Source organism: Lygodium microphyllum, chromosome 17, assembly GCF_053477565.2.
Source record: "Lygodium microphyllum isolate KBCC chromosome 17, Lygodium_microphyllum_v1.1.10, whole genome shotgun sequence".
NCBI classification, from domain to species: Eukaryota; Viridiplantae; Streptophyta; class Polypodiopsida; order Schizaeales; family Lygodiaceae; genus Lygodium; species Lygodium microphyllum.
Genome location: NC_141151.1, coordinates 88,356,202 through 88,428,290, shown reverse-complemented (window position 1 = coordinate 88,428,290; position 72,089 = coordinate 88,356,202). Strand labels below are relative to the sequence as shown.

General features: G+C 40.7%; 1 protein-coding gene across 4 annotated transcripts; it reads right to left on the bottom strand.

Moving 5' to 3' along the window:
• Positions 1–22,390: 22,390 nt before the first annotated feature.
• LOC148022123 (uncharacterized) lies at positions 22,391–60,448 on the bottom strand. Of its 4 annotated transcripts, none has more exons than XM_087697763.1 (7): positions 60,290–60,434; positions 59,883–60,177; positions 58,562–58,648; positions 58,271–58,479; positions 24,200–24,303; positions 23,153–24,095; positions 22,391–23,059 (listed from the first exon to the last, which is right to left on the bottom strand). In XM_087697763.1, exons 2-6 carry the CDS (start codon positions 60,073–60,075, stop codon positions 23,915–23,917), a joined length of 774 nt encoding a protein of 257 aa, XP_087553889.1. In that variant the 5' UTR covers positions 60,076–60,177; positions 60,290–60,434; the 3' UTR covers positions 22,391–23,059; positions 23,153–23,914. The 4 variants fall into 4 exon arrangements, with proteins under 4 accessions (XP_087553889.1, XP_087553888.1, XP_087553890.1 ...); XM_087697764.1 differs by having other exon boundaries at positions 22,395–23,059; positions 23,153–23,210; positions 23,902–24,095; positions 59,883–60,448; XM_087697766.1 differs by having other exon boundaries at positions 22,395–23,048; positions 23,153–23,210; positions 23,902–24,095; positions 59,883–60,448.
• Between the last annotated feature and the right edge of the window lie 11,641 nt (positions 60,449–72,089).

The window sequence follows — 72,089 nt, the reverse complement described above, 5'->3', positions numbered from 1 at the left end:
TTGCAGCGCGCCTCTATCTGATCTACTAAAGAAGCAAGTATCAATTGTATGGTCACCTACTGAACAGTCCAGCTTTGATAAACTAAAGCAAAGCTTGGTATCAGCACCCATCCTAAAACTTCCTGATCTTAATAAGAAGTTTGAAGTAATAACTTATGCTAGCACGCTTGCCTTAGGATGTGTGCTTATGCAAGAAGGTCATCCCGTAGCATACTCTTCAAAGAAACTGAAGAGCCATGAAAGGAACTATGCTACCCACGATCTGGAGATGTTGGCTATCATACATGCTCTCAAACTTTGGAGACACTACTTGCTGGGTAATAAATTTACCTTAATAACGGACCACAAAAGTCTTAAATGGATTTTCACCCAGAATGAGCTCAATATGAGGCAACGTCGATGGATTGAAGTGTTGGAGGAATATGATTTTGAAATCAAATACCGGTCTAGAAAGGAGAATGTAGTTGCCAATGCACTCAGTTGCAAGGCATTTCTGATTTCTCTAATTTTGCAAGATCCATCAATAGCAAGATCTCTAGCCACAAAGGAATCTATGCCAAACAACCCAATTCTTGAGCTAGCTAGAGATGAGGCATGCCATGACCCAACCTATCAGGGAGATCCCATCAAAGATCAAGACCCGAAGCTACAAACAAAGTATCAAGAGTTCTCTATCAGTAGTGGACTTGTCTACTATAGAACGAGATTATGTATATCGGCAAGCCAACCACTCAAGCAGAAGATACTTTGGGAAGCCCATGACTCCCCTTTCTCAGGACATCCTGGCTATGCCAAGACCCTTAATGCAGTCAGGAAGAGCTATTATTTGGAGAGGCTTAAAGGAGACGTTCTTAAATATATCACAGAATGTTTGTCTTGTCAACGCATTAAGGCTGAACATGTCAAAATGCCAGGGAAATTGCAACCACTTGGCATTCCCCAAATGAAATGGGAATTCATTAGTATGGACTTTGTTGTTGGCCTGCCCCAAGTTCAGGGAGGATACAACTCCATTATGGTCGTGGTGGATATGCTCACCAAGGTTGCACATCTTATCCCTGTTAAGACAAACTATAAAGCCTCGGACATCATGAGGTTATTCATCAAGGAGATTTTCAAACTACATGGGTTACCCAGAAGAATCATTAGTGATCATGACTCTCTCTTCACCTCACACTTCTAGAGGGCTATCTTCGAGGCCATCGGGACTCAACTCTGTTTCAATACAGCTTATCATCCCCAAACTGATGGTCAAATGGAACGAGTCAACCAAGGCATTGAAGATATGCTTAGGGCACACTATTGTCGCGAACCCAAAAAGTGAATTCAATATATGCCACTGGTTGAGTTTGCCTACAATGCTTCTTACCAACAAAGCATTCAGATGACCCCTTTTCAAGCATTGTATGGGCACGATTGTCGTAGTCCTTTAAGCTTTTCGGATCCAACCTTGAGGGTTGAAGCTTCAAAGCAGATGCTAGAAGACATGGATGACCAAATCAAGTCAATAAGACAGGACATCCAAGCCACCAAGGACAGACAGAAGGCTTACGCAGACTTGAAATGGCAAGATAGATCCTTCCTTGAAGGTGATATGGTCTTCATTCGCGTACGCCCAAAGAAGAGTTCCCTATCCTTGGGTGAATGCAAAAAGCTAAGTCCAAGGTAGTGGACCCTACAATATTCTCAAGTGCCTAGGGCCGAATGCTTACAGATTAATACTCCCTGAGAACCTAAAAGTTCATAATGTGTTCCATATCAGTCTATTGAAAAAGTATGTACCTAACCATAGTCACGTACTTGATGATCAACAAGTTGTAATGCCTAGCCAAGGAGTCCTTGAGCTACGGCCTGACAGGATCTTAGATGTTAGGGAGAGGCATTTGAGATCCAGAACCTTAAGAGAATACCTCGTCCAGTGGAAAAATTATCCCGAAGAGGATGCCACCTGGATGGATGAGAGTACTCTCAACCAACAATATCCCCTGTTCTTCTCGAGATGAGGACATCTCGATTCCTCTAAGGGGGAAATAATGTAATATTTCCACACGAAATATTAATAACCTTAGACCCCACACACCTCGCGCAAGAGCAATTTCAAGTAATCTCCCGCAATGAAGATACACTAGGCTAAGTGCTTCCTTCGCGTGCATCGATAAACACCAAATCACGTCGCGTTTAGGAGGCCGTAGAAAAAAACCTGTAGTTCCACACGAGAACACCCTTCACGGAAAAAGAAAAAGGGATAATGGATAAATTTGCGCAAATTTTTCTTATTAAAAACTCCCTCCCCTTCAGCCGTTGCATGGCGAGGGAGAGGGAGTGTGAGAGGAGTGGCGGTGGAGTAGGAGTGCATGGGGGGAAGGAGGCATGCTGCCTGCCATGTGTATGGCTACCCCCCCTTAAGCTTGAGGGAAGGGGTGAGGGATCGTGGAGTCTGCCCGTCCGCTGTGAGCTGCTACCGCCGTGAAGAGCGCCGTCACCACGCTATTGCCGCCTCTATCTTCATCGCCATTATCATCATAATCATCATCCTCTTCCTCTCCTTCATCGTCGTCCTCATCATCATCTCCCTCATCATTTTCTCTCTCCATGTCATTCAATCTGTCTCAGAGCTTGGAAGCTTCTTTTTGGAAGCTTCCATTAAGGGCTTCCATAGGCCCTATTCACCCGTGCCTTCCCCGAGGTTTGAAATCGAGTTTATAAGACTTGTTTCCTGCGAAGAGGAGTAAATTCACGGACTTTAACGAGTTCAAATAATCGGATAAAGGGCAAGGGATTTTGCTGAGTCAAGATCTACGTCCTCGATGGCTCCTAAGCTAAAGTCGCGAGGCGCACACGCGGGAGCTTCCACCCTAAGTACGCGAGTGGACAACACCCCGAATCTTAATGCCCAGGTTCCGATTAATTCCCTACATGAAAAGGATGCATTTGAGCATGTCTTTAATTCATGTAGGCAAGTTTAAATTCATTGAAAATTTTATATATACTTGCATCGAATTACCAAGTCAGTTGCATGACGACTACTTGCATGGTCATGGTAGTTTCATTCTTGAACGCATATTACATAAGTTAAAAGATGGATTTGTCTAAAGGCATCCTTGTTGCCTCACGAAGAGAACAGCGCATAATGCACTTAGGTAATAATTTCCTAGCTGTGTTTCGTGTATAAAATCATCGTAGACGCCCATTGAATGATGTCCAAATGGTCGCAAGCCATGGAAAATTGCATGTGAAGATGGTTGCATTTTAGGTCGGGTTAAGTACTAGAGAAAGGAATAATTTAATGATGGACTCATGGTATTCGCTCAAGCATGGAATTCTCTATCAAAGTTTGAATGCATCTTCATTAAAATTATTAAATCTTGACTTCGTTGCATCAACATAGGGCTATGAGAGTTAGTTCCTTATTGTCAATCATTATAGTTTAGGCAAGGAAAAGTAATGATCATTGTAGAGCTTATAGCTGAATAGAAGGAAAAAGTCTATGGTCCTGAAATCGCATATTTGCATGGAATGTTATATCTTGCAATTATTTGCATCTTCTAGGAAAAGGTACTTGCTAATTTAGAAGGAAGTAATTGCATCTTTAAAAAGGATGATCGTCTCTAATCGTGGGTTAATTAAATCAACTAAGTAATTCGCGTATAATTGAATAGCTTGCATGAGAATCATAAAGGTACAATTAAATTGCTTATGAAGATCACCTCAAAGTGTTAGGTAGGGTTAAGTTACGTTAAAATTCTGCCTAGTATCGCACTTGAGATGTCGATTTAAGACTTTCAATCCCAAAGATCCTAGCCACATTCACGGAATGTTAGGGTTAGCTAAATGCCCATGCAAAAATGATCTAGGGTTCTCACCCTAAGGATCAATTGACCAAATACTAAACCTCAGTATGAATTTAGGAGCCCTAGGGCTAAAGCGTTATCGGCCTAGTAGGGTTAGGGTTTGGATTGGGTCAAGAGGACTCCCAAACCCTACATCTTGACCAAAGGTGTTCTTGACCACAGAATATCGAATGATGGGAGAATTAATCCCAAAGTTAGATGCGACACCTATCTCGTGCAACAAGTTGCAACGTCGCATGATTTGCATCTAAAACACAAAGTAGTATTGCCACTCCTTAGAATAAGGCTGGCAAGTTCTAAGTACAAGTCTAATTTTTCTAGAGGATGAACAGTCACCTTGCTACATCACCCTTCCTTGGGGCTGAATTGCCAAGTTAGGGTAATTATGGATTGCTTGGCAAGCAATTGACCAATCAAGTGAGGACAACGTGATTGTCCAGGATTTATTGACTATAATATATGGAAACCTAAAGTATTGATAATTTGGGTTAACAGGGTATAAACCCTAACCCAAGGATAAAGGGTAAACAAGAAACTTAGCTTACGAGACCCTTGGGATCTTGCCAAGTCGAAATTGATCCCGGATCGAATGTTGGATGTATTCGGAGAGAAGGAATTATACCTTAGCAGTTGGCTGCATAAACAACCACTGGAGTGCTTGTGTTTGTACACTTAGGAGCACTGTTTGTTCTTCTTTGCTCAAGGAACTAATGCTGGAAAATAACTAATGCTTCAGGTTGAAAGCCTAGAGGGAGAGGCAACATTAGTTACCCCCGACTGTGTGCCTGACCCTATCCAAGGGGGTTGTTAGTCGTGCCGGGTACGTGGACCGAACCCACTGCGAGAAGTCTCTCCTGAGGTGCTACTTGGAGCAGGAGGACACTTGGGTGCCAGGGGGGGCTCTGGCCATAAATACCTTGCCTCCGGACCCTGCACAAGAGGCCGATGTGACTCGAGATTGGATCTCGAGGCCCGCATACTCGAGATTGGATCTCGAGGCCCGCATACTAGTCAACGGGTGGAAACTTGGAATACTGATCCCTAAGTATTGCTGGAATTGCTTTCGACTGGATTATGGAATTGCCTTCAGGCGGATTATAGATTAGCCTTCGGGCTGGATTATATGATGTATTTCAAAGACTGATAAATAAAGATCAAATGTTGAAAAGGAACTTGTTTGACATTGTTTTTCTATGTCAGTGCCTAGGTTACGTGAAGGAACCAGTGTTTAATTGGTTAATTAAGGAAGTTGTTTTTGCTTGTCAAACTAAATGTGGTAGGTAATTAGATAACTAAAGAAATCTGAGGAAAGTGCGGTGGATGTGACCATGGGTCCGTCCTACGGAAGGGTGGTCCCAGTTGGGTCGGGAAATTTTCTCAAAGAAATTAACAGCGGGATAACAATGACCTAGAATCTAGAGAGCTAGAATCCCGATTTATATTGTTTTAGGGGAACGGAATGGGACTATGCCTTACGGGCAGAGAGATTGAGCTTCGCATCCCTCTTGTTTCCCATTCTCCTTGAACCAAGTGCAGTATAAATCCGCTTCGACCCTGATGTTTATGTGTAAAGTAGTTCGTCTGGGGCTCGACGCTAGTTACCTCCGAGGAACTTGACCATAAGGGAAACCCTAATTCAGGTCGGTCCTAAGTGGGAATGGCCGGAATGCTTCCGCTTCGTGGCAGACTCTGGAAGACCTAGATCGCAAACCCCGTGACATTCCATGGGAGTGCCGGGCGGCGCTTTCTAGACTCTCTTCCCGATGGGCTGCTAAGACATGTCCTACAAGTGGACAAGGGGACACGTTACAACCACCATCACTACCTTTGCCACCACCTTCACTGACTCACTCACACACACACACACACACACACACACATCTCTCTCTCTCTCTCTCTCTCTCTCTCTCTCTCTCTCTCTCTCTCTCTCTCTCTCTCTCTACATATAAGTAGTTCATTCTCTTTGTCTCTCTTTCTCTCCTCTCGCACAACACACATTCTCTCTCTCTCTCTCTCTCTCTCTCTCTCTCTCTCTCTCTCTCTCTCTCTCTCTCTCTCTCTCTCTCTCTCTCTCTCTCTCTCTCTCTCTCTCTACATATAAGTAGTTCATTCTCTTTGTCTCTCTCTCTCTCTTTCTCTCCTCTCGCACAACACACATTCTCTCTCTCTCTCTCTACATATAAGTAGTTCATTCTCTTTGTCTCTCTCTTTCTCTTTCTCTCCTCTCGCACAACACACATTCTCTCTCTCTCTCTCACTCTCTCTCTCTCAACCCAAAAATAATTTGTGCTAGTACTATGGATTGATAGAATTTGTATTATATTATATTATGAAAGGTGTTTCAACAAATAGTTCTCTCTCTCTCTCTCTCATGTTTGCAATATAGAAACATTTGTGCAAGCAGTCCAAATCGATAGAACTTGCATTACATTATTGGATTGGGACATGTGTTCCAACGAACAATTCTCTCTTTACCGATATATAGTGCTCTCTCTCTCTCTCTCTCTCTCTCTCTCTCTCTCTCTCTCTCTCTCTCTCTCTCTCTCTCTCTCTCTCTCTCTCTCTCTCTCTCTCTCTCTCTCTCTCTCTCTCTCTCTCATATTTACAATACAAAATAATTTTTGCAAGCAATCTGGATCTAGATTCATATTATGTTAATCTTTGGCAAGTGTACTATTGTTTCACAAATTGACAGATAATGACATTAAAATATTATCATAAATTTAATCATAGCTAACCAAAGCGAGATATGTTTGTATTTTCTCAACAAAATAAAATGCATTTACTCTAATAATTAGCAAAGTCTTTGCTTTGTTTATCACACTATGGGCGACGTTGGAAAAGTTCTTCTCCTTCCAAATATGAGATGTAAGTTTTCTTCGGTAAGCATGGGTTGATGTATAAACATATCTTCATTTGCATCCATTCCAAATACTCACTAAATATTTTTCTTTATACATGGCTCTATCAACCTTATTAAACATTGGTTAAAAAATAAACACTCATTATTAAAGCTTGCATATTTTTGGATTATTTATTATGGTGGTAAGAAGAGATATTGATTGGTGAAAATAAGTAATTCGATGCTAAGTCAATATGCTTAATGAGAGAGAGAGAGAGAGAGAGAGAGAGAGAGAGAGAGAGAGAGAGAGAGAGAGAGAGAGAGAGAGCATCATCTTGGTCTCTTTTTGTGCATGTCTTTGCTAAGTTGACATCATGTTGTTGAAATATTAATATTCATAGGTTATAAAATATAGTTATACTTCTTTGAACTAATCATATGTGTGTGTATGTATGTGTGCACGTGTTAAGACTTCTAATATACACACATAAATGCATGCACACATATATATGTATATATATTAATGAGAGAGATAGAAACAAGTTCTTAATGAGACACACACACATACACGCGTGCATGCATGCACACACACATACACATAGAGAGAATAATCAAGGTAGGTTTGTCTAGTGTATATTAGGGAAGTAAAGTCATAGCTTTAAAGATTATTGCTCATATAAACTCTAATCTACCTTAACTAAGTAATTCATCAATGGTTTGCCTAGTCTTTAAAATAAAATATATATTCTAGATACTTTGAATGTAGGAAATTTCAATGGAAGGGTTTTAGGACTCAATGGAGAAGAGAGGGAGGAGAGAGAGATAAAAATAACTTTTGGATGTGAGAGAGAGAGGATCTCAAAATCATTATTGATGAGAGACAAGAAAGATGTGTCTTTTAAAAAATCAGTGATAAGAGAGAAGAGAAGAAATGTGAAAAGTAGTTTGGATAGAGGGGTACCTTTTTCAAATTAATGTAGGAAAGGCCCAAAAGTAGTATTATAGTAGGCTTCAAATTTTCTAGGACTCAACAGAGTCGAGAGAGAAGAGAATATATATATATATTTATGAGAGAGTGTCAAGAATCGCGTGGTGGGGGGACTTGCTCAAGATGCTGCGCTAAACACACACAGAATGCACAAGGAGAAGCTCACTCAAGAGACAAGAAGAGAGATGGAGGCCAAAACGTTTTCTTGCTGGTTTCTTCTTCTTCTTCCACACTCTTTACAATGTACACAAAGTATAGATAAGATACAATATAAAGGAAAGTGGCCTACTAAGTCAAACAATGCATAACCGACTACACTAGTCGACTGGTGCTATAACTATGCCAGCTGTAAATAGGTGTAACAATCTGAATATAATAAGTAATGAGTCAGTGGCCATGTGAGAGTCATAATGACCACCAACGTGCTAAGTGTAGATGTGTGGACCCATCTAACCAGACGGTCCTCATCAATGTCCACATGTGTTGAGCTTATCATCTCAATAGAGAGAAGATGAAAAAAAAGTTTTTAAATAATGTTTGATGAGAGAGAACATATAAAAAATAATTATTAGCTAGGAAGATCAAATTATGTGTATTTATGATATGTTCTAATGTGAGACATAGTAAATTGAGACTTTTTGAATGAACTATATTGAAAAGTTTGGACCTTATAAACAAAAAACAATCCTCTCTTTTGGAAAAAAATTTCTCCTAACATAGAAAACTAATAGTTAACATAACGTACAATGGCTATTGTCTTTTGCATGTGTATTTCAAAAAATAAAGACCTTATCAAAGATTTAAAAAAGTTTTATACTATTAAAAATATAATCAAAATGTGACTTTTTAGTCTAATTGTACTTGGGCTAAAAACTTTTAAATAGAGGAATTGGATCTAAGTTGGAGAGAGAGAGAGAGAGAGAGAGAGAGAGAGAGAGAGAGAGAGAGAGAGAGTGTGTGTGTGTGTGTGTGTGTGTGTGTGTGTGTGTGTGTGTTGAAGATCCAATGTTATTAATGTATAAGAAAGGCCCAAATGTAGTATTGTAAGAGAAAGTTAAAAGAATTTTTTGGAGCCATACACACAGGTAGAGAGAGTGTGTGTGTGTGTGTTTTTTTAATAAAGATCCAAAGCTATTAATATAGGAGAAGTTCAAAGGTAGTATTGTGATGTTATAGGAGAGAGTTGCTAGAATTTTTTAAAGCCACATGAGAGAGAGAGAGAGAGAGAGAGAGAGAGAGAGAGAGAGAGATTGTGTATGTGTGTGTGTTTTGATAAAAATTCAAAACTATTAATATGTAAGAAAAGTTCAAAGATAATATAATGATATTGAGAGAGAGAGAGAGTGTGTGTGTGTGTGTGTGTAAAGATCCAAGGCTATTAATGTAGGAGAGGGTCTAAGGTAGTATTATAGGAGAGAGAGAGAGAGAGAGAGAGAGAGAGAGAGAGAGTGTGTGTGTGTGTGTGTGTGTGTGTGTGTGTGTGTGTGTGTAAAGATCCAAGGCTATTAATGTAGGAGAGGGTCTAAGGTAGTATTATAAGAGAGAGTGCTAGAAAATTTTGAAGCCAAAGAAGGGGGTGCTACTACTTTTGGACCTCTCCTACATTAATTTGAAAAATGTACCTTTCTATCCAAACTACTTTTCACATTTCTTTCTCTTCTTTCTTATCAATGATTTTTTAAAAGACACATCTTTCTTGTCTCTCATCAATAACTCTCTCTCTCTCTCTCTCTCTCTCTCTCTCTCTCTCTCTCTCTCTCTCTCTCTCTCATCCAAAAGTTATTTTTATCTCTCTTTCCTCCCTCTCTTCTCCATTCAATCCTAAAACCCTTCCATTGAAATTTCTTACATTCAAAGTTTCTAAAATATATTTTTTCTTTTAAAGACTAGGCAAACCATTGATGAATTACTTAGTTAAGATGGATTAGAGTTTATATGAGCAATAATCTTTAAAGATATGTCTTTAGTTCTCTAATATACACTAGACAAACCTACCTTGATTGTTCACTCTATATGTATGCGTGTGTGCATGCATGCACACATGTATATGTGTGTGTCTCATTAAGAACTTGTTTCTATCTCTCTCATTAATATATATACATATGTATGTGTGCATATATTTATGTGTATATATTAAAAGTCTTAACACATACACACACACACATATACACACATATGATTAGTTCATAGAAGTATAACTATATTTTATAGCCTATGGATATTAATATTTCAACAACGTGATGTCAACTTAGCAAAGACATGCACAAAAAGAGACCGAGATGATGCTCTCTCTCTCTCTCTCTCTCTCTCTCTCTCTCTCTCTCTCTCTCTCTCTCTCTCTCTCTCTCTCTCTCTCTCTCTCTCTCTCTCAGCATATTGGCTGAGCATAGAATTTATACTTGTTTTCACCAATCAATATCCCTTCTTGCCACCATAATAAATAATCCAAAAATGTGCAAGCTTTAATAATGAGTTTTTATTTTTTAGCCAATGTTTAATAAGGTTGCTAGAGCCATGTATAAAGAAAAATATGTAGTGAGTATTTGGAATGGATGCAAATGAAGATATGTTTATACATCAACCCATGCTTACCGAAGAAAACTTACATCTCATATTTGGAAAAAGAAGAACTTTTCCAACATCACCCATAATGTGACTAGCAAAGCAAAGACTTTGCTAATTATTAGAGTAAATGCATTTTATTTTGTTGAGAAAATACAAATATATCTTGCTTTGGTTAGCTATGATTAAATTTATGATAATCTTATGATGTCATTATCTATCAATTTGTGAAACAATAGTACACTTGCAAGAGATCACCATAATATGAATCTAGATCCAAATTGCTTTGCAGAAATTGTTTTGTATTGTAAATATGAGAGAGAGAGAGAGAGAGAGAGAACTATTTACAAGTAAAAAACGAACTATTTGTTGCGACACGTTCCATAATCCAATGTAAACAAGTTCTATCAAACCTAGAGTACTCGCAAAAATACTTTTGTATTGCAAGAGAGAGAGAGAGAGAGAGAGAGAGAGAGAGAGCTATATATCAATAAAGAGAGAATTGTTAGTTGGAACATGTGTCACAATCCAATAATGTAATACAAGTTCTATCGATTTGGAGTGCTTGCAAAAATGTTTCTATATTGCAAACATGAGAGAGAGAGAGAGAGAGAGAGAGAGAGAGAGAACTATTTGTTAGCAACCCCTATTCGGCAAAGAATATGTTCATTTTCTTTGCATATGGTAGTTCACTAACTTGCAAATGCATTTGTGGATTTAGAAAAAAAAAATTGTAGTTTTTGTAGTAAGTTCATGCAATATAATGTGAAATATATCAGTATATTAAAATATTTGATTGTTGAAGTTTAGAGTTTAAAATGAAGAATTCTTGAAAGGAATAATGGCTACAAGTAATGAAGTAATACAAAGCTATATTTTATGGAGATTGTGAAGTAATTGTTTGCAAGGTCTATTGTAAACGAATGCATAACTTCAATCTATATGTAAGCCTAATCAAATGAGGAAGAGAGAGAGCAATGTGCAAGTATAAATGGATGTGTCTATAGTTTGCTCATGTTTGCATAACTGAAGTACTAACACATCAAGATGTAATTATAAAATATGTGCAAAGAAGAGAGGGGGGGTGTGAATGTATATGTAGTGTAATATCTCATATGCATGCATAATTGAACTATTAACATTGGGATAATATTATCACAGACAAGCACATAAGATTATTCTAGTGATGTAAATAAGTTGAGAGAGAACTACTAATTCATTGTTAGAGAGAGAGAGAGAGAGAGACAGAGACAGAGAGAGGATAAATGACAGAGTTGGGGGTGAAAAAGACAAAGAGAGAGAGAGAGAGAGAGAAAGAGGTTGTTATTCAGAAAGGAGGAGAGGGAAATGGATGTCTTGGATCGCCAACATATGAGAGAGAGAGAGAGAGAGAGAGAGAGGAATGTGTAAGTGTATCCGGTTTTGCTTATATGTGCACAATACAAGTACTAATACATCATGATGTAATTATAACATATATACAAATAATTGGGAGAGGAGAGATGTGAATGTATACAAAGTGTGATATCGCTTGTGTATGTGTAATTCAACCACTAACATTGTGATAATATTATAAAAAATAATCACATAAGCTTAATGTAGTGATGTAAAGCAATGAACGAGAGAGAACTAGTAGTGTATTGTTAGAGAGAGAGAGAGAGAGAGAGAGAGAGAGAGAGAGAGAGAGAGAGAGAGAGAGAGAGAGAGAGAGAGAGAGAGAAGGTGTTATTATTGAGGGGAAGGAGGAGAGGGAGATGCATGTTGTGGGTCTCCAAGATACGAGAGAGAGAGAGAGAGAGAGAGAGAGAGAGAGAGAGAGAGAGAGAGAGAGAGAGAGAGAGAGAGAGAGAGAGAATGAATTGTGGTTCTGATGAGGAGGAGGAGAGTAAGATGTGGTGGTGTAGTGGCGGGGCTAGTGGTGGTAATGTTATTGAAGGGGAGTGAGATGTCAATGGTTGGTCCCCAACATATGAGGAGAGAGAGAGGAGAATTGGTTGTGGCTCTAATGAGGAGGGGGAGAGTAAGATGTGGTGGTTGTGATGGTGGCGGCAGTGGCAGTAGCAATGGAGGAGCAGCATTGGTGCTTGATATATGCCCAAAGGAAAAAGAGGACCAAGTGGACTATGTAGAATAAAACTTGAGATTGCCAAAAAAATCTCACTCAAAAGCTCACTCCAAAAGCTTGCTTCTCCCATGCACTCCTATTATTTGGTTATGGCAGATAAGAAGTTTGAGTGGAGTTGAAGGTGGGAATGGAGCTGAATATGAAGTCATGAGTTAGCCTTGACCTAGGCAATGATGGAGGAGAGCTGAGAGAGCTGAGAGAGGACCTGAGACATGCTAAACCATGCTCAGCTATGCTCTGATACCATGTAAGAAACACGGGATCTAGAGCATGGCAGCTATGGTGGCTCATAGACCTTGACTAGACACATGAAGATACTGACATGATAGAGACCAAGAACCTTGACTCAAGAGCAAAGGACAATCATCATGTATACTATACTGAGGAGCAACATGGCAATGACATTGTATTCATCTCATATGAAAATGACAAGCAAGTACAATGCTTTATAGGAAAGTTTAGGCAGCACATCCTCCTAATGTGCTTATGGGATTCTTGTCCTAAGCCCTTACTGCTCCATCTAAAGAGACTAAAGTAGGTGTGATTGCAAATATCTCAAGAAAACCATAGATTTTACATTTTGGTGTTACATGGTCATAAGATCATTGGTTCAATGTGGAAAAAAACTACAACATATATCATGATCGTTGTTAGGGGTCTAAGTTATATGCATTGTGTGGGGTGTTTTGATGAGGTGTATGGACTCACTCAAAAAAATTAAACTGGTACAAGTAGGAGCCTTCTCCATTTTGAACAATATCCACTTTCTATCATCAATCAAATAGCAATTGACTTATGGGCAAACATGGTTCCTATCACCTTCTAATATTAGGTTTCGGAATGAACCCTTTGTTAATTTGTTGAGATTGTCCAAACAAGGTTATATGTCGTGAGGATTGAAGCTAAACAACAATGATTACAAAACTTAAATCAACAAATCCCACATGCATTATAGCCGCAAATCTTCCTCTTGTCAATGCATTGCTATTTTGAATTTTCGTACCTAAAATCTAGAAGGTTAACTCTAAAATAAGTTTGTGTAAGGGATTATATGTGATTGTATAATCAAGCTTAAAAATATTAGGCACGTCAAAAAATGCCTCAAAACTTGGTAGACCTAGAGTAAAGGTTGTATGTCAAATATTAGAACTAATGGATATACCTTAAAATCAATATAATTAATTATCATTACCAAACATTGCTGATAAGAAGGGCCAAATATAATGGATATGCTCAATATACCTTCCACATTATGGGAGAGGTCACATCCACATTCTTAAAATCTACTCACCATTTTTCCATCCTCCATTTAATTGATTCAATTTTTAGAACTACATCCAACAATTACATCGAACTTCACAATCACATGTAAATTCATATATGTGAACAATTGATTATATATGCAAACCATTTGTTCAACAAATTAATTATGCTCTCAATCAAGCATATTCATGTTGGAATATAGGCCACACTTTGATCTCTCACATTAACATTTTTATGGTCAAATGATAAAATGAGCATATTAATCAAGTTATTTGTTAATCGCTTGCCTTTGTAATGAAATATCTCACAACCTTACAGCTTAAAATAGAACAAATGATTATCCTTATTGGCAAAATAGAGTTAGAAGCCATGGTGTCATTTCTATTATGATACACACCATGTACTTTTTTGCGAAACTAGATCTTACAACTCATAATTAGTGATCAAAGATCTCTACATAAGATATTCCATGAATATTGTTCCAAACATAGATTGTTGTGTCTATTGATCTACCAAGCTAATTTTGTCTACTAATTTGCTAATCTAAATTGCCTTTAAAAGTAGGCAATATCATGCATTTTTTCTCAAAGTGAAGATTCAGCATTCCAACACAAAAACCTTGGTAAGCAAACTTGATGACCATATCAATTGTCATATTGTTACACACCCTTGACTATTGATATATGTGTGAATGTTTACTATTTTCAATACTTTAGGCATATCTTTTCCAAGTAATAGCCCAAGTTATCTATTCGCAATGGACTTATGTGCAAACTATGGTTCCAATCAACTTCAAATATTAGGTTTCCATATTTACCCTTTGTCAATTTGATGAGATTGTTCAAATGAGGTTATATGTCATGAGGATTGAGGCTAAACAACGACGATTACAAAACTTAAATCAACAAATTCCCAATGCACTATAGCCCCAAATCTTGAATGCCATCCTTGTCAATGCATTGCTATTTTGAATTTCCATATCTAAAATCTAGAAGGTTAACTCTGAAATAAGTCGGAGTAAGGGATTATAGGTGATTGTATAATCAAGCTTGTAAATTTTAGGCATGTCACAAAATGCCTCCAAACTCGGTAGACCTAGAGTAAAGATTGTATGTCTAAGATTGCAGTTAATGGATATACCTTAAAATCAATATAATTAATCATCACTACCAAATGTTGCTCACATGAAGGGCCAAATATGATGTATATGCTCACTATACCTTCCACATTATGGGAGAGGTCACATCCATATTTTTAAAATCTACTCACCATTTTTCCATCCTCCATTTAATCGATTCAATTTTTAGAACTACATCCAACAATTACATCAAACTTCACGATCACGTGTAAATTCCTATATGTAAATAATTGATTATATATTTAAACCATGTCTTCAAAAAATTAATTACATGCTCGATCAAGCATACTCATGTTGGAATATAAGCCACACTTTGATCTCTCACATTAACATTTTTATTGTCAATTGATAAAATGAGCATATTAATCAAGTTATTTGTTAATCCCTTACCTTTGTAATGCAATATCTCACAATCTTACACCTTAAAATAGAACAAATCAATATCCTTATTGGAAAAATGGAGCTAAAAGTCATGGTGTCAATTCTATTGTGATACACAACATGTACTTTGCGAAACTAGATCTTACAACTCATAATTAGTGATCACTGATCTCTACATAAGATATTCCATGTATATTGCTCTGAACATAGATTGTTGTGTCTATTGATCTACTAAGCTAATTCTATCTACTAATTTGCTACACTATTTCAATACAATAAACATATCCTTTCCAAGTAATAGCCCAAGTTATCTATTCGCAATGGACTTATGGGCAAACTATGGTTCTAGTCAACTTCAAATATTAGGTTAAATGAGATTGAGGCTAAATGACAATGATTACAAAACTTGAATCAATAAATTCCAAATGCATTGTAGCCAGAAATCTTGAATGCCCTCCTTGTAAATGCATTGCTATTTTAAATTTAAGTATCTTAAAACTAGAAGGCTAACTCTAAAATAACTTGGAGTAAGGGATTATAGGCGATTGTATAATCAATCTTGACAATTTTAGGCACGTCAAAAAATGGCTCCAAACTTGGTTGACATAGAGTAAAGACTGTGTGTCAAAGATTGCAACTAATAAGTTGGAGTAAGGGATTATTGGCGATTGTATAATCAAGCTTGACAATTTTAGGCATGTCAAAAAATGCCTCCAAACTTGGTTGATGTAGAGTAAAGATTGTATGTCAAAGATTGCAACTAATGAATATACCTTAAAATCAATATAATTAATTATCATTACCAAAAATTGCTTACAAAAGGGCCAAATATGATGGATATGCTCACTATACCGTCCACATTATGGGAGAGGTCACACCCACATTTTTAAATGTACTCACCATTTGTCCATCCTCCACTTAACTGATTCAATTTTTAGAGCTACATCCAACAATTACATCAAACTCCACAATCACATGTAAATTCCTATATGTAAAAAATTAATTACATCTATTAACCATTTGTTCAACAAATTAATTACATGTTCGATCAAGCATATTTATGTTGGAATATAAGCCACACTTCGATCTTTCACATTAACATTTTTATGGTTAAAAATTAAATGAGCGTATTAATCAAGTTATGTGTTAATTGCTTGCCTTTATAATGTAATATTTCACAACCTTACACCTTAAAATAGAACAAATCATTATCTATATTGGCAAAATAAAGCTAGAAGCCATGGTGTCAATTCTATTGTGATACACACCATGTACTTCGCGAAACTAAATCAGGCAAGTCATCATTAGTTATCAATTATCTCTACATAAGATATTCCATGTATATTTCTCTAAACATAGATTGTTATGTCTATTGATCTACTAAGCTAATTTTGTCTACTAATTTGCTAAGCTAAATTGCCTTTAAAAGTGAACAATATCATGCATTGTCTCAAAGTGAAGATTTAGCACTCTAATACAAAAACACTCAATAAGAAAACTTGATGGCCATATCAATTGTGATATTGTTACACACCCTTGACTATTGATGTATGTGTAAATGATTACTATTTTCAATACACTAGGCAACTCCTTTCCACATAATTGCCCAAGTTATCTATTTGCAAACTAATATGAGCTATGCCAAATGAATTTATTCCAATTGTTATATAATCTAAAATCCTAAATGAATCTATAAAATGAGCTATACATATAGCCACATAACCCATGCAATAATTTGAGTTGCCATCAAGAATCACAATAAATATTTTACATTATATTGTTTGGTATATACTAAGTGCTCATGATTGAGCTTTTCACATAAACTACAATGTATTTAGGTCACAATCATCTACATCTATATCTATAATCTATAATCTATAATTTGTAATCTATATTAACAAAAGTTTTTGGGGGTGCCACATGGCAAGCACCCATCACCCCACCCCCCAAAAACCTTGTCTATTGCTCTAAGCATGATTGTTGTGTCTATTGATCTACTAAGCTAATTTTGTCTGCTAATTTGCTAACCTAAATTGCCTTTCAAAGTAGACAATATCACGCATTGTTTCTCAAAGCGAAGACTCAACACTCTAATACAAAAACCCTTGGTAAGCAAACTTGATGGCCATATCGATTGTCATATTGTTACACACCTTTAACTATTGATGTATGTGTAAATGATATTTTGAATATACTAGGTAACTCCTTTCCAAGTAATAGCCCAAGTTATCTATTTGCAAACTAATATGAGCTACGACATGAATTTAGTCCAATCATTATATAATCTAAAGTCCTAAATGAATCTATAAAATGAGCTATACATATAGCCACCTAGCCCATCCAATAATTTGAGCAGTCATCGAGAATCACAAAATAAATAGTTTGCATTATATTGTTTACTATATACTAAAAGTGCTCATTTTTTAGTTTTTCACATAAACTACAATGTATTTAGGTCACAAACTTCTACATCTATATATACAATCTATAGTTATAATCTATAATAACAAAAGTTTTTGGGGGTGCCACCTGGCAAGCACTCATCACCCCACCCCCTAAAAAACATTTTTTATTTATTTTTTAAAATTAAAATCAAATAACGAGGTGGGGGACACACACACACACACACACACACACACACACACAGAGCTTAAAAGAGAGAGAGAGAGAGAGATCTACCATCCCAAATAACAACCCAAAAACATTACGTTGTTTAATAATTTAATAAAATTAAAAACACATCAAAAAAAATGTAGATAAATGAATGATCGTGTTGGACATATCCATGTACAATTATAAGGTGTTACCATCATGATGAATCAATGTGAAACATCAACTTGGTGTTGCACTTTGCATAGCCTAGACACAAAGTGCCTGGTAATAAACAACGTTACAATAAAAATTGAGGAAGAGTATATATTTGCAAAGTCTAATGTATTTATGTAGCAATAGATACTATTTTGTTTTTTTTTCCATTCAATGTAGAAATCCATGTTGAATTCAAGTGAAGAGCACAAGAAGAGAATGACAATACGCACAAATTAAAGACCCATCATAAGAAATAAGGACTTCCAATTCATGAAAGCACAATTGTAATAAACCCAAGAAACACATAGGATAGAAAATTGGAAAGAGATGTTTGAGTTTAGCATCACGATCTTCTTAGGTGGCAAAAACATCAATGTAGCTTTTACTACAAAACATGGATGACATTTTAAACAAGCAAGTGTTGGCCAATCTTGTTCAAATAAAACACATGGAAAAACTAATGCATCACATGCAAATGGTGTGCAAAATCCAACCTAAGTTGCTAATCACACTCAACAAGATTGCCACTCTCTCGAGCACAAGAAGACAACGAATATTGGTCTAATGTTACATGGGTGAAACCATCTTACAAGTGGCTTTTTTTTTTCTGGGGGATGGGGGTCAACTCGATTTTTGCACTTACAATGCCATCCAAAGAAGTGACACCATCTTACATGTGGCATATGGGGAGAGAGAGAGAGAGAGATATATATATCAAATTGATTATTGCACTTCAATGTCATCCAAAGAAGTGTATTCTTTTTTGCGTCTCTAAACCATTCTTTCGCTAGATGGGGCTTGTTGGACTCACAGTCACCACCACTCCAATAACATCTACCATGTGGCATATGGAGAGAGAGAAGTAAACTTGAATATTGCACTTCAATGCCATCCAAAGAAGGTCACTATAGAGGATGTAATGAGTCTTCTTTTGCCACACCATATTTGACAAGTATTTCCACCTTACAACAACAAAATGCAATCAAAGAAGTGAGGGTAAACACAAAAATGTACCAACTATTAGCCTTAATGACATTGATTACAGTGGTGAAACTATTGAGTGTTATATCCAATCACTTAAGTTGATAGAGTGATTGACTAAATACATTGAGTAACAACTACAAAGAAAATTCTTCTCTCTTCATAGGAATTTTCTTTGCAATTGTTTCTACTTTAAAAATTTAAAAGGACCTAATGTATGCAATTGTATGAAGATGCCTCGATAGGTATGGATGATTGATTATATGAAAAGGATCAATCAACTATATACCATACTCTAGTAGCACACACAATCCACCTTCTATAACATTTTGCAAATGTATGCATTGTCGTGCCATAAGGATTTCTACCAAATTAAATGGCTCACTTGTAAAGGCATCCAGCTACATGGTAGGAGGCAGGTATTCGAGTCATAACGTCCTTGAAAATGCCAATGTGTGGCTCTTGCCCACTATCTTAAATAATAGATGGCTTGCCATCCACCCAACAAAACACCCCCAAAAAAAATGTGTTTGAACATCTTTTTTTTTTTAAAGAAAAATTTGGGAGAGATGTTTGCAGGATCATAATGTCCATAAAGCTTTCTTTTCAGTAAGTGAGATTTTTGTCACCTAGTAGGTGCTCAAATCTCCTTAGGCTTGGGGATCTTGTATTGTTCACGCCCCATCTCGTATGCAACACATTTTGCAAGGCTAGCCTTTGTATGACAAGTTTAGAGCACAGACATTATCCTTGCCATTGAAGGTTACCCATAAGATTATTCGTGGTGATATTGCAATCCAAACCTGCATTTGTTGTAAGAAAATTCTTCCCAACTAATCCAGTTTGCTGATGCTAGTATTCCGTACTTCCCTAGCCTCCCTACCTGTCTGTGATAACAAAGGGCAACACTTTTTGCAATCAATAACAAATTGCCCTAGTTTGTGGTAGCATCCTTGTTCAATGATCTAGGTATCTAATGACCACTCCAACGTTTCAAGGGCAAGACACAAGATTGCTCCATTTTCTATAGGCACCTGCAAGTGACTCAATTTCGGCATGCCTTTTGCAATTGTTTCTTTCTATCCTGTGTGTTCTCTCTGCAACTTCTTCACCCATGCCGATATGCTTGACCAAGCATATCAGGTGGATTGTTTGGTGTTCTCTCCCAAAAGTTAACCACTTCACCATCATACTGGAAAACAAGTTGTAGCCTATACTCTTCAAAGAATGATGGGACCCTCATGTCATTAAGAGGTTGCAGTCAATTATGCAAACTTCATAGTTGCATTCGTACTATGTACGAACAAGTTTGTTCCGTACGATACAGCACATCCGTACCAATTTGTACCAAAAAACAAGCTATTTTTGGCCTATGAAGACTAGACCACACAATATCTTCTAACTTCCAAGCCTTATGTTTATTATCATAATTTCGACACACACACACTCTCTCTCTCTCTCTCTCTCTCTCTCTCTCTCTCTCTCTCTCTCACCCAACTTCCAAGGTGAATATGCAATTCCACGCGCATCCCTTCCTCTCTCTCTCTCTCTCTCTCTCTCTCTCTCTCTCTCTCTCTCTCTCTCTCTCTCTCTCTCTCTCTCACCCAACTTCCAAGGTGAATATGCAATTCCACGCGCATCCCTTCCTCTCTCTCTCTCTCTCTCTCTCTCTCTCTCTCTCTCTCAAAGAATGACGAGCCTCTTTGTCCATCCACCCTACACTTTGCTTTGTTGTATGATGTATGATGTATTACGTATACACTTCCTTCTAACTTCTAGTAGCACATTATGCATGTTGTGCAAAAAGTTTTGCTTTGTTACCCTCATGTATTCATCCTATTAACTCAAGTGACATTGTTATTTTAGCTCTAAACATGTTCTATTATCTGTAATCCAAAATAACAAAGTTTGTGTTTTTTCCAAATACTAATATCGTACCAATAAAAACCTAAGGTACCAATTAGTACCATATTTTATCATACCACACCATATCATACCTTTCGTACCTAACGACCCTGGATGCAATCAAGGTTAACAGTGAGAGGCCATCCCAACAATCACCACCACTAGCACCAACATAGAGCAAAACCCTTGACATGTGGCTCGTGCATCTACCAAGATTGCTACCGGCGCATGGGTAGCGACATTCTTGGGGGTAGAGTCCGTGGTAGATGAGCTTCAGCTAGGAATGATATCATCATCAAGTCCAACTTAGAAATAAACTTTCATCACCTAGCCATGAAGACAATTTGCCATACCAGGCTACAAAGCATCTACACATTATAGTAGATGATTAGGTTGTGGACATGGTATTACCTACCATATGTGCAAGCAATGCCATAGGTCCCCGACATCATTTACTCCAACACACGATAAGATCATGTGCAACACAACAAGTACATTGATCTATTCAGCAAAGAAAACATCCCAATAGAGTCTTGTGATGGTTATCACAGGTATACCATGACATTTTATGTTCCAAAGGTTGCCATGAATCTACTCTCCATAAATCAACTTGTTCACTTAGGAAAGGCTTTCTACTTTCGTAAGGATTCCATGGAGATTTTCTACATCCCACATCTCATCAAGGGACAACACGATTAGAGATAAACCAAGGAGGAGTTCCTCCCGACTCGCTTCTCACATACTCTCCAATCGACAAGGAGGATTCAACATTTGATAGATTCTTGAATTTCATTGCAAGTCAACTAGATATTTCCATGCTTGGCATCAAACATATAGTCCTCCGTCGTTTTCACTTTCACGACTAAGCTTTCTATACCATCCCTCAATTATTACTTGTCTACCTCCTCACAAAAACCACAAGGGCATATGCAAGGCTTTCTTGGAGGCAAGACATCATTTTTCAAAGAGAACCTTCCATCAAGGACAAAGACATCATGCACCGGTTCTTTGTTCCTTATGTTCCTCAATAGAACGAAGCAATTAAGGGGAAGAACCTGACAACTATGGAGATAGCCCACTCCATGTTATAGGTGAGACAGCTAGATCACAATTTTGGGCAGAGGCCAATGCAACCACAATCTATCTTCTGAACCATAGCACAATTTCATCCATTGAGGACATCACTCCAGATGAGAACTTTGCATGTATACACCCTTGTGTAGCTCATATTTGGATTTTCAGATGTGATGCCTAGGTGAATGTGTTAGATGGCAACATGAAAAAGTTGGAGCCAAATCCCAAGAGACATGCTCATTGTCTATAGTACCACCTAAAAGGCCTATCATGGCACCATGAGGAAGTTGGAGCCAAATCCCAAGAGACATGGTCTACTAATGAGGGTTAAAATTTCCTTGTTTAATGCTTGGAATTGTAGAAATGCATTAGATTACTGTATAGCTTGTGGTGACAAATGACAACTGCAACCACCCAATAAACACCCTTGCAATGCTAAGTCCTATATAAATGGCTACTCATCAAAAGGGGAGGATATGGTGATTGATATTGACAAAGATCATCAACAACAACAAAATACTTCCCCTAGTTGGGAGCACTCATTTCGTAAGCTCCCAAAAAATTTGTTACTACAAATGGATAATTGTACATTAGAGAATAAGCATGGGTATAACTGCGTCTTAAAATCCCAATTATCAAGGTTGCATGGCTTTACAAAAAGCAATAGACATCAATAGGTGCATTAGAGGGGTCTGATGCCTCCACAATTCCCATTCTCACAAGAAAAGGCAACCTTCACTTCACAAACGCAAGTCACACCCAGCTGGGCACAGCCAGGCTACCGCTTCCATCCCTATACCACTCCATCTATGGGACCCCGTCTGGGTATTTTTTGGGCCCCTCTATTAACCCTTCTTTTTGGCCCAAATCATGTTACTGGCAAACCAGGTCGTCTCATTTCCAGGTCAGCCAGATTTAGGGACTCCACTGTACAATGCACGTTCAGTTCTCAGTTCAGTCTTTCGCTTCAGCCTTCATTCTGTTCTTTCTCACCTTCTCTCTACTGCCCACTCTTTTGTCTCTTTTTGCATTGTTCCATACACAAATTGTGTCAATTTAACTCCTCCAATCTTTTCTTCATATTAGTTAAAGGCCCATGCTCATATTTCCTTGCTGTCCAAGATGGCATTCTGCTGGTATACTTAAACAAAATAACAAAATCAGCGGTAAGTATCTCAGAAAGCTGGTTTTGGGCAGCCCCCTGGAGTAAGACCTGGGTTCATGTTGAACTTACTCATATACTATTGATATGTCGGTGTTGCAGTCTACAAAATCAAGCCATGGGAACTCGCCTGCAGTCAAAGTTCAAACAGAAAAGTCGATACATACCATACACAGTCAAGTGTGTTGCACATACACCTGTATACAGTTACAGAACCAGGAAGATACATGGTACATCACCATTCTGTCCCGCTTATCCATTTTTAAATAGACAATAATTTCCTGCATCGTGCCAATTCGTTCAGAAATCGCCTTCAGCACCCAGACTTAATGGTGTTCTATGTCCTCTTTTTCTGAGTTAAAACCTTTGCAAGCACCTTGCAAAATCGTATACACCCCCACTTACATCAGTGATATCTATTAAGGTAGGATGCAAGTTGGGTTGTGCCATATCCCCAGGATACAACTGCCTAACTTTCTGCGCTAACTATAAAAGAAGATAAGAGGTAGAAGCTGAATTTAAGAAGAAAAAGCCCAAATTTTCAATGCACAATGCATTCCGCAACACAAAAAGTTCTCACACTACGTCAAGTGCGTCCAGTGTTGACACACAAATCCCAGATACTTCCAGGAATCTAATGTATTTCCAATGAAGGGGACTATAAGCCCAAAAATCAGTGATGTCTTTGATACCATACTGGCTGATGATTCAGCAAGTTCACAAAACAAGACTCAAAATCATATCCTGTAACAATCAGAGAAGTGATGTTTCTAACATGTGAATCGTAATAAATTGCTAGCAATAACATAAGAGCTTCTCACAGCTTTCTGTCGGTTATTGTGGTTCACTGCCAGATGGCCGTGGCATTGATAGCTGTCCATTACGCTGTCTTTCCTGTTCCTTGCGCAGTAGATTTTCAGCATCCCTTAACGCTTTCTGCTTTTTCATCTCTGCTTCTTGGGCACATGATCTTATTTGGGTTGCAAATAGATAGAGGGCTTTTGCAGCTTTTTTCCTGGACCAGGCATACATGCAATTGTTATGTCAAAAACTTTTACAGACAGGATGTGCAATAACAGATGAGCAATTTTGAAGACCACATACAAAAAGTTGTAATACCTTGCATCTGCTGTCTCAGAAGCTGCATGAATTGCGTTACCAATCACCCGAGAAGAAGCTTCTCTGAACACTTGCTCTAAATTCTGCCACTCAATCCCAATAGTCTGGCCAGAAAGAAATGTAACGGCTAAATGTATACGTACACTGAACAGCTTCACTGCTCATCCAAAATCATTTGCATGCTGAGGCTTCTACTACTACAAATTATTTGCATGCTGGAGCCTCATTACTCATCCAAAATCATTTGCATGCTGGAGCTTCTACTACTACAAATTAAAAAGCTAATGATATCAATTACTCAAAGTGGACCAGCCATGCAAGTAAATCACTGTGTATTGCAAAGTTCAAACTTACATGTAGAAAGGATGCCAATCCACATGCATAGCAAGTAATCCGTATGAATGATACCCAGAGAGGAGAAAAGATCCTCAAATATTTATTGCAGCAGTTAATGTAGATTTGTACAGCTATTGACTCTAAGAGTCAAAGCTTGAACCAGCACTCTTCACTTCGCTTCTACAAAGCCACCTCACTATCCAATTGGGGACAGCTCTTCTACACTGCACAGTCATCCTTGATCAGTCTTCAGCCACAATCTATTACAGACACTCTGGTTCACCGACCTCCCGAACACTCCAATTTGACAGCAAGACTTCTCTTTGCTGTTCCTCACAGTAGGCATGGACAGAAGAAGAAGAAGATTGTGTTCTCTGATGATCACAATACAACCACAATGCTTCAGATCCATCGATCAGGATGATGACTTTCAGGTGTTAATAGTTCACCTTAAATCCAACCTTGGAAAATGTGCAGCCAACCAGGTTATTTCTTCGCGATCAAACCAATACTTTTTGTCGGTCACATTGATGATTAAAAGCAGCTGACACTATTAATTTGACACATCATCGAAATACGTGAAATATGCCGACCAACAACCAACAAAAGATTGTGACGACCAACTGCCATGACCCTGGACTAATATGCTGCTAATGCGATCTTTTCCTCTCATGCAATCCTAATGTTCACATGGCTCTACCCATCCCATTTCTTGCTTGGTGTATGAGGATGTTGTTGGAGGGGGTAGGGTTGAAGGCCTAACCACGAGGGTTTTGGACAGAAGGGATGCAGAGATTAGGGGAGAGAAAGAGAGTCAAGAAATTCAGTGGATCAAATTAAAGAATAGTCTAACAAGTTCTCTCAACAGGAATTCTGTGCAACACATTGCAACTCTTAATAAACTCTTCTCTGTAAACTCAGTCAGGCCAAGAAACTTTGCGTCCAAGTCAATGTCTCAGACAAAACTCTTCTTGAAACAACAGCAAAAACTCTTATCTCAGCCCAAAAGGAGCTTATACCAATGATACAAAGTATTTTGTTCAAAACAATGCTTCTGGATCACTATAAACAGCCCGGATGAAGCATATAGCCCCCAAGAAACTATTCAGCCCGAAAACTCTTGAATTCCCTGATTAAAAACATTTCTTTTCCCTGTCAAGACTCATGTACAGCAGTAGGTATTTAGCAATACAAATTTGTCCTGAAACTGTCTTTCCCCGGGCGAGCCTTTTGGGAAGAAAGCACCCGTATCAAGCCATAGACACTTGAATTCTTTGCTTACAGCACTTCAGCCCTGTATTGTCCTATTTAACAGTAGTAAACTGATTTAAATCAGTACCAAGAGGCATTAGAGCACTCTCTCCCTTGAATCCTTAACACTTTCTTAGTGTTTCCCGACTATCACATGCTTGACAGCATGACCAAAAAGCTTTCAAATCTGTCAAAATTATGAATAGTAGTGTTGGTGCTTTGAAATTCCCTGAATCACAATAGTGACCTGCTCTAATTCAGCCCATAAAACCCACTAAACTCTCCCACGTCAAGCTTTGATGGCTCCCTTTCTCTTCAGTGTTTGCTGCCCATGGTTCTTGCTTGTTATGGGGAGATTGCTTCAGATGCAACACAGCAGTGATGGCACCCCTAGATCCACACAGTCTGTCCCCCTTTTCTACACTGAAAATCAGCAGCTTTTTCTTTCCCACAACATGGCTGGAAAGCTAATTCTCTCCTTTGCCACTTACTCTTGGGTATGGATGATTGCATGATCACTCAGACCTGTCCCTAGGACACTTGGTGTCAGACGGCTCTGAGAAGACCATAAAAGCCAGAGGAAAAGCAGTCAGAAAAAATGAGCACGAGCGATCCTTTCACCTCCCAGCCTTGCCTAGTTTATTGCTGGCCAAACCCATCGTGATCCGATTGCCAGCCGTCAAACCTTGGTGAGTCCTACTATTCTTGGACTCTCTTTGGTTCTAGGCTCCCCTAAACCCCGTTCGGGTGCCCAAGAGCCCGGACGGTCATCCTCGTGCATGTTCCCCTTGATTTACCTTAATGTCACATTAAATATCACTTTAATGTCACATTTCCTTCCCCTTAAGAATCGGTTTCGTCCTCGAAAACGATACTTGGAAGGTCTAATTGTAAATTGGAAAACCTTTTCTTTAAAGTACTTACTCGCTCCCATGTTGAGCTTTCTTCTGAACAATCTTTCCACTTAACCAAACATTCTTGATAAATAGTATTCCTTGTTCGTCTATTACGAACATTTAATATTCTTTTTGGTCCATGTGGATTAGATTGGTCATTTAATAGCTCCTCAATGTCATCATTTAAGATTAGATTATCCAAATCACCCAGCTTCTTCCTTAATTTACTTACATGAAAAACTGGATGTATTTTACTACCAGCAGGTAGTTGGAGCTTGTAAGCCAATTCTCCCACCTTTTTAAGTATTATGAAAGGACCACAATACCTTGGTGAAAGCTTTGGACATTGTCCCTTTTTCATAGTTTTAGTTTGTTCAGACACCTTAAGATAGACCAATTCTCCTTCTTCAAAGGAGATGTCCCTTCGGTGAGGATCTGCATATGCTCTAGCTCGATTTTGAGCTTTTTTAATATTTTCTTGAGCAAATTTTAACATACTATTCATATCCTCCAAAAAATCTTTGGCTGCCTCCTACTGCAAAAGGAGCTCTAGGCTCAAACCCATACATTAACATAAATGGACTATATCCAGTGGAAGAGTGCTTGGCACTATTATATGCAAACTCTGCTATCGGTAGATACTCTTCCCAATTAGTTTGCCTTTTACTTACATATGCCCTAAGCATATCTTCAAGAATTTGGTTAACCCTTTCAGTTTGCCCATCTGTTTGCGGGTGATCCGCCGTACTCATGCTAAGTTTAGTATCCAATTTCCTAAATACCGCACGCCAAAATTGGCTATCAAATTTTCTATCCCGATCAGAAACTATATTTGCCGGAGGCCATACAATCGGTATATGTTCTCTACAAACAATCTAGCCAATTCTGGTGTTTTAACATCAGTTGAAGTTGGAATAAACCTAGCCATTTTGGTTAACCTATCCACAATCACCCACACAGAGTCGTGCCCCCTCTGTGTTCTAGGTAAAGCAACAATAAAGTCCATGGAGATACTTTCCCATTTTCCCAAAGGAATCTCTTGTGGATGGAGAAGTCCTCCCATTTTCAATCTTTCAACTTTATTAACGTGGCATTTATTACATTTGACCACATAGTCAAGGACGTCCTTATTCATTCCGGGCCAATAGGACTGCCTTTTAATAAGACTATAAGTCTTATTAACTCCTGGATGTCCCGCGCTAGGGGTATCATGACACTCAAAGAGTATCTGGCGCCTTATTTCTGTATCTTTCGGGACACATACCCTACCCTTCTAGAGTAAATAACCATTATCAATGGTAAAATTCTTCCACTTGAATCCAGTTTGAGCAACCCCTGATGATCCATTTCTTTGTTGAACATCCTCAGATATTCCTTCCTCAATAGAAGCACTTTCATTTGGATCCCCATTTTTTATTGCTTCCCACATGTTGGAATATGCTGGATCAACCTGGCATTTCCCTTTTAAGGATTCAAGCAAATTGGAAGTGAACTGAGTAAAACTCAATTCATTAATGATGGGCATTCTGCTGAGTGCATCAGCTACTATATTATACTTTCCTTTTCTATATCTTATCTCATAGTCGAACTCTTGAAGGAGTTCGGCCCATCTGGCTTTACGCCCGTGTAAATCCAGTTGATCATTAAGCCACTTAATGCTTTCATGATCCGATAAAATCAAAAGCTTGGCACCGTACAGATAGTGCCTCCATTTCTTCATTGCATGTACTATTGCATATAGCTCCCTCTCATAAACAGAATAATTCTGTTTTGCACGGTCTGATTTCTTGCTTTCAAAAGCAACTGGTCGACCTTCTTGTAATAAGACCGCACCTATCGCCTTATCACTGGCATCAGCTTCAACCACAAATGGTTTATTGGGATCCACTATTAATAATACTGGAGCTGTAGCAATAGCTACCTTAAGTTTTTGAAAACTTTCATTTTGGTCTGTTCCCCAATTAAAGCTCTTTTCTTTCCCTTTAAGTTGGTCTGTCATTGGAACAGCTATTTTGGCATAATCTCGAATGAATCTACGATAAAATCCAGATAAACCTAGGAAGATCTGCAGCTCTTCCAGGTTTCTCTTTCCATTTCATTTTCAGGAAGGAATTCTTTCAAAAAGACGGATTCAAATTGAGCCCAAGTTTCAGGTATTTTATTTGCCTCCTTTAAAGTTTGCCACCACTTATATGCTTTGGGCCCCAAAGTTAAACTAGCCTCCAGTGCTTGGAGATGTGGTGGAGTATTTTTAAGTTTATGTAAATCTTCCCATTTTTGGAGGAAATTAACGACTGTATCTTTATTTCTATCTTTTTCCTCCCCGTGAAACTGAGGGGGTTTCATATCCTTTAGAACTGGATTATCCCTCAACTTGTGGTGGGGTTCCTTAGGATCTCGCATAGTCACATCTAAATCTTTCGATGAAGATGGGACATCCGAGGTTTCTATCTTATTTTTATCTCTTTCTAACAATAAAGTTAATTGAGATTTTATTTCAGTGAGTGTTTGAGTTAAAATTTCCATTTGAACCCCCTGAGCCTGTACACGAGCAGTAAGATCATCAAATTGTTCTCGTGTAGCAAAAAATTCTTCCCACTGTTCTTCTTGCATATCTGGTTCATGGGGATCTATCATAGGGTGGTCCCCAGAACTAGAACCTTCCATTACTCTCTCTTTCTTTTTTTCTACCATTAATACACTGGAATTGGAAAGCAAAGATAAGAAATTTGCATACAAAGTAAAGTACTTTCCTGGTTTTAATGGCAGGCAGCTATTGCTGGTTTGTAAATAAACCCGAAGAATAAGAAACAAATTTTGCCTTCCCGGACTAAAACCGTGAAGCAGTGATGCTGGAACTGAAGTTTCCTGACTTCAATCGTGTATCATCTGACATTTTTTTTCCGTCCGTTCCATGACGTTTTTCTGTCCGTCCCACAGCAGTCGCCTCACGCACAGCAGTCGTCTCACGTTTTGGCGCCTTTGTCACGTTTCGCCTCAGTTGACCACAATCGGATCACGTTTCGCCTCACGCCTGGTCGTTTCGCCTCACGCCTTTCCTCTGCCCGCGACGTGTCACACTTATGTGACGTGGCACAGCACAAGTTACCACTTCGAATAAAGGTCTTCGACGGCTGACGGATGGCTGAAGACCTGGCAGGCGACCTTAATCGACTGGCGACCTGGCGGGCAACGAACAACCTAGCGGATGACGGACGACCTAACAAGTGACGGGCGACCTGACTGATGACAAATCATGTCCCTTGAACCATATGCTCTAATACCAATGTCAGACGGCTCTGAGAAGACCATAAAAGCCAGAGGAAAAGCAGTCAGAAGAAATGAGCACGAGTGATCCTTTCACCTCCCAGCCTTGCCTAGTTTATTGCTGGCCAGACCCATCGTGATCCGATTGCCAGCCGTCAAACCTTGGTGAGTCCTACTATTCTTGGACTCTCTTTGGTTCTAGGCTCCCCTAAACCCTGTTCGGGCGCCCAAGAGCCCGGATGGTCATCCTCGTGCATGTTCCCCTTGATTTACCTTAATGTCACATTAAATATCACTTTAATGTCACATTAATGTCACACTTGGGTATGGACATTCACACTATCTTTAGTCAAACTAAATATTCTAGCCCTATTGGACACTTCTTTTGCACAGTCGTGTCCACATTGTCATACACTTGCCATGTCTTTACATGTTCCATACTTCCTATCATACTCTTGCCAAGGCATGAACAACTCTCATTATTCCTATCAATCACTTGTCATGACACATGGATGCAATTATTCCTGTCAATCACTTGTCATGACACATGGATGCAATCTCGGTATTTAAACGAAATCCGTAAGTTTTTACAGAGTGGACATGCAGTGCCACAACATGTATGTGGGTGATATCCAAGTGCAATACCATTACGTCCTCTAAATATCTGAATTCACCCAATGTTCCACGTGAGTCACTTGAAAGAACGACTAGGACAAAGTGAAGTGATCATCATCTCGATTAACCATAAATACACTATGCAAGGTGAATAAAAACCTTGAACTCTTGTGCCTCTAGGACCAAGGCATTGACTGAGGAGTGGACAGTATGTCCTCTCTACATATCCCAAAACCCAACAAACAGCCTCCGAATGTGTACGGTAGCAAGAAACGCAGATCTGAAGAGTCTAGATCAATGTCGAACGTGACTAAGACAGCTGGAACAGTGGGCAACAAGCTGAAATCAATCATGATGATGTAGGCAACAGCTGATGCAACAAAATGCAACTATCCTGATAGCATGGCAAGCTGTACAAAGTGTTTGATCAGCAAATGAAGCAATAAATGCTGACATCAGCAACAAGCGACGTAAGCTATGATCAAACGCATGCAGCAAGAAATGGACGGCACCAAAATCCAGCCAGTGTGAGATGTCTAGCAATTTAGACAGGCTGGAAACAGTTGCCAACAACAATAGGTGGGCTGGATGTAGGTGACTAGCTGTAAACAGCATCTCAAACTAAGATATCCTCTAGAAGACAGGGTGCAGACAGCAAGGACAAGGACCAATAATTTGTAAAACAAGGATAGGCTGAGTGGTGAGCAACTTGTCTATTTATGGATGAGTCAATCTTCCCAAATTAGGGTTTGGCTTATGAGACAGACACTCTCTAAGAACGCATTTCCTTTTAATGAAAGTTTGGTAATAATTTAGTTTTGGGCCTATAATAAAGAGTTGATTAGTTTCTAATGTATTTTTTAGCTTAATAGCCCCTCTCAAGCCCAAAACTGGAATCATGAAGGGACTATAAACATAGCTCAAGCCCATAATTACCCTAAGGCATCCCACCCCAAAGCAACGAAGGCATCAGTCAAAGGGTGCTCATCCACTACCCAGTGACCTTCCAAGACTATAAACTCTAGAGGCGATGTTTATCTTACCAAGGGAGCCCAAAGGGTCACCCCACAAAAGCCAAGGCATCGGATAAAAGGTACTCATCAACCCTAGTGGCCTACCGAGACCTACAAAGGCACATGGAACAACTTTGAACTTTTTTTCTTCTCCCTCCTTTTTTTTCGAGTGCTTTTGTCCTATCGAGCATCCATGGCCATGGGGGAAAAATAAAAGGAATGGTCAGATCCAACATATCACAAAACAAGCAAGCTAGCCTAACCACCCGTGGGTGTCAATGAAAAAGAAAGGCATGGATAGTACATGTATAGAGCTACCATAGAAATTGCCCAAGGAAGCTACCATGAATATGGTGGATCCAAAGTCGACCACTCTCTAACCGAAAAGGAATAAATACATACAAATATATGTTTACAAGAATAGAATGCCAATGCATCAAAAATGCAACGGGTTATGCAATATGTCATGCTCAAGCAAAATACAATACAATGGTGCCACTTGGATAGTCATGCAATATGTCATGCTCAAGCAAAATACAATACAATGGCGCCACTTGGATAGTGCCCTCACAAGGAAATTATTCACTTGTACAAGCACCCTTTACAATCACAATTATCTTGATGATATGGTTAATGATACAAAGTACAATAATAATATCCATGAAGCAAAAGTAATCAAAATCTTGTAAACACCCAAACCGAAATTGCCTCCTCTTACCATTGAACGATGGAAGGGAATGTGAGAGTGCACAATGGAAGAAGAACACGAACACTGAGAGAAAGGAAGAGAGAAACACTAGGAGAAGGAAGAAAGAAAACTGCACTGACTGAAGATGAGGAGTCAACGAGGGCACCAAATCAGGCTAAGAATGATGATGGCAACAGCATCGGAGACAAAGGAGAATGCTAGAGATGAAGTGTGCTCCTAAAACCTGTAGAAGAGAATGATCAGCCAAGTAGAGAGGGGCAGCTATAAATAATTGAAAAGCCCCAAAATCTGCCTGACCTGCATCAAGGGCCAAAAATATGGCCGACTTGCCAATAAATGCCAACCGAGTGTAGTAAATACAATTCGACTACATATAAATGCTGCACAAATGCTGAGGTGGCTGTAGGGATGCTCACATGGCAGTGTATAGCAGTTTCCATGTGGCAAGGAGCAGCAAAATGAATAGAAAAACCAAGAAAAGCATGGGAAAACCACACTATACTGTTAGAGCTCCACTATCTCTATCAAACTCTAACAAGAGCTTACAACCAAGAGATGGTAGGCGACTAATAAACCCTAAAAGAGGCAAGCTAGCAAGGAAAGATAGAGGAAACCCCCTCTCCCCATCAAGCTGAAGTAGAAGAGGAGGGAGCATCTATGCAAGTACTAAAGAACTAGACAATTGCCCAATTTGGTCAAAACATCTGCAAAATCATCCAATGAAGGCACAGACTGTAGGCGAATGGTGCCTAGCTCAGCCTACTCTTTGGTAAAATGATAGTGCACTCCAACATGCTTCCTCTCTGAAATGATGATGAGTTACCAACTAGTGGTAGCACTCTGGTTCCCACAAAAGATAACTATCGAAATGGCACATGGAAACCAAAGTATCACCACTAAGCTCCTCATGTAGACAATCTCCATGGTGCCATCATAGAGAGCTCTATATTTTGCCTTAGCAATGGAGACAGCCACCATCTCTTGTTTATGGCTGGGCCAAACAATGAGAGTTGTGCCCAAAGGAGAAGATATAACCACCATGGAAACGCGGAGTGTCAAGATCTCAAGCCCAATAGGAGTCTGTGTAGCCCTACAAAAGTGAACCACGAGTCCATAAGAACAGGTACACCAAACATCTCTAAAGACATGTATGCAAGCCATGCAATGTGACTTTTCAGGTGCATTGAAATTCTGACTAAGCAAAGATGCTAAGCAAGCTAAGTCTCGTCACATGTATGTCAACCAAAGCAATTTTCCTACAATAGACCTTTATTAAGTGTGCTCGGGCTGACCTTGGGGATCCTTAGATAATTTCATAGTGGGATCATGAGCTATGGCCATAGTGTCAAAAGTGGATACAGCAATGGAAGCATAAACACATGCTGAAATAAGCTGCTGATCACAAGACAAAAGAGAAAACGCAGAAGAACACTGCAAAGAAGAGAACTCAAAAGAATGCTCAGAAAAAGGAATCCATACATGAAATTGACAAAAACACAAGCATAAAGACCAATAAATGCAGTTGTCTAACCAAGAAAGAGGTTATTTCAACGGGCAAACACCAAGACGCTGATGTGCAAGGGTCAAGAACATGTCCCCGTCCTTGAAATAATCCCAAAAACTGAAGAAGCAGATGGCTTTCTAAAAAACACTGATGGAAATAAGCCAAAAAGCATCAGAAGATGGTCGCCCAAGAACAGTGAGTCAGGAACAAGTCCAATAGAAAACAACAATAGGGATCTTGATCATGAAATCTGATACCATGTCAGAAGTGAATGCAGCCATGGAAGCATAAACAAATGCTAAAATAAACTGCTAAACACAAGACAGAAGAGAAAACACAAAAGAAGTGGATGCAGCCATGGAAGCATAAACAAATGCTAAAATAAACTGCTAAACACAAGACAAAAGAGAAAACACAAAAGAACAATGCAAAGAAGAGAACTCAAAAGAATGCTCAGGATATGGAATCCATATACCAAACACGAGAATGACGCATATAACAATGAGTCACTAGCCCATAGGCACTGGCACCAGCTCCCTCTCTCCAACAAAACCTCAGGTGATGGATCAATGAATGAGGAGGAAGCCCAGAATATATAGGCCAAAATAATGCCATAGATAGCCACGGGTCGGCCAGCATAAAATGCCTAAATAACCACCAATGTGACCACTATAAAATGTCTAAAATACCTAGTAATGTCAGGCATAGCTCAAACTCGCACATGAGTTGACTAGACTACTAACACATAGACCATGTTTGATATTGTGATACTGCTCAACTAACTAAAGGGCATATTTTTGCTGAGATACAAAGATTTCATGCCTAAATTGAACAACCTCCATGCCCACAAAGTAAAACACTTGAGCCACCTCGAATGTAACGCAAGGCTAGGCCTTTATATCTACAATAGTAGCCGAAGTTGAGCATGTAATGAATAAGTCATTGACATACAAAAGGATATAGCTGACCCCCTCGTACAAATTTGGATCATATTTGGTAGAATGGTGTTATCCATCCTATGAAACCATGAACACAATGCTTGCTTCAACCCATAAAGAGCTTTCTATAAGCAAAAGACCTTATCTTTACGATCTAAATAAGAAATACCAGGAGGTTGCTCCACATACACTTCCTCATCCAAATAGCCATTCATGAAAACACTTGATAGCCATCTGATAGAGCGGCGAACCATGGTGAGCATCTAGTGGAAGCAATAAGTAGAATGAGGTCAACCATGCAATCATAGCAAAGGTCTCTTCATAGTCAACACTGTGCTTCTGTCGCAACCATCCATTGTACCACAAGGTAAGCCTTGCATTTGTCCAAAGTCCTATCAACTTTCAGTTTAGTCTTAAACATTTACTTAGTCCTAATGATCTTTTTGTGGCCTAGATGATCAACCAAGATCCAAGTCCCATTCCAATCAATGCTCTCAGGCTCCTTTTCCATGGCCTCTTTCCACTGGGGATATTGTAGAGCCTCCTACCAACTCTCTAGCTCAAAGTACACTATGTAACCTATCATAAAGACAGATGCAAATGAGGCAATAGATACAAGCCAGGCATATCTTCTTGATCACTTCGAGATGGAATTTAATGAAAGGATCCTTGAATTCTGCATGGCCTACTGGTACTAATAAGGTACTGCATCTCTAGGAGGAGGCTTGGAAACGAAAGCTTCTATAGGTGGATCAAGAGTCGATAGTAAACCCGACCCAAATGGTACTATCTTAGGCAATGTACCATGTGGCGACATAGAAGCAACCCCTCAATGTTGGGTAGAGTGGGCGTTTGTGGTCACCTCATCAAAAGGTAATTTGCAAATATAAACTAATTCTAATCTTATATCCTCAAATGTCTCTACAGAGACAAGGTAGACATGTGGTCCAATGGACAATCAGACATGCCCTCTAGAGTTGTGAACAAAACTAGTTGTGATGGCTACCAACGGCGATGTGGGTTTGAGTCCACCATTGCCCCTGCTTTTGTTGATTGCTACCACCCTAGCTCCCTTCTCAAGAGTTACCAGACTAAGGGGAGCGGATTTGATCCTTAGATTTGGATTGTGTACCTCTTGCCTTTGAATGATAGCCATCAATACAACTAGCCTTTTCACAATGTTGGCAATACCTATTTTTCTTAGGTACATTCTACGATCTAAGAGATAATTGGGTGTTCCCTTGTGATTCACTTGCTTGATTTTGAGTTTGAGTTTGAGTTTGATTTTGATTTTGATTTTATCTTCTTGTCTTTCTCTTGCTACCCCTTTTGAGGAGTAGTAACAAAAGTTCCCTCTAAAGAGTGAGTGGATGCACTATGAAACTAATTAAACAGTCGAGTTTAACGTAGTAGCTGACACTCAAATTCTTAGAACGTAGATATAGTGGGTTGTGAAATCACTTGCTGAACAAAGTGAAAGTAATTCTTAGGGAACTTGTGGTAGTCTACGCGCAGTGAAGATTCAATGTTCAACAATGGCAATGGCAGAGAGAGAGAGAGAGAGAGAGAGAGAGAGAGAGAGAGAGAGAGAGTGTGTGTGTGTGTGATGAAGAATATGTGGGTACAAAAGAGTTGTACCACTCTTTAGGTTTTCGATAGTTATATATAAAGGACTAAAGTACAAGTGCTAAGGGTGTGTTCACACCCAAGCACGTATAAAAGGCACAATGGCACTTTATTCCCAACAACCTCCCACCTAAAGGCAGAATACTTGAAGGTTGAGAAAAAGAATCAACTAAGTCTAAGTATATACAAAGCTGAAATACATAACTATCCAACCCCTATCATCTATCTTAACAATGAGCAAACCACTCTACTGGAAGACCCTTCGTAAGAAGATCTGAAGGATTATCATCTATATGTATCTTGAAAAGCTCAATGCTTTTGCTACCAAGTACATCCTTGATAAAGTAATACTTCACATGTATGTGATTCATCTTTGCATGAAAGACGGATTCCATACTAGCATGATAACACTCTGACTATCACAATGGAGAACAGGAGTCTCAGTAATGCCAAGCTCCTCCACTAAGCATGAAAGCCATAAAGCCTCGTTGCATGCCTCAGTGGCAGCCACATAGTCTGCCTCTGTAGTAGACAATGCAACACACTTTTGTCGCCTAGAGATCCAAGAAATTGCTCCCCAAGGATATGTGTTCACGTTCACAGGTGGAGCAGTCTCTAGGATATCCAAGCTGCAAAAGTGTGTTGCATTATCTACTACAAAGGCAGAGTATGTGGCTGCTACTAAGGCATGTAAAGAGGCTTTATGGCTCTCATGTCTTGTGGGGAAGCTTGGTATTACAGCGGCTCCTATCCTCCACGTGACAGTCAGAGTGCTATCATGCTAGCACGGAATCATGTCTTTCATGCAAAGACAAAGCACATAAAGGCGAAGTATCACTTAATCAAGGATGTACTTGATAGCAAGCGGTTTGCTAATTGCCACCAGATGATGGGGATTGGATAGTATATGTGTATTTCAGCTTTATGCATACATAGACTAAGCTTATTCTTTTCTCTTCCTTCACGCACGTTGCCTTAAGGTGGGAGGTTGTTGGGAATAAAGACTTACTATGCCTTTCTTCAGTGTTCAAGTGTAAACGCACCCTTACACTCTTGTACTTTATATACTATCTAAACCTAAAAAGTGGTACATTGGTTATTGTACCATATGCCCATTGTGTCGTGCTTACACCTCTTCTCTCTACTACTCTCTGCTCTCTTGTGACATTAAAAGTGATATTTAATGTCACGTTAAGATCATAAATATGGGATGTGACATTAAAAGTGACATTTAATGTGACATTAAGGCAAATCTAGGGGAACATGCACGAGAATGACCGTCCGGGCCCTTGGGCACCCGAACGGGGTTAAGGGGAGCCTAGAGAGTAAGAGAGTCCAGGAATAGTAGGACTCCAGGAATTTGACGGCTGGAAAAGGAATCCGAGTGAAAGGGGCCAGCACTAATCTAGGCGTGGTTGGGAGGAGAAGAATCACTCGTGCTCAGGATTTTGTTCATCATTTTCTCTGTGTGTTTCCCGAATCATCTTTCATTGGTATCAGAGCCTATGGTTCAACGATCAGATCCGTCGTCTATCAGAGATCGTCAGTTATTCGTCAAATTGTCAATAATACGCCAGGTCGTCAGTCGCCCGCGAGGTCGTCAACTTTTCGCAAGGTCGCATGAGTATTAGGCGCCTTGAAAACGCGACGGGCCGTGAAGTAAAAGAAAAGTGAGACGTGCCAGGCACCGTGAGAACGCGACGGGCCGTGAAGGAAAAGAAAAGTGAGACGTGCCACGTCACATTAATGTGACACGTTACGGACAGGGAAAAAGACCAGAAAAGACGTGGGGTAGCGAGGACCAGACCAGAAGTGGCGTCGCGAGGACTAGGCGTGGGGTCACGAGGAAACGTGACACGACTGCAGCAAATGGAGGTGAAATGTGAAACGTGACTTGGTCACGACTGCTGTTGACGGGTAACTGCGACTGCTCCTGAGATGGACATGACTGCGACTGTTGTGAGAGGGACAGAAGAATGTCATACATGACTGAAATCAGGAAATTGAATTTCCAGCAACCACAGCCTACCATTAAAAATCAGGGAAGTACTTTATCTTGTATGCAAATTTCTTATTTTTGCTTTCCAATTCCAGTGTATTAATGGCAGAAAAAGGGAAAGAAAGGGTAATGGAAAGCTCTAGTTCTGGGGACCAACCTATGGTAGATCCCCATGAACCAGAAATACAAGAAGAACAATGGGAAGAATTTTTTCCTACGCAAGAGCAATTCGATGATCTTACTGCTCGTGTGCAAACTCAGGGGGTTCAAATAGAATTTTTAACTCAAACACTTACTGAAATAAAATCTCAATTAACTTTATTATTGGAAAGAGATAAAAATAAGATAGAAATCTCAGATGTCCCATCTTCATCGAAAGATTTAGATGTGACTATGCGAGATCCTAAGGAACCCCAAACTTACCATAAATTGAGGGATAATCCAGTTCTAAAGGATATGAAACCACCTCAATTTTACGGGGAGGAAAAAGATAGGAATAAAGACACAATCTTTAATTTCCTCCAAAAATGGGAAGATTTACATAAATTAAAAAATACCCCACCACATCTCCAAGCACTGGAGGCTAGTTTAACTTTGGGGCCCAAAGCATATAAGTGGTGGCAAACTTTAAAGGAGGCGAATAAAATACCTGAAACTTGGGCTCAATTTGAATCCGTCTTTTTGAAAGAATTTCTTCCTGAAAATGAAATGAAAAGAAATTGGGAAGATTGGGATTATGTCAGACAAAAGGGAAGACCCCTGCTAACATATTTGGAGGAATATCGTGAGATAATCCTCAAACTGGAAGGAATAGATGAATTCCAAAAAACAAGAGGATTCATTAGGGGACTAGATAAAGCCTGTAAAAAGGAAGTAAAACGGAGTTTACCTAAGACGCTGGAAGAGGCAATTAAATTTGCATTAATTTATGAAGATAGTATGCGTCCAGGTACACTCACTAGTCTCACTGATACAGAGCCCAAGTCTAAGGAATTGGAAACCTCAAAATTTGTGGGCAAATTTAAAATAAAAATGCCATTGTTTAAGGGTAAAAAACAACCTTTTGAAAAGAAACCATATATGAGGCCAAAGTTAAGTCCTGATGACTTTGATAAGGCCAAAAAAAAAAGTTGTGTTTCAATTGCCTATCCCCTAACCATGCTGCTTGGAATTGCCCTCAAAAGAAAAAGGGGGAAGACAAAGGAAAGGATAAGGACAAGGGCAAGGGAAAAGAAAAACAAATCCATGTAGTGCAGATCTTAGAATTAAAGGGCCATGAAAAGTATAAATCTTTAGAGGTCTTGCACATGGATGTACAACATAAGTGTTGTATGTCAACTTCTATGTGGCAGCCTACTTTTGGACCACATGATTTACTTAGAGTACATGGATTGATAGCTGGAAAAAAGGTTAGAGTCATGATTGACGACTCTGCCACACATAATTTTATAAATTATGCACTTGTCAAAAAATTGAAACTTCTCCAACAAAACAGTGAGCATCAATATGTTGTTCGTATGATGCAAGGCCAAGACAATAAAATATGGGATACAATGGTATCCAATTTGGAAATTGAGATTCAAGGATATAAAGATAAGCTTGATTTCCAAATAATGAACATGGAAAGAGCTGATATTGCTCTAGGGAGGGAGTGGCTATGGGGATTAGAACCATCCTTAAAACGTAGCTATCACCATAATACACTGGAATTTGAAAGGGATGGTAAGACTTTTGTCATTCAAGGTGAACATGAAGTATCTCATAATCCTTTGCTGTGTTCTACTGAAGTTCAGAAGCTGATAAAGAAGGAAGTTTATGAGGTATATATGTTATGGTCTCTAACTGTACAGAATACTTTTACTTTCTGTAATATAAAGCAACAATTTTCTTATGTTTGTGAGTTGAATGTTAATAATGAATTGAATAGTTTGTTAAATGATTTTAAAGATGTGTTTCCTTCTGATCTACCAAGTGGCCTTCCACCAGATAGGGGTGATATAAATCACCCAATTGATATAAATAAGGATACACACCCAATTTCAAACCACCGTATAGGTTAAGTGAAACACAGCATCAAGAAGTTGAAAGACAAATTAAGGATTACCTGGATAAAGGGTTTATTCAACCCAGTAATTCACCTTGGGCTTCACCAATTTTATTGGTAAAGAAAAAAGATGGTTCTATGCGACTTTGTGTTGACTATAGAGCACTTAATAAAATAACGGTGAAGAATAAATTTCCTATGCCCAGAATGGAAGATCTTTTTGATCAATTGCAAGGGGCAAAATTCTTCACAAAGATAGATCTAAGATCAGGTTATCACCAAGTAAGAATTAAGGCACAAGATGTTTCTAAGACAGCATTTCGTACTAGATATGGGCATTATGATTTTTTGGTGATGCCTTTTGGCCTCACTAATACACCAGCTACCTTTATGAAGCTGATGAATAGTGTTTTACGGCCCTATCTAGGACATTTTGTAGTAGTCTTCTTGGATGATATCTTGATCTTTAGTAAATCAAGAGAAGAACATTTGGAACACTTACAATTAGTATTCCAACTGTTAAGAACACATTCCCTTTATGCGAAGAAAACTAAATGTGAATTCTTTGCACAAGAGGTCAAATATTTGGGGCATATTATCTCGAAAGAGGGAATCAACATGGATCCAGAAAAAGTAAGGGCAATTATTGAATGGCCACCTCCAAGGAACCTGGAAGAGCTGCAGATCTTCCTAGGTTTATCTGGATTTTATCGTAGATTCATTCGAGACTATGCCAAAATAGTTGTTCCAATGACAGACCAACTTAAAGGGAAAGGGAAAAGTTTTAATTGGGAAACAGACCAAAATGAAAGTTTTCAAAAACTTAAGGTAGCTATTGCTACAGCTCCAGTACTATTAATAGTGGATCCCAATAAACCATTTGTGGTTGAAGCTGATGCCAGTGATAAGGCAATAGGCGCGGTCTTATTACAAGAAGGTCGACCAGTTGCTTTTGAAAGCAAGAAATTAGATCGTGCAAAACAGAATTATTCTATTTATGAGAGGGAGCTGTATGCAATAGTACATGCAATGAAGAAATGGAGGCACTATTTGTATGGTGCCAAACTTTTGATTTTATCGGATCATGAAAGCATTAAGTGGCTTAATGATCAACCAGATTTACACGGGCGTAAAGCCAGATGGGCCGAACTCCTCCAAGAGTTCGACTATGAGATAAGATATAGAAAATGAAAATATAATATAGTAGCTGATGCACTCAGCAGAATGTCCATCATTAATTAATTGAGTTTTACTCAGTTCACTTCCAACTTGCTTGAATCTTTAAAAGGGAAATGCCAGGTTGATCCGGCATATTCCAACATATGGGAAGCAATAAAAAATGGGGATCCAAATGAAAGTGCTTCTACTGAGGAAGGAATATCTGAGGATGTTCAACAAGAAAATGGAGCATCAGGGGTTGCTCAAACTGGATTCAAGTGGAAGAATTTTACCATTGATAATGGTTATTTACTCTACAAGGGTAGGGTATGTGTCCCGAAAGATACAGAAATAAGGCGCCAGATACTCTTTGAGTGTCATGATACCCCTAGTGCGGGACATCCAAGAGTTAATAAGACTTATAGTCTTATTAAAAGGCAGTTCTATTGGCCTGGACTAAATAAGGACGTCCTTGACTATGTGGTCAAATGTAATAAATGCCAGGTTAATAAAGCTGAAAGATTAAAAATGGGAGGACTTCTCCATCCATTAGAAATCCCTTCGGGAAAATGGGAGAGTATCTCCATGGACTTTATTGTTGCTTTACCTAGAATACAGAGGAGGCACGACTCTGTGTGGGTGATTGTGGATAGGTTAATCAAAATGGCTAGGTTCATTCCAACTTCAACTGATGTTAAAACACCAGAATTGGCTAGATTGTTCGTAGAGAACATATACCGATTGTATGGCCTTCCGGCAAATATAGTTTCTGATCGGGATAGAAAATTTGATAGCCATTTTTGGCGTGCGGTATTTAGGAAATTGGATACTAAACTTAGCATGAGTACGGCGGATCATCCGCAAACAGATAGGCAAACTGAAAGGATTAACCAAATTCTTGAAGATATGCTTAGGGCATATGTAAGTAAAAGGCAAACTAATTGGGAAGAGTATTTACAGACAGCAGAGTTTGCATATAACAGTGCCAAGCACTCTTCCACCGGATATAGTCCATTTATGTTAATGTATGGGTTTCAGCCCAGAGCTCCTTTTGCAGTAGGACTGCATAAGGAAAAGGTTCAGGCAGCTAAAGACTTTTTGGAGGATATGAATAGTATGTTAAAATTTGCTCAAGAAAATATTAAAAAAGCTCAAAATCGAGCTAGAGCATATGCAGATCCTCACCGAAGAGACATCTCCTTTGAAGAAGGAGAATTGGTCTATCTTAAGGTGCCTGAACAAACCAAAACTATGAAAAAGGGACAATGTCCAAAGCTTTCACCAAGGTATTGTGGTCCTTTCATAATACTTAAAAAGGTGGGAGAATTGGCTTACAAGCTCCAACTACCTGCTGGTAGTAAAATACATCCAGTTTTTCATGTAAGTAAATTAAGGAAGAAGCTAGGTGATTTGGATAATCTAATCTTAAATGATGATATTGAGGAGCTATTCAATGACCAATCTAATCCACATGAACCAGAAAGAATATTAAATGTTCGTAATAGACGAACGAGGAATACTATTTATCAAGAATGTTTGGTTAAGTGGAAAGATTGTTCAGAAGAAAGCTCAACATGGGAGCGAGTAAGTACTTTAAAGAAAAGGTTTCCCGATTTACAGTTAGACCTTCCAAGTATCGTTTTCGAGGACGAAACCAATTCTTAAGGGGAAGGAAATGTGACATTAATGTGACATTAAAAGTGATATTTAATGTCACGTTAAGATCATAAATATGGGATGTGACATTAAAAGTGACATTTAATGTGACATTTAATGTGACATTAAGGTAAATCTAGGGGAACATGCACGAGAATGATCGTCCGGGCTCTTGGGCGCCCGAACGGGGTTAAGGGGAGACTAGAGAGTAAGAGAGTCCAAGAATAGTAGGACTCCAGGAAGTTGACGGCTGGAAAAGGAATCCGAGTGAAAGGGGCCAGCACTGATCTAGGCGTGGTTGGGAGGAGAAGAATCACTCGTGCTCAGGATTTTGTTCATCGTTTTCTCTGTGTGTTTCCCGAATCATCTTTCATCTCTGCTCTCTGCCCAATATCTGATCGTCTCCACCTCAAAGATCTCAGTCTCCGTCAGCCCCGATGGCAATCTCCACGGTCTGCAACCTGAAATATGTAAACACAACTAATTGAGGCTACTAAAAACTAAGCCTATAAATAGGTTGGAAAAAAGGCCCCAAATAATGCAAGTAGACTGCATTAAATGGAGCTGACTACTAGCCAACCTGCTGCTGTCCAACTGCCTGCCACGTGGCACCTGCAACTAGCCAATCTACTTGCCACGTGGCATCCTGCATATCTGGGAGATGACTCTCTAACACATCTGATAGTTGGCGACGACATTCTGGTGCTCCTAGGTTGCAAGTGATTGCATTTCTTGCTGGTTGAAACAAGCAACAGGTAGATTTGAGGGTTTCTTCGCGAGAATCTCTGAATTTTCTCTCTCTAGCATTATCTCACCCCTTCAATCAATTCTCAGGAGATCTTGGCTTATCTCAACCATTTGGAGCAAATCTGTTGTAAACCCTAAATTTTTGCAGAAATTAGGGTTTAGCAGCCACTTCAAGACCCGTGCCATCAATAGAAGGCATTGTACAATGAATTCAGCACCTCAAATTTGTGAAATTATCGAGGAATTCAAGTGCCAACCCATCCATTGTGAATTTGGGGCAACATTTAGTCTTTTGGGGTTCAATTAGAGCAAGTCTTAGGTGAAATTCAAGGGGCAATTGGCCCATTTTGAGTGTTGAATGTATCTACAAGGGGTTTTTTGATCAGCCAACGAGATTGTGGAATCTCAACTTATACCCAATCCACTAGTCAATAAAGTTAACGAAACACCAAAAGGGGCACCAGTTTTGGGGCCAATAGGGTGTCTACTATCCAAGAATGTTAAGGTAAATTATGCATTTTCAGTTTGTTTATTTACTAATTGTTGTAATTAAGTGCTTGATCAAGAATTACCACCCTATCCAAGAAGGAAGGTTGGTTTCAGTGACCGCCAATAGAACCTCTTTAGAGATACAACGGAGAAGAGCAAAATAAGTACGGGCATCATCGCAATCCCATGTAAGCGCAGCTTCCTCATGGTTGACAAGGTGCCAATCATCTAGAAGAGGAATGGGAAGCTAAGGCAGCTCAATAGCGCCAAAAACCACATATTGTAGTCACTTCTCCACAAACCATGCTTTCATGACAGCGCTCCATGTGAGATAGTTAGGGCCATGAAGTTTATCATCAGTAGAACATCAAGAAGATGACATTGGGAGAGGATGGGATGAGAAGATAAGGGAAAGAAGAGAAGTAAAAAGAGAGTACAGCCAATACACAGCAAAGACTGCACTGTTAGGAGTTCACAAGCATTGTAGAGAGAAGCTGATCAGAAAACGGCTACAAAATCCAGGATAATAGGTTGATTACAGCCAATAAACACTGTCAAAGGCTGGAAAAGACTGTTGCCCAGCCTGCAGAGGCATTAAATGATGAAAGGCAGCTGAGGACAAAATGCAGACTGATCACACATTAAATGCAGGCAATCAGCCAGCTGGTCAACAAAATGCAGGCAGCAGATAACTGAAAATAGGCCGATTTGTTACAGATTGAACTCGCTAAGACAGCAGCAAGCAATAGAAGGCTGATCAGCAGCAAAAAGGTGTGAGGACAAACTGGCCAAAACAAAACACAGCACTCCAAGACTGAAACGAATGTCTAATACCATGTTAAAAATGGGTGCAACCATAGAAGTGTAGAAAACTGTTGTAATAGACTGCACAACATAAGAGACGAGAAATAGAGAAACACAAGAACACTACAAAAGAGAACTCAAAGATATGCTCGGGAAATGGAATCCATATACCAAACACGAGACAGTCGAGTACAACAGTGATTCATTGGCCGTGTGGGCATTGGCACCGGCTCCCTCTCTCCAACAGGACCTACACTAGAAGTCTCCAAGTGAATGATAATAATTGAGGAGGAGGGAGCTTGAATAAAAAGGCCATAAATAATGCCTAAAATGCATCAAGTGGGCCAGCAATAAAATATTCATAAAATGCTGGTCAGCCATAAAATATTGCCAGAAGCCTCACAAACAAGCACCAAAAAAATGCCTAAAATAATCCAGTGTGCATACCTCACAAATACACATGCACAAACTCACTAATGAGCTAACTAATCTGCTAACAAAGAAACGGTGGTAAAAGAACCACTGAAGGAGACAACTCAGGATCCACTAAGGGATGCTCCGCACAATGAGATGCATAGATGAATGCCGTATGATGAGAATGCACATGCAACAAGGTGCCACTTGGACAGGGTCCCTTATAATAGAAATTGTTCACTTGCCCAAGAACCCTTTTACAAAGATGATGATGATCATGCAATGCAAAGAGTAGGTATGACAAGGGAGGCAAATGTCGAAGATAATCCCGAAACCGTCAATACCAAGTGAAGGGTAGGAACCCCCTCTCAACCATGGAAGTCAATGCCGAAGAAAGAGAAACTTGAGCTGGGTCTTCATCTAGTGCCAAGAACCATAATGATGTAGTCTGATGATGAAGGTAGACTGGACATCCCTTAGCTCGAAGAGCCAAAGGAGAATCAATCATCTTGTACGTGGAATGTGCCCATACTTGATCTCAGGAGAGGGCTCCTGTACTAAGTGGCATAGACAAGCCCGAATCTCAACCTTGGGAGAGGGCCTCCAAGCAAGTCAAGAAGTGCTAGGATAGCAATCCACCATGGAAATGGATAAAGAAGGAAGAGCAACACTCCAACTTAAAGAGCGGATGCCAATGGGCCTCTCCATTGATCTCCCTCCATCATATGTATGCCCAATTGACTATGCAGAACAAGGCTAGACCTCCATATCTATACTCCATAAAAAAATGTGAATGTACCACCACTTCTATGGCTCTTGCTACACATGTGAACATATCCTCTCTAGGGCCACTCAATGCTATGAACGCTTGTGTCAATATACTCTTTGCTACCTCCCTAATGGAGAAGATGGGCCTTTTGAATACAACTTCTAGATATGTATAAGGATCCGCATACTCTATCTCCCCCTACCCATAAGTAAAAACATGTACTAATCTTTTGACCCACTATGATATATTAAACACCATAATCTTCAGCCCCATAGATGCATTCCAATATGTCTGTTTGGGATTTTAGAATGCTGGCAAATGCATATGGTAAACAAGCTTGAACTAATGCATTCAAATGTGAACCTTTCGGGGGGGAGAAAACATGCTTTTGATTTTTTCCCCAAACTAATTGTTTTAGTCGAAAGTGTGTGAACCTCCAACTGCCCTATTTTCTGAAAAACAACTTGCCTTTTGTCTTCTAGCCTTAACTGAATGTTGCCCCATTGTTGTTCAACCTCAACTACTAGTTCAAACTTTACAAAAGACTCTCTCTCTCTCCGTAAAAGGTAATTGTATTAATTACGAAAAAAGTACAAGTTTACATGATTACAAGATACATGGTGGCTCTACGCCATCGCGTGCAAGAACTCTCTCTCTCGCTACAAGAAGTAGACAACTCAAGAGTTACAAAAAGTCATGGCGAAGACGCAGCGGAAATTGCCATATGCCAGGGAAGTAAGTCCTCCCGAGGGAGCAAGTCAGAGAGCCAAATAAGATCTATCTGCTAGAGTAAGAGACCTTTAAGCCTGGCCATGTGTCCCTGAACATTAGAGGCGGAATCAAAAATAAAAGCATTCCGAATGGTCCAGTTATGCCAACAACCCCAATATCTAAGAAAATGAAACAAGATCTTCATATGTGGCTATGTCGGTGTGGGGTATTTGGGCTGCCCAAAAACCCAATCGAATGGGCGTAGCGAGAATCCGACCACAGCGCGCTAGACTGCCAACAAGAAGGACCATATTTTCTTAGCCAGAGGGCGAGAAATAAATCGATGACGAGCTGATTCCACACTGGTGGTGCAAAAGAAACAGTTGCCATTGGAGATGCGACGCTTGGAAAGGGCTGAAGCCAGCGGAAGACCACCAATCATTACCCTCCAAAGAAAGACCTTATATTTGAAAGGGGTCTTGTTCAACCAGGCTTCCATCACCGTTACCCTCCACCAAGACCGAGATTTACGCAATCCCCATAGAGTATTAGCTTTAGTGACCAACCATTGATGATCTTTAATCAGAAGATGATACACCTGATTAACTGAAGCCTTTTCCAAATTCAGCCGGCCTGCAAGGTCTCAGTCCTGCCAGGGACAATCCGAAGCAAGGGAAGGAAAGGGTTGTCTGTGCTGTAGCATCATCAAAAGCTGTCCCCATAAATCCCTGTATCCACGAGGGATCTTGAAAAGTCTCCTGGCTGTACGAAATGCTATCAACACATTGTGACTGGCCAGAGTGGCATGTGCCACTGAAGTCAAGCCCAAACGTGCCATGCGGTTAAATTTTGGCCTAAGCTCATGTTTCCCTTCCCAAGAAAGTAACCGCGAGACTGCCAACAATTCCAGTTGGAAGGAGTTAATGACTAAATGGTCCTCCGCTGGATGCCACTGAGCCTTCTGGAGGACCAGTCTCCAGGAACATACCAAATGGGCAAGCAGAGATGATGAAGGACTGGAGAACGGAGCATCTGCATTAAGAACATGCCACCAAGAACCCCGAATTTGGGTATTACCATGCCACAACCCGTGATCCTCAAGAAAATAACGGGCTATAACAACCCACGGGTGATGATCCAAGCACATGGCGTGAAAAAGAGACCAACGGAGTGCCAGCATATGAGTTTTGGCATCTAAGATAGCTCCACCACCCATGCGTTTCAGGGTACATTCATGCGACCAAGAAATCCATGAAATGCCTGCATGCAAGGAATCCTTCTTCCATAACATGAAACGAATATACTGCATAAGAGCAATCAATGCAAAAGTAGTCCAAGGCAGCAATGGCAAGAAATATGTGAGCATTGGTAACATAATTGTCTGAACCACTTTGAGGCGAACATGGAAGGGCCAGGCCTGTGACTTCCAATACAGAAATTTCGCTGCCAATTTCTGTGAAAGCCACTCCAAGAGCTGCTTTGGCAGAACATCAACACCCAAAGGGTACCCAAGATGCTTGACAATGGAGCCACGAGGAACAACCATTCCCTGCCAGTCCAATGACTGCAAATCCGACTCCATGCAGTTGAGAATAGCTGATTTCAAAGCATTGATGCGAAGACCAGAGGCCTGACCAAAGAGAGCCCAAACATCTAATGCTTTACGAAGATTATCCTTATCCGCACGCAGAATCATAAAGCTGTCATCAGCCAAGGACTGACCAATGAAGTGCTGTCCAGAAGGAAGAGCCAATCCAGCCAACTGCGAAGAAGCTGCCAGATGAGATAACATCGAAAGAACTGGATGAGTCGCAAGGGCAAAAAAGAGAGGACTCAAAGGGCAACCCTGTTTCACAGAGCGGGCAAGGACAAAAGGCTGGGTAACACCTCCATTCAGCATGACTCGCGAAGAAGCCACAGCACTAATGGTGTAGATCAGACGAGACATCCGAGCACCAAAGCCCATAGTAGACATAAGTTGTGCAACGAAAGACCAGTCCAGATAATCAAAAGCCTTTTCCAGGTCCAATTGAATCAGCACCACCTCCTGATTAGAATGCCTTGCATAATCAATAGCCAGTTGCGCATTTAATACATTATGCAGAATGTTGCGGCCCTAAATGAAACCATATTGGAGAGGATGCACCAGGGCAGGAAGATACTTATGGAGCCGATTCGCCATTAGTTTGGAAAAGATTTTATACATAGAACCCATCAAAGAAATTGGTCGCCAATGTTTCAACATAGACGGCGAAGGAACTTTTAGAAGCAGTTTAATAAGTCCTTCTTTCCATGAGGAAGGCATGAACCCCGTTTCCCACACCTGTTGAAACATAGCCGTCAATGGTTTCGCCGATTGGGTAGCAAAGACCTCAAAGAACTCATTGGTGAGGCCATCCCAGCCAGGACTTTTATCCTTGGGCAAGTGTAACAAAACTTCCATAACCTCTGCCTCACAAATGTCTGCCTCCAACGTGGCTTGCATGTCTTGGGGAACTTGATTGCGGACCAGATCATAGAAAACTGAGCGGGCATGGGTAATATGGTCTGAAGGTGGAGAAGTGGAACCAAGAAGGTCAAGGAAATAATTCCTACACATATTCACAATAGTCTGCGGATCAAGGACCATTTGACCTTCTGCATCCTGGAGTCTGGTCATAATCTCACGAGCAGGAGAGGCATGGAGAGCTCGAAAGAACTTATGCGTCTGGCAAGCACTGTCTTGCAAATTCTCCGTCAGATTTTGCAATTTGGCCTGCTGATAAGACTTCAACTGAAACTCTCTAATAAGAGCAGCCAAACGCATCTCTAGTGACAGCAGAAAAACATCATCTGGAGTATCCACCTACAGAGAACGAACCAAAGCCATTAGGTCCTCCGCTGCCTCTCGACGCCGCCGACAAAGAGAGGCATGATGGATCCCATACTGCCGGGCAACCCGCTGCACATTAGAGAGCAATCGTTGAAACAAAGCATTGCCCTCAGAAGAGAAGTCCAATAAAAAACTGTCAATCAATTGCTGCATATAGCCCTGAAAGATTGGATGCTTCAGATAAGACGAGTTGAAACGCAAAGGGAGTCTATCCAGAAATTGCTTAAAAGGTGCAATATGTTGTGCAAGCATCTCCAGCTGTAGAGGGAAATGGTCCGACAAGGCATATTGCTGCAACACTTTCATTTCGAGCATCCCAGGAAGAAAATCATATGTCTGCATGATATACATGCGGTCCAACCACGACCATGTAGTCGCGTACTGCGCAGAGTGGAAAGTAAACCCTGTAGAAAAAGGGTGTAGCCAAGACCAAAGGTCTTGTTTAAGAACGTCACGAGCCAACACATTCCACACACGACTTTCCGGAGCGTCCATTACCGAATGCTCCGATGTGGACTGCGAAGAATCCACGGACATATTAAAATCCCCCATCAAGAAACCCCTTCTGCCGAGTGACAAGGAGGCCCGCAAAGTATTCCAAAGACCCCGGCGGGATAAAGGATCATTTGGAGCATAGAGGCCAAGTAGCCATAAGATCTCTCCTTCAAATACAACTTCAATCACCACAAAACGGCCATGCACATCATTTTTAATAAGAACCGGCTGATATTTTTCATGCACAATCATAAGCACCCCAAAATAATGCATGGCATGTGTCCCTGCATAAAACAAACGAAAGCCATGGCAATCCACAACTTTTCCTTGCTTAGCCGTGACTCTTGTGCTCAACAGCACACAGGACATCCCACTGATTCTCATGCAATACAGTCCACATGGCATGTTGCTTATGGCGAGAACAAATGCCCCGCACATTCCACGTGGCTATCTTCATGTGTGTTCAAAAGGAAAATCAAGTACGAGGCACAACTTACCGCGATTTAACCTTTTCTGCTAGCATGTCAAGGACTCCCTTATCCAAAAAATCAGCTAACACAGCAAAAGAGTTCTGACGGCCAGATTTGGAGGTGGACGATATATCTACTATCTTGGGGATGGAACAGGGATAACGACGATCCCACGGGGTAATCACATTGCCTCTAGTATCAAAAGCCAATTTAGCAGGTGGACCCTTTGGACCGTCCATATATACTTTCCTGGTAGGCTGATGACGGGGAGCCGAGGAAGCCATAGCGGGAGCATTGTGCTCTGAAGACAGCATTTCTTTCTTGCGCATATAAGTGCGCATGGAATCTTGTGGGGCAGTAGGCACAGTATCCACCATGCAACAACAAACCTTTTACCTTTTTTTGTATGTACATCAACCCATTCATTGCCACGGGAATCCTAACCCGAAACCTATTGTTTACCTTTGTCCAAAACTCTAGGAGGCTGAGTTGCATCCTGCAACGGAGCATCAAGCGCCATATCATCCATGGGCAGCACAACATGCTCAATATCTAAAGTTAGTAGCTTCTCTGGGCATTCAGCCATAAAATGCCCCAATTTTCCACACGAAAAGCAATGTCCTGCAAAGTTACCCCAGTTCAACCAAAAGTGCAAAGGATGCATGCCTGAGCAATTAAGACGTAACCACGCAGGCCTTTTCCTAGCAGTGTCCCATAACATATATAAACGGTTACGATTCATAGCCCTAAGGCTCGGGGGGACCAGAACAGTGCCCACCATGGCCATGGCATCCTTTAACAGGGGCCAATAGACCGCCGGGCAATTTTCCACTTCAACCCACACCTGGCACTCACATTGAAGCAGGCGCTGAAAATCTGCCATTGGGTGCCATGGCACAACATGGACCAAACGGCGATCAAAGAACAATGGCAGTTTGAACAGGAGATCAGCACGATGCTTCTCAGATTTCAACAGCACCTCATAAAAACCTCTGGGCCCAACAAAAATCTCTTCAACACACTCTCCTTGTAACAGACTGTGCAGCCACTGACGGATACGGGAAAGCACTGGGATCCTGCTAGTGAAGAAGAGTATAATAGCGCGTTCATAAAACACTGAAAATGAGCGCAAGACATGTTTCGAGTCCACAGTGGCTTCAAGAACATCTTCAGTTCCAGAGTCAGAAAACGCTTCCTGATTATGTTGCACATAATCGCCAAGCAGAGTGTTGGCAAACTCCAAGAGATACTCCCAGTCAACATCCTGAGAGTCCACAGAATCCGAGGCAACCTGCACATAAGAACGATCATGATGATCCATTATCTCATCCAACGTATGCTTGGTGCGTTTGCCCGCAGAGGCTGGAAGTCAGGACCAGGAGGCATCTCCTCTGTGCAGGGAACCATATCTTCGGGTTCCTCTGTATCGGAATCCGGGCCAAGAGCTGCCACCGTTTGGTCTATAAAAGCCATATCCAGACCCGCCATGCTGTATCACTACGTGTACTGATCAGCGGTCAAACCAGGAGCTCACGGGGAGCAGAAACGGCGCGGGCTTGCTCTCTCTCTCTCTCTCTCTCTCTCTCTCTCTCTCTCTCTCTCTCTCTCTCTCTCTCTCTCTCTCTCTCTCTCTCTCTCTCTCTCTCTCTCTCTCTCTCTCTCTCTCTCTCTCTCTTCATGGTGGGTCGTTTATATTAATTACGAAAAAAGTACATGATCGCGGGATTACAAAATTCAAAGTGGCACTAGGCCATCATATATAAACTAGTTACAATGGATTCAACAAACATAAAAGGACAAGTGTGCAAGAGGCACCCTAGGACTCAATAGACACAAGATCAAGAGTGCTATCAAGATTTTGTCGCATGGGCCTAGGCCTTCTCAGCCAATGTCTCCAATACACCATCTTCAAAGAAGTCTCCTAGCACTGTAAAAGGATTGGGCCTCAAAGGATCGGCCTAGAGGAGGAAGGTCCATCTGCAAGGTGTGAGGTAGAACCTAGGTACTTGTGATCCCACAAAGTAATCACTCGACCATCCGCATCAAAAGTCAATAGGGTTGTGTTAGCAGTCATGTTTGTCATGCCTTGTCATCTCCTGCCTGTGAGCCTCAGTCTGAGTCAGACGAGGACATTAGGAGCTCTGACATGTCTCTCATGTGTTATGATGGGGGAGGCTAGTCACTCTTGACTGGCTGTCTTAGGATGTGTATTTCTTTTTGGCCTCTTTTAGTGGGCAGTCACTGGCTGCCCGGCCACTTTTTTTTGGTCACTGATGTGGGGCGCTCATTTTAGGGCATTTTTAGGGTTTGCGCCCATTTTAGGGTTAGGGTTAGGGTTTGTCCTTTTGCCTATTTATAGGCAGCCCCCCTCCCCACTTGATCACTTGTCTTCTTGCAGATTCCGACACTCCTCCCCCGTGGTGGTGCTGCCATCATCATCAGCCTAATCTGGTGCCCTCGCTGACGCTGTGGGCTGCATGCAGGGACTGATCAATCCATTTCAGAGTATTCAGCATTCATTTCAGTCAGTGCAGATTTCTCTTCCTTATTTTCTGCTTTCTCTCTCTCTCTCTCCCTCCGTGTTCGTATTCCCTCTTCTGCAGCGCACTCTCACACGGTATCAGAGCCGAAGGAGAGTACACGGAGCTAAGTTCTACGCGGGAGAACACCCACAATCTTGTGTTTGCTGGTCAAGATGTCTCCAACAGCAAAGGCGTCACCTTCTGCACCATCTTCTTGATCAAGGCGGCCTGTTTTGGTGTCACATCTTTGAGTTTGCTGCTGGCGTCATCCCCAAAATCTGCATTTTCAGCCTGGGCAGCCCTCCTCTAGCTGGGCGGCACTCCACCAAGCTGCGTTTTCAGCTTCTATGGCTGCGTTCAACCTCTGGCGGCACTCCTCCAAGCTGGCAACCTCATTTCTCCTTGTGTTTTGAGACATGAGGTTGTTTTTCTGTGGTGATTGCATCGTTAGCACTTGCGTTTGACATCATCCTTGCGTTTTGTGCAAGGTGGCCAGCTCAGGAGCTTCTAGTGTTTGTGTTTCGGCACCGGCAACCTTCCCTTGTTGTGTTTTGGTGTTTGCAGATATTGAAGATGTCTTATCATCAGTTTACAGGCTTTGATGACTCAGATGATGAGCTTTTGTCTCGACACTCATCTGAACGGAGGCATGATTTCTATCACGAGGACCGTCGTCTGGAGTCTATTCCTCTTTCCCGTCCCCCTTCTATTCATGTATCTTGTTTTGCCATTGCCTGTATCTTCTATTTAGAGGGGACGTCTGGAGTCTATTCCTCTTTCCCGTCCCCCTTCTATTCATGTATCTTGTTTTGCCATTCTATTCATGGATTCCCTGGCCCCTAGTGTTTTAGAGGGGGATTCCCAGGATCGTGAGGAGCTCCTTCAGTGGCAGTCTACATCGACGGACTTCATCGACATTGGCATTCCTCTTGCCACCCCAGGATCTATTTCTTCTTCGGCCTTCAGCCACATCCAGGATCTGAGAGGGGGTGTTAGCAGTCATGTTTGTTATGCCTTGTCATCTCCTGCCTGTGAGCCTCAGTCTGAGTCAGACGAGGACATTAGGAGCTCTGACATGTCTGTCATATGTTATGATGGGGGAGGCTAGTCACTCTTGACTGGCTGTCTTAGGATGTGTATTTCTTTTTGGCCTCTTTTAGTGGGCAGGCCCGGTCACTTTTTTTGGTCATTGATGTGGGGCGCCCATTTTAGGGCATTTTTAGGGTTTGCGCCCATTTTAGGGCATTTTTAGGGTTAGGGTTTGTCTTTTGCCTATTTATAGGCAGCCCCCCTCCCCACTTGATCACTTGTCTTCTTGTAGATTCCGACACTCCTCCCCCGTGGTGGTGCTGCCATCATCATCAGCCTGATCTGGTGCCCTCACTGACGCTGTGGGCTGCATGCAGGGACTGAACAGTCCATTTCAGAGTATTCAGCATTCATTTCAGTCAGTGCAGATTTCTCTTCCTTATTTTCTGCTTTCTCTCTCTCTCTCCCTCCGTGTTCGTATTCCCTCTTCCGCAGCGCACTCTCACAGGTTGGTGGATCATGTGCAAGTTGTCGTTGTTGCGCTTTGGGGGGCTGCGGATCTCTCTCTCTCTCTCTCTCTCTCTCTCTCTCTCTCTCTCTCTCTCTCTCTAGGCCAACTTGGCCTTTCGTAGACGTTAATATAACTCTCTCTCTCTCTCTCTCTCTCTCTCTCTCTCTCTCTCTCTCTCTCTAGGCCAACTTGGCCTTTCGTAGACGTTAATATAACTTTCTTCCTCTCTCTCTCTCTCTCTCTCTCTCTCTCTCTCTCTCTCAACACCACCCTAGAGATTTCAGCTTGTCTGAAATTGCTAAATATTCAAGGGCAAGGGCTCTTAAATTTAATTCTGAAATTTTAGAGAGTTTTCATAGTCACAACATCCTATTAAATTAGTGCCTTTCATCCAACTTTCCGCAATTTGCCTATACTCAAGTCAAGTGGTTGGCCACATATTGGCCAAGCTATATGCCTCCATTCTTCAGCATGAGTTGAGTTGTTGAGCACGGGGGGGGAGAGAGAGAGAGAGAGGGTCAAGACGCAATGGCAAAACAAGAGTTGGCTTAGGGTTTCTATGCGCTAATCATCTACTTCCTCAATTCTTGCGCTCCTCGTCAGGTTCGTGCCACCTTCATGCCCTTCCTGTCTACCTAGGGGGCTTGCGCATGCCTTGCCTCCTACCTATTGTTCGTCTTCTATCTACCTGCTGTGCACAAGTCTCTATACTCCTATGGAGGCAACCATGAGCACCACCACAACCTACTAGGTCATGACTACTCCGCCGCAACCACCTGTGACGACCTGCAACTATTCCTACCTACCACATGACAACCTACAACTACTACTATGACCACTTGAGCTAAGTGAACAGTGTCTACTTTGCCCATCCGAAGCCTATTGTACCTGTGTCTTTTGTGCACAGGGTCGGCCTGCATGAGCCTTCCACAAACAACATGAGTTGTTGACAATCCCTATGCCTTGATAGAGGATTCAAAGATGGCTCGGATTGATCAAACCCCTAATGTTTTGGGTCCAAACATGGACCTAGAAGAAGTTGCACTAGAAGACGAGATGGTACCCTACACCGATGAGATGGTTCTAATCTCTCCTAAGGTTAAACTATCAGTCAAACACAACAAGCATCTCCATGAATGATGTCTTGTTGTCCCTAAGGCCCCTAACCTTGGCAATTCTCCACACTCTTCCTACACCCAAGTGGCTTCACCTTTGCAGGATTTGCAAGAACCAAATTGGGAACAACTACTTGAGTTTGCCAATTCTCTATTGGAAGAGTATATCAAGCACAATCATCAAGCTATTCCTTCTTGCACGAAGGAAGAGATTTTGGATATGCAAGTGAATACTCGGGAGGCTCTTCACTCCTCCTCTGCTTTCCATGAGCGAGGTGTCATCCTCTTCTTCACTGGCTGAATACCCGTCCTTGCCTGGATCCATCAGTGATTCACATTTGTTCTTCGGGCTGATTATGTGGAGGAGGTTTTCACTGGTTCACGTGGTTCCTATGAGGTTGTACTCTGTTCTCCTTCGTCATGATATTTTCTTCTTGCCCAACAGCCCCTCTTCTTTAAGAAACAATTGCTGCACATTGTTTCGTGGAGTCCCATGGCAGACTTCCGATGTTTGTTGAAGTAAGCATGTCCAATGTGGGTGGAAGTTGAGCATTGCCCCGGCAATTTACTTGGCCCTCCTCAAGGATACTATTGCTGCAATGGGTCATGTGTTGATGCCCCCAAGTCTGAACGCTGCCAATGGAAATCATTTGTGCATGCTATGGGACACAGCCAAAAAGAGGCCTAACTAGGTGCGCCTCAATTGTAGTGATATGAGGCCTCTTTGGTTTCGGCTCAAGTGGGGTACTTTTGCTGGCCATTATTTCTCCTATGGTCAGTTGGGTCACTTTGCAGCCAAATGCCCAGACCGCAAGAGTACCCATGTGGATTAGACCGTGGATAAATATCAAAGTGCACCCCCCCCCCCCCAAATTCTACAAAGTAGCAGATTGTTCAACTTAGCCAATCTAAGGTCAAGCAGCCAACTCTTCTGTCTATTTTGGAGACTATGTCTATTTTGGAGACTCAAAGATGGACAAGATAAAATAAAGGTAAAGCAAAGGAGATCTCTATTCCCATGGTCCCTCCAAATCCTTCCTCATCACACGACCCCCTTCGCATTTACTCACGTCACCAAGACAAGTCTTCTGATGCTCCTATTGTTCATGTTCCTATTGCCTAAGGATCCACAACCTCCCAAATCGCAACAGCCACAACAACATGCCCGCAATCCTCCAACCCAACTAGCTTTCAACATTGCCAATGGAATCATCACACCTTGGGATTGCAAGCATCCTGGCTCCACTTCCCACCTTGCAGATAGACTTTCCTCCTCATGGGCTAAGCATCAAAGGCCCAATCCCTTCATAGTGCTAGGAGACTTCTTTGAAGATGGAGACTAGAGACATTGACAACAAAGGCCCAGGCTCACACAGCCAAATCCCATCAACACTCTTGATCCTTTTTGTCTATCTAGTCTCACGGAGCCTCTTGCACTCTCGTCCTTCTGCAATCGCTGAATATATTGTATTTGGTTCATATATGATGGCCTAGAGTCCCCCTCGTACCTTGTGATCTTGTTATCTTGTACTTTTTTCATAATTAATAATTACTTGTTATGAAAAAAAAAAGAGAGAGGGAGGGTATTAGAGCATAAGGACATGCTAGATTTGGGAGAGGCTTCTCTACATTCAATCTTATCATAAACACTTATAGTGATTATTCACAAGTGCAGAGCTCATGGAAGGCAGCTTTATTGTTCCTTTGTGGTAATCTACAAAGGTTTTGAAGAGCCAAATTGATACACAAGCTTTATTGTTCCCAAATAGCCTTTTTTACTTGTAAATAATGGTCACTCACACTTTTCCACTTCATTTGTTAATATGACACTCCTCCCCCCACTTAAGATGGAAATTATTGTCCTGAGCTAGATCCCCTGGATTTCAGTGACATTTTTTATCAACACAATCTATTAAGGTAGAAGATAGTTGAAACAATAAAAACAATCATTTTCAACACATGCATGTGTCATCATCCAACTGTTTTTAATGATCCGATCATGTCACTGAATTAAGTTTTCTTTTCTTGTTAACTTTCTAAAAAAGGGAGTGATACATTCAACTATCAGCATCCACCCAAACATTATGAACAACAATTGAAAGGTGACTTACTTCGGCAGTGATAAGCACAGCGTAGTACACATCATGTACTAAAGCATCTCGGTCAAAGTGTTCTTTGCCCGTCCTAGCTTTTGTTAAAAAGTCTTGCATGCTTTGTTGAAACTTTCCCTTTTCAAAATCCCCATATTTAAGGCACTCATCACAAACTGAGTGTCCAAAGGCAGTGACGACATCAAGAGGCACACTAGTTTTCTCTGTCTCTGTCTGGAAAATCATTAAAAGAGTTAAAGTTTTCATATACAACCAATTTCCAACTCTGTAATGCGGCCTTAAGGAGAGCACTTGCCAGTCGTTTTCCTGCCTGAAGTGCAGCAGCTACTACTTCATGCTTGTAACCAGCCATGTAAAGGAAGTACACCTTTTGAAAAGCTGCTTAACAGAAATCCTATACCGTTTAGATAAGCATAGCCAAGCTTGCACTATACAAGCACAAAAACTTGAACAATTTAAACTGTCACACTGAGCAGATGCATAATCAATCAATAGCTTACTTCCAAATTTGAGATTTGTGGGGGGATTGCCGTGTTCATGAAAATAAGAACAAGCTGGTCTGGATTGCTGCAAACCAGCTGACCTTAGTCAATAAGCTTTGATCAGTGTGTTAGCTCTTTCCTCTGTTCCCCTTTTTCTCGAAAAGGAGGGAAACAAGTTCCTTTTTTATGGCAGCATCACACCAGAAAGGGAAATTTCTGTTTTTTTTTGGGGGGGGGGGGGGGGAGGGGGGGCGCGCGTGCTCTAGGCTCTAAGACAGAACTTTCAGCCAACAACAAGATTGACAAGCCTGACACTGAGCAACAGTACTTTATCTTTCCACCTTTTTTATTGGATCTGCTATAGTTGACCAGAAATGCCTTCATCTTTGACTTGATATCAAGGAGATCCAGAGACTTGACAAAGGATTCAAGGCTTGCTGTATGACAACTTCTTCAATGTTGCAGTCATTATCCAAAAGCAAGATCTGACAGTGAAGAAAAGGCTGAATGGACTGAAGAGAGATGTACAATCTTCAGGTAGATCTACAATAGATTATCTTGAAAGTAATACACTACTGTGCTAAAGATGATCATATCACAAGTTGGGCTTGATGCAAGAGGACAAGTATTTGATGAAATGCGAGTCTGAAGCTTACTTAGAACGACTTGAGTTACAGAATGAAAATAACTTGAAACATGTATACAAGCTAAGTTTAAGATTGGCAATAACTTGAAGCTTTGTTAGTATGAACTCAAATGGAGTCCAAACATCTTTGTTCAGTCTGTGAGCATCAAACTCTGACAACTCTGTTGTTGGTTGGCTGAGATACTTCATAATATATACTTTTGAAACAATTGGACTTCCGATGCTTCGTAACATACACTTTTGAAACATATCCATATACCATGTACTAAGGACTGAGATACTTCATAATATATACTTTTGAAGCAAATGGACTTCAGATGCTTCATAACATACACTTTTGAAACATATCCATATACCATGTACTAAGGGCTTCAGATGCGATCTGAACAGAATGGAGCTATTTCAACCATGGCACAAGCAAGAGCTTATAACATAAGTTTGAACATAATGTGAGCTACTTCAACAAGAGAACAAAGTACCCAACCTTCACAGAGGTAGTCCACCGGACTAAGGCCTTTGTTCTTGAGTTCGGCGAGAACACTGCTTTCATGTTTGCTTGCATAACCTTTCCGCGCTTTGCTGACACTGACAGATAGAGCAGAGAGGCCGCTCCGGGTGGCACTGACAAGGATTCCCACGCCTTTCTTGGCTGCAACGGCAGCAGTGCTACTAGACATGTCTATCGTGAGAAGTTTCTATTCCAGATGCGAGGCACGCATGGCAAATGCCGACCTCGATCATACGAAAACAGGCAAATACCTTGATGCCGCTCTGCAAACCTGTTGATTAGCACGGCGACCTTTCTTAGCAGCAGATTTGTCTGTTTCTTTTCTTCAGAACTGTTCCAGCGCCTGCAACTTCCTCTCCTGCTCTAACCACAGAGAGAAGTACCTGTGACCGTAAAGCCTGCTAAAAACGTGATTGTGCGAGATCTCTGCTAGTTTCGGGCTCGGAGCAAGAATTTCTGCTCGGGTACTTCATCAAAAAAAAGTCAGCTCATCTCCACATTTATTATCTTTATCTATCTACTGCAATTTCATCATCGTACGCAAAAAAATACGCACGGAACTCTAGGGTGGCAAAGTATTTCGCTACAATTGTTCTCTCGACAATCCATTTCTCCTCTTTTTCTCCCTTCTTTTTAAATTTTTTCTTCAATCTCTCTCTCTCCTCTTAATTCCTTATATCTAATTTTTTTAATCTCTTTCTCTCAACCTTTTATTTTAGATTATTTTCTTTCATCTCCTTATTCTCTCTCTTCTTTTATTCTCTCCCTCCTTTCTCCTCTCTTTTTTTTATTTCTTTTTCTTTTTCTTTTTATTCTTTTTTTTAATTCTCATTCTCTTTTAAATTTTATTTTTCCTCTCTTTATAGTGCTCTCTCTATGTTCATACTTTATCTCTTTTTCTTCTTCTCTCTCTCCGCTTTTCTTCTCCTTCTCTCTCTCTCATCTTTTCTCTTTATTTTACTCTATCTTAAATTTTAATTTTTATCTCTATAATTCTCTCTCTCTTCTTCTTCTTATTCTTTTCTTTCCTTTCCCCCTCTCTGCCTTTTATTTTAATTAATTTTCTCTCATTTCCTTATTCTCTCTCTCTTCTCCTTTTTCCTTTTTTTCTCTCTATAATTCTCTTGTTATTGCCTCTCTCTCTCCTCCTTTTTCCTTTTTCCTCTCTCTATAATTCTCTCGTTATTGCCTCTCTCTCTCTCTCTCTCTCTCTCTCTCTCTCTCTCTCTCTCTCACACACACACACAAAGTATGTTAAAAACTATATCAAAAAAAGTTAAATTAAAAAAACTTTTAAAAATACTTAATTAAAAGAGAAACAATAAAACAAACAGAGGGAAATTTAACTTTAAAAGTTCAATTTAACTAAAAGAGGGGGAGAAGAGAGGGAGACAGAGATAAAGAAACTTTTGGTTTAAAAAGGGAAAGAAAGAGACATGTCTCTCTCTTCTTCTCCCTCTCTCCTCTTTTCGTTCTCTCTCTCTCCTCCTTTTTTTCCTTTTTCTTCTTCTCCTCTCTCTCTCTCTCTCTTCACTCTCTTTAAAAAAAATTCTCTTTTAAATTTTCTTTCCTCTCTCTATAATTCTCTCTCCTTTTCTTCTCTCCTTGCCTTTCTTTTCTCTCTCCCTTTCCCCTTTTCTTCTTCCCCCCTCTCTTTCTCTTTCCCCCCTTCTCTCTCTGTCTTTTATTTTATTTTATTTTCTCTCCTCTCTTTTCTTTCTCTATCTCTCACTCACTCACACACACACAGTCTCTCTCTCTCCTTTTTCCTTTTGTTCTTCTATCCCTCTCTCTCTTCATTCTCTCTTTAAAATTTTCTATTTTCTCTCTTCCTCTTTTAAATTTTATCTCTCTTTTCTTCTCTCTCTCCCCCCTCTCCTCTCTCTCCTCTTTTTTCATTTTTCATTCTCTCTATCTTTTAAATTTGATATTTGCTCTCTCTCTATTTCCTCCCTCTTTCTCTTTCTTCTTCTTCTCTCTCTCCTTAACTTTTATTTTAGTTTAGTTTCTCTCATCTTTCTCTCTCCCCTCTCCTTTTCTTCTCTCTCTCTCTCTCTCTCTCTCTCTCTCTCTCTCTCTCTCTCTCTCTCTCTCTCTCACCTTTTCTTTCTTCATTTTCTCTCTTTCTCTTTCAAATTTTATTACTCACTCTATAATTCTCTCTTTGTTCATATTTCTCTCTCTTCTTCTTCTCTCTATCCTTTTCCCCTCTCTCTATGCCTTTTATTTTAGTTTATATTCTCTCTCTCTCTCTCTCTCTCTCTCTCTCTCTCTCTCTCTCTCTCTCTCTCTCTCTCTCTCTCTCTCTCAATTTTATTACTCCCTCTATAATTCTCTCTTTGTTCATATTTGTCTCTCTTCTTCTTCTTCTCTCTTTGCCTTTTGTTTTAGGTTATTCTCTCTCTCTCTCTCTCTCTCTCTCTCTCTCTCTCTCTCTCTCTCTCTCTCTCTCTCTCTCTCTCTCTCTCTCACACACACACACACATTTTTCTTCTCTCTTCCCTCCCTCTCTCTCCAAGTATGGCTTTCAAAAACATTTCATTAAAAATGAAATAAATTTGTAAAAAGGTTTTTAAGGATGTTTAATTAAAAGAGGAGGAAAAAAAAGAAAAAATGAGAGAAGTTTAAATTAATAAAGTTTAATCTAACTAAAAGAGGGGGATAAGAGAGAGAAACTTTTGATTTAAAAAGGTGGAGAAAGAGACGTTTGTGAAAAGTTTGATTTAAGTTAAAAAGGGAGAGGGAAAAGAGAGAGAGAGCCTACACGTGAGAGAGGGGGGGAAGGATTTAATTAAAAGGGGGAAAGGGAAAAGAGAGTGTGCGTAATTAGATGTGAAAAAAATGGGTTTTTTAATTAAAAAGGGGAGGTTTGAGAAGGGGGTAGGTTCGAGAAGCCCTCTAGAGGTTCCGAGCTTTCTGAACCTACAACCAAAATAATATAATAGTAAGATTAATCATCTTCTATCTTTTCATCTCTATCTTCAATACCAATATCAATATTAATATCAATATCGATGTATTAAATTATTGAAAGGTTTGGTTTGAATTTGTAGCCCCAACACAAAAGGAGGCTCCCAAATTTTGATGTGCCATAAAGCAAAGTTTGAAAGTTATTCCAAGCTTCTAATTTTGGAAATGGTAAAACATTTCAATTTTGAATCTCCAAGTTGTAATTTATTCATTTTCTTTGAATCTCCAAGTTGTAATTTATTCATTTTCTTTGAACCTCCAAGAAATTGAAATATAAACATGAAGGTCCTTTCAATCTTTTCTTGTTTGCTTTTGATGACTCCTAGTATGGTACTCCAAACCCTATGAATGCCCCATATGGAAGGACAACTGTGGGCGGAAGTAGCATAGTGGCTGCAAACAACAATTACATTCATGCATCACAACATGCTAGCCTTTGCCCCATGTGTGTGTGTGTGTGTGTGTGTGTGTGTGTGTGTGTGTGTGTGTGTGTGTGTGTGTGTGTGTGTGTGTGTGTGTGTGTGTGTGTGTGTGTGTGTGTGTGTGTGTGTGTGTGCACGCGCGCGCACAAATAGTCCATGGAAGGGTAAAAATGAGTAGATGGGCCATGGAAGGGCAACTATGAGTGTGGGCATGGCAGTGCAGAAGCAGATTTAGTTATTCTATAAGGCTCCTTTGTAGTAAACAATTTCTCCTAGATTTTTGTCTTCTCCTTCCATAGAATCTCGTCTTCCTTCTTCAATCTCTTCTTGTGAGAACCTCGATAGTTTTAAGCTAGACACAACTAATAATCCATCCATAGAATCTCATCTTCCTTCTTTAATCTCTTCTTACAAGAACTTCAAGGGTTTTAGGCTAGATACAACTAATCCCCCAATATCTTTGGTGAACCCGACGTGGAAGACATACATAAGAGTTTTGCAGGATGGGAGATGCTATAGGTCCCTCGAATGATATAAGGTAGTTATTACAAATTCTTGCTACCTATTGGCAGAAACAATAACAATAGTAGCAGCTAGATTTGGTCTCCAAGCATGAATCTATTGTCACTGAAGCTTTGCTGGTTGTGAAAAGCTAGTCAAAATCATTAAATGGCAAAAATATTTCAAATTTTCTAAAGGTCTATGCTAAAAAAATGGATTTCTATGGGGTTCCTCCATACTGGATGATCTGGTATTTTGTGTGGCTTGTAGTGCATGAGCTAAAGCCATGCATAAATGAAATTTATACGAAAGATACAAGATGGATTGAGTTCAAGAAAGCTCTGAAGGAGGAGATTTTTATTGAAGATATAGGTTTGGTGACTCGCAGGACATTCATAGAGTGGGTTATGAAACCCAACAAAGGTCTTGCAGCCTACACAGTTTTTGTACAAACTTGAGTGCAAAATTGGCCACTTGGATATTACAGAGTAGCAGGCTCTTGATTTTGAGAATATAGAATTATTTCTATAAGTTGCAAATCCTACTCTACAATTGCACTTGGAAGAACTTAAAGATAGAGTGGCAAGATGTCATGGATGTTGTCTCTATGCTTCAAGAGATAGAGGATACGGGCTACAATACATGTTGGGCCTGTGCCTTCAACCCCACCAACAAGATCATAAAGCATACAAGAAAGTAGCTTGTTTTTATAGCCACTCTAGTCAAAGAAGATGTTATGGATAAATTGGTCAAAGGTATGTGACATTTACAAGTTTGAAGTTCACAAAGCTGGAAGAAAGGGGATTCATGAAGTCTTTGTATAATAGTGTACATGGTGTGATAACACTAAGCATGAGCATAATGATTGTGAGAAATATAGGGATGCATTAGAAAAGAATTTGATCTTCTTCGAAAATGGAAAATTTCATATTTGAGAAACATGTTTGCCACTCAATATGAGCTTTGAAAAGGGTGAAATGGAAAACCTAGTGAATGACATGGGTGCATGAAATGCTTATGCTATACTAAAAGCTACTACTTATGGCCAATGGATTGAAAAAGATCCTAGATTTATTGTTGTCAAGTAGGAAAGTGGAAATTTGGTCTTGTTCTATGCATATAGTAGGAAAAACGTAGAATCCTTAGGATTAAAATGAATGATATAAGAAAGAGTATTTGTGAGATGATAAGCTAGGATGCCCTAGTAGATCCTTTCTTTGTTTATACATAGCTGGCCAAGTCACAAAATACAAATGTCATTGTAAAAAAAAAAAGAAAAATAGTTACAAGAGGGAGTGGAAAGTTTGATTTAGATTAACCTCCTCCTACGCCCCTTGCTAAAGACATCCACTAGAGCATGTCATGGGGGATGTTTCAAAAGGGAAGAAGCAAAAATCCACAAAGCCAAAAGGAAAACATGCAATATACAAATTGTAGTCAGATATTGAGACTACAAACTGATCCAAAGAAAGATCTTGAAGATTTTATCCTAAAGAGCAAAGTTGAGTTCACTTTGGGTTAAATTCTTAGCATAGTCAAGAGGGAGTTCCATGAGGAAATCATTGATATTAACAAAAGGAAAAAGTAGTCTATTGGAAAGCCATTCAAGCTATGATGCAAGGTAAAGATGAATTAGGTTTACAAGTGGATCGTGATGATGAACCAGGTTTATAGGGTATACTGGTAGATCATAATGCCAAAAGTATTGTACTTGAGCTTACTCATGCAAATGATGTCATTCTTGATTGCAAGAGACCTACTATGGCTGAAAAAGTAATAGTATGCAATAATATATCAAAAGGAGTATGGCAAATGCACTATAATGATGAAGAGGTGTTAGCCCCAGTGCAAGGCAAAGAAAAAGAAAGCAAAAATAAATCTAAGAAAATTCAAAAATGCAGACCCGACGAAGGAATCAAGAGAAGATAAGGGCAAAAGGAACAAAGGCAACCTCAAAGAAGGTAAGGGGGAAAGGTGCATTTTAAAATGCAAAGGTGCCCCCAAATTTTGTATAAGAGCGCCAGGCTCCCTCTTATGTAAATTACAAAGAGTAGATGGGCATAAGTGAAAGGATAATGTAAATAGAAAGGAATAGGAAAAGAGGACCTTAGCAAGATGCCTGGTCATGTGAAAAGGGGATGGGTACCCAAAGGGATAAGAGCATGTATAAAAACCAAAAAGTGAATGGAAGAGCTCATTCTTGGTGTGTGGCTAAAGTGGCTATCTTCTTCTCTTCTCTTAGGTTGTGTTTGTGATTGTATTTGAGAAAGGGAGTGTGAGAGCGTGAGTGTGTGAGGGTGAGGGACTATGGTGGAGAAGCTCTCCATCTTCTCCTCTCTTCTTTTCTTTTCTTCTTTTCTCTTGTCTCCTGCGCGTGGCTATGGAGGATGGAGCTTGAAAGTAGAGGATTGAGCTTGCTTGAGCTCGCATCTTGAATCATGGAGCTACCGGAGTGCTTGAGGGAGGAGGCCACTCAATTGAGCATAAAAATAAGCTCACTACACTCATAGGATTGAGAGCACACATGGCTAGGTGAGATATAGCCATTAATTGCTCACTTGAAAAGCTTGAAGCAATAAGCAGTCCATGGATCTTAGCAATCAAGCATAAGCTTCTACTTCATTTTGGTTCCGTTGTCGGGACCAATGGATTCAAGCTCGAGCACTTGCGTGCTTCAAATTGAGCGTCGAAGTAGGGTTTCATCCTCGAACAACTGATGCTTGATGTAGGTAAGAGATTTGGGAGTTTAATCTTCGAAGCAGGTAAATATTTTGAGTTTTTAATGAGTAGACAAGTAGGTTGATTTATTTCAGTACTTGAGTTTTGATTTTTGTTGCATTTGGAGTAGGATAGGACTAAGAAATAAAAGAGAATCATTTTAGGATTATTGGCATAAACAGCCCCAAAACAAAGCAAAAACAAAGGAAAAAAGGGATTGAAATCCATTGACAAGGCAAGAGCACGAACAAGGCAACACAGCCACTAGATTGGGGATTTAAAACCCAAGGGAAGGGGGGTGAAGGCTCATTTGCATTTGCAATAGAGAGATAGACACATAGAGAGAGAGAGAGAGAGAGAGAGAGAGAGAGAGAGAGAGAGAGAGAGAGAGAGAGAGAGAGAGAGAGAGAGAGAGAGAGAGAGAGAGAGAGAGAGAGAGAGAGAGAGCTAGGTTTTATTGCAAGTGTGGGAGACCAAAAAATCATTGCAATCATTGCAATCATTGCGAGTGAGCATCATCCTTGCTCCAAGTGAGTTACACTAGTCCCCAAGGAGTAGGAGCTCAGTCCCAAGTAGTGTCAGTAGGAGTAGGAAGCATCAAATAAGCAAATCGTCGATTTTTCATCCTTCCTAATGAAAAACGCCGCCACACTTGGCTTGTCCGAGTTTGGATTTCAAATGGCTGCAATCGGCCGAACGCTTTCGACCATTCAACCATTCGGATGGCCACTTTGATTCGGCCACTTGGATGAGTAACCCATCCGAGCGGCCAAACACTTGGCCACTCAAACTCGGCCCACTTGGTCACGTGTCATTCGGATAGTAGAACTTGGCCATTCTCCCATTTGGCCCACTCGGCGCCTCTAAACAGGCCGAGTCTAGGATAAACTTGGACCCAAGCCCGACAAATCTTCGAAAGTCTTACAGACGAGTTAAAAGGCTTTTACATGCGAAAATAGAAGAATTAGTGACTTGACGACCCAGAAGCAATCGCTACTAACCCGTTAATTGTTGGCCCCCACTTAGTGCCCCAAATTGACTTGCAAACCTTGATTACATCGTGACCAAGCTAGGAGATGTAGTAGAGACCGTGATTAACCCTTCAAAGTGGCTAGTATTTACACATAGAGCCACGTTTGGCCGAAATCGGAATGAGGGGAGAGCGAGAGATGCATTGTTCATCTAGTATTCGCACCTCACACTGTTTTTGGCACTTAAAGTGCACTTGAAAGCTGAAAGGCTAATTTTGCACCACGCACACTTTGAGTGCACATAAGTTGAGGGATGTTTGCAATAAGAAGGAATACGCCAAGACATAATAAGCAGATCAAACCCACTAATAAGAGAATACCCTCAAACTTAGATGGGTGACTAAGAACCCCAACCAATAGGACCAAGAGAGAGTCAAGACATTGAAGGCTCAGGAGCATAGAAGGACCGACACCATTGGAGATGCATTGCTGATGCCGGACTTAATGAGCCTAATCAATAGCCTAGTGGAGCAAGAAGCCACCGACATGTCAGGATCTAGCTCCAATTGCGAGAATGACCAGCTCAATTTGGGAGATTTCCTAGTCGATATCCAACAAATGGTTAATAAATATGACTTACAAACCAGGATGGAGCACCATGGTAGATCGGCTGAGGACATCATAGCGGACCTTGAGGAGGAGAGAAGATTAGCATGGCAAGCACTACAACGCATAGCAGCATACAACCATGAGCAATGGGCTAGGAAGTTGCAACAAGACATAGAGATGTGGGAAGTCCAACAAGTTTTAGCTCTAGCCAATAGGAATCAGACATGACCTAATGCAAAAAGGGAGAGAGTGCTAGAGATTGAGCGAGCTTCTCACAAAGCGGCTCATAGACAATACAGCCTCAAAGCAGAGCTTGGCAACCCTAGCAACCTCATTGCTTGTAGGGTTAGGAATTAATTAAGGCTCCAAGAGCTAGTTTAAGATCCCCACTGTAAAAAGTAGTTAGAAAAATACTAGTTGCCAAATAGCTTTGTAGAGTAGTTCGAGCAAGTCTGCAAAGCCAATGGCCTCATGGATCTTGCCCAATGCTTGCAAGCCTTCGGCCTTTGCCTAAGTGACAAGGGTAGGACATGGTACACCATCTTAGATGCACCAGAACGAACTGATGAACGTCAAATAAAAGGACAAGGAGGACATTAGGGATTATGCTACACACGTGCAAAGTCTCTTTAACAGAATCCCATCTAATGAATGACCCAATGAAAGAGCGGTCTCCACAGTGTTTATAAACAGAATTTATGGCAAGGAACTCTACAAGGCCTTAGTAAGCAACTTGAGCTTGCAGAGAGACGTACTAGCTAGGGTCTTGAGGCCCTAGCTAGTACGAGTGGACAACTAGCTCAAGGAGAGAAGTTCCTAGAATTAACATTATCTCAGTTTGAGCTCCTAGAACTTCTCTCCTTGAGCTGGTACATACTTGCAGAGAGGTACTTGAGGCCATACGAGTGGACAACCAACTCAAGGTGAGAAGTTCTAGGAGCTCAAACTGAGATAATAGATCCTTGGAGAAAAAGCCACAACATCTAGCGAACAATGAATCCCAAGCACCCAAGACAAAGGGAAAAGCGTTGACTAGAGCCAAGAGCTAGCAGAGATGAAGTTGGAGCTAGCTAGGCTACAAGAGATGGCGTGAGGAGATCTACACGCCCACATGTCCAATGTGTCCATTGCGATGGAAACCACATTCAAGCAGAATGTCAGGATCCTCGGTCCTCCTCGCGACCTTGCGCCAATTGTAGTACATTTGATCATAATGCTATGCATTACAAACTATGAAGGAGACTTCCATACGCCCAACCATACTTAAGGAATAGGCCACCAAACTTCTTCAAAAGGGGAGCCACGTTGGCTCTTCTAGCACCTAATGACACAAAACCAACCATCACTAGAATGGAGATTAATCCCACAAGCATACCTAGGCCACCTGGACCTTTCGTAACCCACCCATCGAGCGATGCTCCAGTCCACTACATGGAGGAACTGAATGATGAGGAAGCGTACGTGAACCCTTAAGTCTTGTACGACGAAGAGGGCAGTCCTATTGTTATAAAGTCAATTGCATGTTGGATTTGTGGTCACCCAGGGCATATTTGTTTATGCTGCTCTGAGAGGAAGCAAGCCAATCAAAAGTAGGCTAACTTAGATGCCCAAAGTGTGGAATCACCCACCTATTTGTCGATTGCCCTAGACAAAAACCACCCTTTAATTTTGTGGTTGTGCCATCAGTACCATTAGGGGATGTTCGGAGTTGAAACACTTGACGGAGAGTCTACGCCCATTCCATTGCATGTTATGACCCGAGCACAGATGAAGCAGGTTGGCATATCACTACTAAGGCCTAGTAACCTAGATGTAGCCTCAATAGGAAAAATAAGTTGTAGGCGAAGGAGGAAGAAAACCGAAGTGAAGGTCATGCTTAAGATGGAGAGTACCACGACACTAACCATAGGGAAAAAAAGTCACAGATGTAGAAGCAAAACATCTGCTCCGAAGACTGTGGAAAAGGGGAGTGCCAAGGTTGGGGAGTACCCCAGCCCAAAGTGCCAGCTTGAAGCCATATATAAGGTCAAGAAGTGGATGAGAGAAGCCCAAGAGCACTTGAAGGATGCTAAGCCCATCCTAAAATATGAAATCAATGAGCTCTCTAGTGTGAGCACACCAACTTCACCTACACAACTGAGACCAAGAGACACATCCCCACCTCGAGAGCAGGTGTAGACAAAGCTTAAGTGCCATGGGCTATTAAACTAGCTAGGGCCATTGGCCAAGAAGCAGAGAATTAGGAGGGAAGCAAGCAACTGACAACCTTCTTACAACACTAGTGACAACCCCTGTGACTTTGCACATAGGAGATATACTTAGGCAACTCCTAACGCAATGGCAAGAGTTGAAGTAGTGGATGGAAGGACTAATCAAGCAAGGGGCAGCTGACTTACATGACCACAACATAGTGATTGAGGCACCTAGCTTGACGTTGCACTCAATGCCTAAGTCCTTACATGTTAATGCATTTTGGGAAGGCACAGAGATGCATGTAGTCTTGCCAATCTTAGCACACTAGGAGACGCTACGAGGAAAGAGATTGTGGACATGGGAGTTGGAGTCAGTGTACTTAGCCACACAGTGCTCCAGGCTTGGGGTAACCTGCCTATCTAGGACACTAGGTTTAATGCCATGTTGGCCAATGGGACGAAAGTTAGGCCATTCAGAGTGTTGAAGAATTGGCCTTGAAGATCACAAGAGTCCAATTTTCAGTGGACTTCATCGTTATGAAGGGAGTAGACTACAACATCTTGCTAGGCTGCGACCCTAAATATGGAACACATGAGTTATAGAGAAGACTGAGGCAAGGGTTTGATCTTCTTGAGCAACTGAATGGAAGCAACAAGAGTAGAGATGGACACCTGGAAGACAACTCGAGCCGACTTGAACGTCATCTCCGTTATGCTGAAGGGTGATGCTCAAGTTAGAAAATCTTATGGACTGCTAACAATATATATCCCTAGCCCTGAGGATTAGCAAGATTGGATGCACGTGCTAGCCATCATCAATTTGCCATTCTCAAACGAGGAGGAGGAATACGAGCAAGTTGTTAAGACAGCCGATGAGCCCACAAATAAGCCCTCAATATCATTATGCATGATGGCCAGAAGCTCTCATAGCCGGCCCACCCCTATCACGTTCCATGTCCCGAATAACAAGCTAGAGCTCCATAGGATCTTAGAGTACTTAATGGATAAGCTGGCTGGCAACATAGCGCTAACCTTAAATCCCTCAAGGATCTCATGGATGAACCCAAGTGGAAGTGGACCAATGTATATAATCTGAACCTGATGTACAATTGGGCCTTAGTCACGAATGAGAAAGAAGAGGAGCATAGAAACCTAGGAGATGACAAGCAGTCGAATGAGGACAATTTGAATGACAAGTACGAAGACTATTGTTCCCACAATGAAGAGAGCGAAGAATAGATTGACACAATAGAGTATGATACTAAAGGACATGTAATTGAGCAAATACGAGTAGATTTCAAACCGCGAAAGGGGAATACCTTTAAAATCGAGAGAGGAATCATGCGAATGGAGTGCAATTGCATGTGGTTGGAATACTTAAGGGCAATTGATTATGAACGAGCAAGGCTCACCCAACCAATTGCCGCACTACTATTTAGAGAGGAATCACCTTTAGAGCAACGACCGCCAAGAGAGACTCCCTCTTCTAGCAAAGACAAAGAGTTCAATTCGGAGTCAGAAGTAAGCTCAGATAGAGATCCTAAAATGCCCTGACCACTTAAAACCAAACACACCAAGGGGGACCTACCAGTCCTAGTGCATGGAGATGGTTGAGGGAGGAGAGAAAGAGACAACCTAGGGAGTCGAAAGCTAAGGAGAAAAAAAAGCGGCAATATCTACCAAAGTGATTCACGAAATTCAAGTAGGGCGATAGAGTAATGATCTTGCTAGGTGCCAAGAGGCAAGGATAAGTGAACGAACCCATAGAAGGGCCTACCAATGTCAAGAAGGTTGACTTGG

What these genes read in the sequence shown, in the direction of transcription:
- LOC148022123 (XM_087697764.1), bottom strand. Translation starts at nt 60,075, where the DNA reads ATGTCTAGTAGCACTGCTGCCGTTGCAGCCAAGAAAGGCGTGGGAATC. An exon ending in GGTGGACTACCTCTGTGAAG is followed by an intron (nt 58,649 to 59,882) that starts GTTGGGTACTTT and finishes TCTGTTAAGCAG; the next exon opens with CTTTTCAAAAGGTGTACTTC. An exon ending in GGCAGGAAAACGACTGGCAA is followed by an intron (nt 58,480 to 58,561) that starts GTGCTCTCCTTA and finishes TTTTCCAGACAG; the next exon opens with AGACAGAGAAAACTAGTGTG.